This window comes from Magnolia sinica, chromosome 13 (assembly GCF_029962835.1).
Source record: "Magnolia sinica isolate HGM2019 chromosome 13, MsV1, whole genome shotgun sequence".
NCBI lineage: Eukaryota > Viridiplantae > Streptophyta > Magnoliopsida > Magnoliales > Magnoliaceae > Magnolia > Magnolia sinica.
The window spans coordinates 12,661,027-12,733,115 of record NC_080585.1 but is presented as its reverse complement, the minus strand read 5'-3'; the positions used below and the strand labels follow the sequence as shown (position 1 = coordinate 12,733,115).

Genomic DNA, 72,089 nt, shown 5'->3' with positions numbered 1-72,089 from the left:
CCACATTGAGTAACAAGTGGGGCCCACTTGAATTGACCTTTTAGATGGGGATGAGATCGAGTGAGATCCTATGGATGTTTTGCACCTGATGGGTCCCACCACGGGATGAACATAAACCATAACGGTCCAACCGGTGGTTTGCGAATTGATGGTTTAGCCAACGGTCCACCTTCAGCAAGAGGGAAGGTTTGCCCGCACCATTACATTTTTGGAGCATAGCTAATTCAGAATGGGTCCCAGTATGGCATTTGATTGGTGGCCCACCTGTGAAGTTGACGACCGCACAAAACTGCAGTTTTATTCAGTGGAGTGGGGTCCACTGAATTGTGGTCCCCACCATAGATGGGTACAGACTTGGATCGTGGATCCCATGTTGAGCATCCGGTCCCTGTACATTGTGCGACGCGGATTTCCTGCGAAAGCCTTAGGCAGGAAGTTCCTGCGTTGGGATATCAGGTGGGACCCACCGTATCGTTGGTTAGAAATCCACCCCGTCCATCTGTTCTGCGAGGTCATTTTAGAACATGCGACCGAAAAGTAGGAGGATCCAAAACTCAAGTGTGCCATACGAGATTGAAAAGTGGGGATTCAGTGACTACCGTTTAAACAATTTTATGGCCACAAAAGTTACCTATCAGGATAAATTTTCCATGTTTTCACTTCATCATCCCAGTGGGAATGACCTCATAAATGGTTTGGATGGCATATAAACATCAAGCCGGATCCCGGGAAGGTTTCAACGGTATGAAACTTTTTTCTTAGTTTTCCCTCTTGTATGGCCGAATTTTGAATCCACCTCATCTTTGGCTCCATACTCTAAAATGACCTCAAAAAACGGATGGACGGGGTGAATTTCTAATAAATATTATGGTGGGCCCCACCTGGTATCCCAGTACAGGAACTTCCTGCTGTATTTACGTCAGTAAGTTCTGTGGGTCTTATAATGAGGTACGTATTATATCCAAACTGTCCATCCACTTGGTGAGCTCGTTTTAAGGCTGGAGACAAAAAAATAGGACATATCTAACTATCAACTGGACCACACTGAAAAAACCAGTGGGAGATTGAACAGTCTACCATTGAAACCCTTTTTGGGGTCACATAAGTTTTGGATCAATATGAAATTTATTTTTCCTCTTCATTCGGGTATTTTAGACCTTATGAACAGATTGGATGTAAAATAAACGTTATGGTGGGCCCTACAAATTTTTAAACAGTGAAAATCATTATCTCGGCTACTATTCATGGTGTGGTCTAGATGATATTTGGATATGATTTATTTTTTTTATAATGCTCTAAAATGATCTCTAAAAATAGACGAATGGGGTAGATATAATAAATACACAACTATGGGCCATGTAACTTTAATCTCCTTTCAACTGTGGGTACAACTCAGAGCTCGAGGAGCGTCAGTGCTCGTCTTGGCACGACACGTACCCACAGCACCTATATAGCTGGTGTGAGGTACACCAGCCAATCCGCTTCCAAAGGGGACGCGAATTTCCTGCGAAAGCCTTTATAAGGAAGTTCTTGCACTGGGAACTTAGGTGAGGCCACTGTGATGTTTGTGAGTAATTCTTCCCATCCATTGATTTTATAAGTTCATTTTAGGATAGGTTGTAAAAAATAAACCATATCTAAAGCTCAACTGAGCCATACTAAAAGAAAATGTGATTAGGAAAATTCCTATTGTTAAAACCTTCTTGGGTTCAACAATGATGTTTAAATGTCATCCACACTGTTAATAACGTCATTCCTATTGGGATGAATTGAAAACTAAAATATTAGCATGAATCAAAACTTTTGTGGCCTCGCAAATATTTCTACCATGGACATTTAATTATTGCATTTTTGGCTCACTTGAGCTCTGGATATGATTCATTTTTTATAACATGTTTTAAAATGAACTCACAAAACGGATGAACGGAGAGGATTTCTTACAAACATCATAGTGGGCCCCACCTAATTTCCCAGCGCACTAACTTCCTGTGAAAGCCTTTTGCAAGAGGTTCCTGCGCTGCGCTGGGAAATTAGGTGGGGCCCACTATGTTGTTTGTGAGAAATCCTCCCCGTTCATCCATTTTGTGAGTTTATTTTAGGACATGTTACCAAAAATGAAAATGTGATAATTAAATGTCTACAATTGAAATATTTGTGGGGCCACAGAAGCTTTGATTCATGTTAATATTTTTGTTTTCAGTTCATCCCAATAGGAATAATGTTATTAACGGTATAGATGGCATCTAAACACCACTGTTGAACCCTGGAAGGTTTCAACAGTAGGAATTTCCCTAACCACATTTTCCTTTAGTATGGCTCACTCTAGCTTTCAATACGGCTCATTTTTGACAACATGTCTTAAAATGAACTCACAAAATGGATGGACGAGGAGGATTTCTCACAAACATCAGGAACTTGTTGCGAAAGTCGCAGGAAATCCGCATCTGTGAAAGGGGAGTAGATATTTGTGGCTGATGGTCGGTGCTCCATGGGCCCCACCATGATGTATGTGTTTCATCCATTCCGTTCATCCATTTTTATAGATTATTTTATTACTTGATCCCAAAAATAAGAGGGATATAAATCTCAGGTGGACCACACCACGTGAAAACAATAGTGATTGAATATCAACCATTAAAATCCTCCTAAGGCCCACTATACTGTTTATTTAACATCCAATCTGTTGATTAGGTCATACAGGCACAGATGAAGAGAAGAAATAAAGATCAGCTTGATCCAAAATCTTTATGGCCCCCAAAATGTTTTTATTGGTCGACCCTCATTCAACACTGTTTCCTGTAATGTGGTCTACTTGAGATTTTGTTATACCTCATTTTTGAACTCGTACTGTAAAATGATTTGTAAAAATAGATAGATGGCATGGATGAAACACATACATCATGGTGGGGCCCACATAGCACTGACCATCAGCCATTGGCTGGTGTCACTTATCAACGGGAGTAGCCAATCCATTTCCCGTCAAAGGTGGGGAGCCACACTTGGACTTTTGAATTGGGTGCATAGCCGGGAAACGGATTAGCTACTCCCCTGACCCCAGCCCTGTGGCTAGTGGTCGGTGCTTTGTGGGCCACACAATGATGTATGTTTTTTCTCCAGTCATTTTTACAGATCATTTTATGGCTTGATCCAAAAAATTAGAGGTATATAAATCTCAGGTGGATCACACCACATGAAAACAACAGTGATGGGATATCCATCATTAACATCATCCTACGGTCTAATGTACTATTTATTTGGCATCCAATATGTTGATTAGGTCATACAGGCCCAGATGAAGGGAAAAAACAAAAATCGGCTTGATCCAAAACTTTTATGGCACAAAATGTTTTTTTAATGGTCGACTCTCATTCAACACTGTTTCCTGTAATGTGGTCCACTTAAGATTGGGATATATCTCAATTTTAGTCTCATATAGTAAAATGAACTGTAAAAATAAATGAACGGCATGGATGAAATACATCCATAATGGCGGGGCTCACGGAGCACCGACCATCAGCCATTGGCTGGTGTCCGGGGATGTAGCCAATCCGTTTCCGCATGGCTGCCACGTGAAATACGTGTATGCTTTGGTGCGAATGTCATAAATGTAGCAAATCAAAACTGTTCAATTAGTGGGGCTCACTCGAGATGGGTCACAACACAAAATAAGATTAAAAACGATAGCTATACTCTGTCTGACTGTTGGCAAACAAATGGATGGTTAAAATGAAGTATAATCAACGGTGTAAATTCAACAAAGAATCAGATGTTACAATGATCAAACCAATCAACCAATCTGATTACAAAGCAGCACCCATCTAACATTGGAGTCGTGATCTGGACAGTTAAAGCACTTGTGTATGCATGCCACGTGTACAGTAGCAGTGTGCATGCATACGTATAGTTATGCTCTGCCTCTGTCCGTAGGTGCACGTGCATACAAGGACTACACGTGCACCCACGCCGGTATGTCTATGACGTCCACATGGTCTTCCCAGCAGGACCTCCCAAAAATCAGGACCATCCAACCATCAGGTGGGCCACAGCATGACTTTGAAGTGCTTTTATATTGTTTATTGTTTTTTGTGTGGCGTAGGCTGCCCAATAAATATGTAGGTCTGAATTTTGGGGCATATATAATATGGTGGGGTGGATCACGTAATGCACGGGTTGGATGGGAAATAAAGAACATGGTGGGCCCACCCAAGAAAGCAATTTTAAAACCATCCAACAGTCTCCAAATTCACTTGGTGGCCCAAATGATAGTTGGATAGCTTTGATTTTTGTGGCATCTGCATTTCATGATGAGGCTCATGTAATGCACGGGTTGGATGTCATGCAGAACCTCAGTGGGACCACGCCCTGCATTTGTGATCAGACCTTATTAAATCAACGGGAAATCTCAAAGAAGTCATTTTGTACGATCTTTGCTTTTTTCCATGATCTCTCCATGAAATGATGCTTAATACACGGGCGCTAGGGACCCTACACGTGCTCACACATCAACCGAAGTAAAACCGACCGAATTAGAGTCACAATCCCAAAATCAGCGTCATTGAGAAATCCTAGCCTCTGATCCGTGGACACTTGCTTGGTTAAAATAGGACCATTGGATTAATTTCATTTTAATCACCTAATATGTATCCACCAATCATATGTTAGTATTTAATAATTTAATTAAAAACATAATTATTTATGTAAACTATGAAAATGTCATCGCCTGATTTAATCAGGAGAGCTACACCGTTGAAATCAATGCACAGCCGATGGTTTGATTGGCCCACTTGATGAGCAAATTGTAACAATTTTCAATATGTGATCTATATATAATACGGTCCATCCTTTTCATGAATCAGATGTTTCAATGAAGTGGCACATAAGCAGAACTTAAAGAAGTTATATATTAAGATACAACCCTTGTATATTCTCTGCTCGTCACACGCTACCATGCTCCTTTTTATATATATATAGATAAAAGACAACTCGGTGTGGTTGGTCTAGGAAAACCTACACAAGGGCACACGTGTGAGAATGGGATGGGATGCACGTCACAAAGAGATGCCACGTAGGGACATGTGGCTCCACCTGGCAAGCGTGCTGGTATCATTAATGGGACGAGGGCACATAAATGGTACGATCCACCTGATGAGCAACAATTATCATGATGCTAATTCTTTTTGGTTGAGTTAAATTAAGAAAATGATTAGTTAAATTTTTTTAATTAAACTTATGATGTTAACACGAGTAAGAAATAATGAACCATGTGAAATTAGAATATGATATGTGTAACAAATGTTAAAACTCTCTCTCTCTCTCTTTCTCTCTCTCGTCCTTTTCTTAACTTTTAAATAAAGTAGTTTTGTCTTTACAGGGCTGATTTGCATGCCACCAAATAAGTTATTTTTTAATTTATTTATAGCCACTACTTTTTATACTCAGATTTCTTTGATATGCACTACCGTAAAAGTAGCTTGATGCTAAAAGCTATTTATTTTAAGAAATTATTTTTAATAACTCTTTGACTTGTTACTTTTATCTCTCAGTCATTTTTTATGCCGTAGAAACTTCTTTCTCAAGATCCTTATTGGAAGAGGCTCAGGTGATAAACTGCCCCATCAAAGGTGGGCCCATAAGGTGATTGACCCATCTGAGGGCAGATAATGGGCGGTCCTCATTAAAGCTCGGCCCACAGTGATAAATAACCTATATTCAAAGTGAGCTAGTACAATGGATAACTCATTTCAAAGGTGGGGCCTACATAATGGATGGACCACGGGCCGTGGACAATGAAGCGGGCCTCCACATGATAGATGGCCCACATCAAGGTGGTCCCCAAAATGGATTATCCAGATTGAAGGTTGGCCCCCAATGATAAATGGCCTACATCCAAGCTGAGCCTCACATGATGAACGAATCACATTGAATGTGGAGCCCACATGATGGACAATCCACATTAAATGTGGGCTTCATAAGATGGATGACCCTCATCAAGGTGGGCTCTACATGATGGACAGTCCACATCAAAGGTTGTCCCTAACTATGAGTGACCCACATCCAAGTTGGCCCCACATGATGGATGGTCCACATCAAAGGTCGGCCCTACATGATAGACAATCCACATCAAAGGTTGGCCCTAACATGATTGGCCCACATCCAAGCGGGACCCACATAATGGATGGTCCATATCAAAGGTCGGCCCTAACAATGAGTGGCCCACATCCAAGCAGGCCGCACGTGATGGATGGTCCACATCAAAGATCAACCCTAACAATGAGTGGCTTACATCCAAGTGGCCCCACTTGATAGACGGTCCACATCAAAGGTCAGCCCTACCATGACTAGCCCACATCCAAGCAGGCCTCACATGATGGACGACCCACATCAAAGGTGCGGCCCATATGATGGACGGTCCATATCAACATGACGGGTGATGGATGGTGAAGGTGGACCCTACATGACGTATAATAATATTGACGGTAGGCCCCATATGATGGATAACCAATGTCAAAGTTAGGCCCTACATAATGGACGATGTGCTTTAAAGGTCGGCTGCTAATAGTGAATGGCTCACATCCAAGGTGGGCCTAGCATGATAGATGGCCCATATCAAAGGTGGGGTCCACACAATAAACCGTTCACATCAAAGGTTGACCCCACACCATAAATAATGAATATGAGGGTGGATTAAACTAACTCGAGGAATAAATACTTATCCAATGCGTTGGAATCATATATATATACACACACACACACACTTTTCAACCTTTTAGTTGACAAGCAGGCTATTTACCAAAAAAAGCTTATTTACTGAATAAGTAACTTACTAAAAGTAACTTACAATCCAAACACCCATTATTCCCTTTATTTCTTTCTTTGCTATTTTTTTTTTCTACTTCTTCTTCTTTTATCTTTTGTATGAATGCTTTTTTATAAATAGACTTCACTTTGAATGCCCATAAAAATTGTAAGGCTAATAAGGTACCTACGTATGGCTAAGTGGTAGATGGTGCATTTCAACACTTAGGTCATGGGTTTGAGTGCCCATGCAGCGTGTGAGTGTGTGTACATAAAAAAAAAAACAAAAGGCTAATATTTCACTAGAAAGAGGCTCATTGCAATTCTTTGGGTCACATGGTGAGGTTGGATCTGGTTATGTTTCGATGATCCAAACCTTCCATACAATGGGCCTCACCATGGATGGAAATATCCAAAAAGAAAGGTTTTAAATTTATTTAAAAAAAAAAAAAAAAACTCGGGTTGAAGTGTTGCTACCCTTGGATCATTTTCCTTCAAATATGGAACCCTTCTTAAGCGGGCTGCTTATTAAAAGTTTAGGATCTCATGACCTTAAAATCTTTTGAGGCAACCACCATAAATGGTTTCGAACCAAACAATGACCCGAGAGCCAACGGTTATAATCTGACATATCATACAATAACATATCCGAACTTATTGCGCAAACCTTCTTTTATGAAATTTTTAAACCAATCTAGCCAGGAAATTAAGGATCAGGATCCTTTCCATTCAAGCGAGGACCCAATTCATCACATGGTTATCTTTTCATATATTATCTTCATCGCATTAAATTCAATACGCACTAGTGATAGTGATTAATATGAGTAATATCTATAATAGTGTGCGTTAGCAACATCTTAAGATGTGTGGCACCATTGGACAATCAGATATGATGTTGTGCACCTACATGAAAGGGTTTATTGACCTTAACAGTTGAATGTGATCATTGATTCAAGCTGTCCATCAGAACGACCACCTCTCCGATAACCAATCACCAAATATCCAGATCCAAATAGCCACCTGTCAGCAGCTCACAATGTCCATTAATCGGACAGTCAATACAATTTTAAACCTTCTAATCTTTCAGCCACTTTTTTTTGGATGGTTCAGATCATATGATCAACTGGGCTTGGCTGATGGACCATTCAAGTGATGGTCGTTCTAATGGATGGCCCGATGATCACCAAGCACATTTGGAGACAAAACCCAAATGTAACATCAACAGATTGCTTTTTAGTTCCTTACAAATCAATATATTCCTTCTCTTTATTATTTCTAACACTACTTAAAACTGTAGTTAACTCACACCAAAGTCTTTTCCAAGGATGCATGATCTCTCGGTGGAAAATGCTGAAAACAAAAGGGAAACAAATGGTAATCTCAAGGTTAGAGTCTTAATGATGCTTGATCTCTCCTTGGTAAATGAAAGCCCCATCGTCCATTTCGAAGATATAACCAGCATGGTGTTTGGCTGTCCACTTTGATATTAAAATCATTGAAAGGTAAGTGTTGGATTTAACTCGGCCCAGTTCGATTTGTGGTGGATTTGGGTTAGACTCTTTGGCTCGTTTGGGCCCAAGCTTAGGTCATGCCCAACGATTAATCAGGCACCACGAACCAATCTGGCTAATTTAATCACATGCAGTTCAAGTTCTTGGTTAATGGCTACTGGGCTGGCTCAGACCTGAGACCAGGTCCTTAGCCATGGGTTGGGCCAGGACAATTCTTGGGTTGACCCAGTTTCGACGTGGCTCGGGGTTGGCTATAAGAAAGCTTGTCTAGATATAGGAAATCATATATTCTATTATTCTTCATTGGTTATATAATATAAAAATGACTAATTCATCGGATGGATGTTAAATCAGTTTTTGCCATTGGTTTGAACTTAAAAGATTTCCAATGGTAAATGGTTTTGAAGTTGCAATGCTATCAGAAATGAAATTTCATGCATGCATGTAAGAAAGCAATTCATAGACTAAAACATGCACATAGATTATTATATTGCAAAATTACATTCCTTTGGAAATTTCACATCTCAAGAAAAATGAATTTGTAGGGGATTTTTGAATTTCTAAGAGGGTTGACCCATGATGAAAATTGGATGGCTCGATAATCATGCGATCCAACCATCAAGTGGGCCACCATGTGCCCATTGTTTTCTATCATATGTGGCATAATTGTTGATCAGCATGATTTTTTGGTTGCCCCCATTTTCATAGTGGCGCATGTATTGGGAAGGATTAGGTGAGATGGGATTCAAAAAACATAATTATTACATGTGGCGAGGATTATCCCCTGCTACTATTGGATAAGCTTAATTTCATACTATGTTTGTAATACGGTGGTACATTGAATGGATATACCCACAATCATTTGAAATTATTGAGAATAACACGTGTTATATTCAAACTATTCATCTGTTTTATAACCTCATTTTATGGAATGGACCTAAAAATGAGGCAAATCCAAAACTTATGTAGCCCCAAAGAAGTTTTCAATAGTAGGTATTCTATCCCCACTGCTTTCTATGATGGGGTCCACTTGAGCTTTAGATCTACCTGATTTTTTGGCCCATGCTCTAAAATGATCTCGAAAAATAGGTGGACGGTGTGGATATAGCCCACACATCATAGTGGAACCTACACAACTTGCTAACATTGAGTGGAATTCGCACAAGACCCAATGCAATTCCTTCTAATCTAATTCCAAGCTTTTCCGGTCTTCCCAAACATTGAGTGGAATTCACACGGGATCAAATGCAATTCCATACCAGGAGCAGATTGAGTGGTGTGACACACACCATTGACCTCTGTGGTGTGTGACATCACTAAGTTCTATCCCCCCATGATGTATTTATATCCACATTGTTTATCTATTTGGCCAGATCATTTTAGGCCATGACCCTAATATTTAGCCAGATCCAAAGCTCAAGTCAGCCACAAGACCACACCATAAAAAGTAGTAGGGATGGTGATTCCCACATTTGAAACCTTCCTAAGGCCTATCATGATATTTATTTGTCATCCAACTTGTTCATGGGGTTACTCCGGTTTGGATTTTAAAAAATAAATAAATAACTAATAAAATTAGATTGAGCCAAAACTTTTGTGGCCCCGAGAAGTTTTCAATGGTAGACTTTCAATCCTCAATTCTTTCCATGGTGTGACCTAAAATGATCTCGTAAAATGAATGGATGGTATAAAATGATCTCGTAAAATGAATGGATGGTGTGGATATAACAATACATCATGGTGGGATCCACCCAACTTGGTGACGTCAACACACCATGGAGTTGGGTGTGCTGCACACCACGCAATCCGTGTCATTGGATGACATGTGTAAACCACCATGGACCCCACATGCGGCCAGTTGGACATTTTTTTTCGAATAGTTGCGTGTGAGATGTAACATTTAATAATGCTCCAGCGGAGATTTTGGATAGTTCACTCCAGCTTTCACTCTGAACAAGTGTGCCAATCCCATGGTTTAGGGATCCAAATCTAGATATGGTAGCCCTCAGCCAGGAGTTTTCCATGCATGGAAAATCCCCAGGTTTGAAGATCTTATCTATACAATATTTGGCTCTTTTTATTCTTTGTGAACTGGTTGTACGCTAACTTAACCTACCGACACATTTTTACAAGCAGTTATTCTTAAAATATCCAATAATTTCAAGGGCAAAATTGGAAATATAAATTCAGAAGAAAAAAAATGAAGGTCCAAACTAGAAGATTGATTGTAGATTTATTTTATTTTATTTTATTATTTAAAAAGAAGTAGAAGAAGAAGGAGAAGAAGAAGAAGCAACCCCAACCCAAGTATAAGGAGAAAAAAGAAATAAAACTAAATAATTACAAGTTTAAGTCCATGGGCATTCTACAGTGTGTTGAAAGTTTAATATATGTGTATATTTGAGGTTACGGGTCACTGTTGGCTTTTTATACGTACACTTGTATTGTGTTGAAGTACAGGCATTGGAATAATATAGTAATATAGTATTATATCAATTGTTAGTTCCCCTTTTCCCATCTTGGGATAGAAATGGTTTTTTCATCCCATTGATAGAGAGATATCTTGTGGTGAGGGCCACCATAGCGAGCGTATAATATTAGCCGTCTGGATCACTGAACCATTGGTCTTAAATGAGTCCGACACGTGTCATTTTTAATTGGCTATTTTTAGAATTGGTAAAAAAATATAGAGTACAAGAGTCCCAAATGAGTCCGAGTTGACTCGGACGAGTTGGCAATCCAGACCATACGCAGTAAAAGAAAGGACATGTATTTTTCTTGAATGGTCATCACCAGGAGATTGTATAAGACATTGCGCAGAAGAAAAGGCTTTTTTTAAAATAAAAAAATAAAAATAAAAAATAAATAAGGATATAGGGGGAGTTTGGATGTTACTATCCAGTAAGGTGGCTTTCTCAGTCAAAGAAAGACATATTTTAACTATTCTTTTCATGACATTTTGTCTCTCTCTTGTAAAAGGAACATCCAAGTCAATGGGCCAGGCTCGGCTGTGCTGAGTTCTGTTCAGCTGCCTGAAAAGTAGCCCATGATGAACCAAATGAACACCCCAAGCACGGACCATAATAGTCATAGCCAGCCACACACTTTTCTGCAAGATCTGGGCCTTTCCTTTTAGCTTCCAAAAAATGCCAGTGAAATCTTAAATGGACGGACCAAGCCAAGCCAGGCTCGTAGACAGACTGAGCAGACCAGTCCAATCCCTTTGCTTTCTGAGTATGGCATGTGTGGATGGGCGGGTCCGTCCATTCGTTCCTTGGCTAGCCGCTGATTGTTGCCGTACTCCAATCCCCCTGTTTTCCCGGTAATGGGATGGCCTACCACTTCCCATGCGTTTATGGTAGGAGGTGCGCAAAATAGCATTTGACTTTGGCACGATTCATACATCTCATCTAAACGCTCTTCGCTCAGCAATACAGCGTTACACTCAACATTTTAATCCCTTCAGAAAATGTATATTAAGAGTAGACACTAAAGCATACATCCTCTATTTTATGGGAATGACATTAAAGAAACAACGCCCTTCTTTCCTTTTTTCACACAAAGCAAGCAATCATCCACACACACCCCAATAAGAAGATTAAGAAACCATCATCACCATTACACGTATATAAAATGATAAAGAAATACGATGGACAAGAGAGAGAGGAGAATAACAGCACAGCTCTTTCAACAACAGCGAAGAAGAGGGGGAAAAAAAAAGAGGAAGAAAAGAAGGCCAACCCCATCATGATTGAGGCCCACCTTCTCATCCTCGAATCTTTCTTATTATTATTATCAGTAATCATAAATAATGAGGATTTACAAGACCAAGACAAGACAAGACAGACACCTTATGACTGCGACTACAAATGAATGGAATAGAATCTCCCTCCCTCCCCCCCTCCCTCACTCATTCTCACCATCATATCTGCTCTTTCCCCTTTCTGTCACCTACCACACTATCTACACCTCCCCACCAAACCCCCCACCCCCCACATCAAATGATATCATGAAAATGGTGGAGGAAGAAGAAGAAGAAGAAGAACAAAAAAAAAAAAAAAATTTAAATGGAACTCCAATATTATTACAACATCGACTCTCTACCACCATCCCAACTCTCCCTCTCTCATCTCATCCTACCTACATGTCCTCACATTAAACTTGCAGCGAAACACGCGTCTTTATGGGCTTTAGCTTCAAGCCCATGCTTTCTGGTGAGAGCAGCTCCGGCGAGATGCATGATGGGCTCAGCGGGCTCCGTGGGCTGCCGCTCAGCTGGCATGGCCGGTAAAGCCCATACCCCATTAGAAAGTACTCCATTGGTATCAGCATTGCATGGGGCTGCTCCTCCGTCACCATCGATCCGCATGCTTGAACCTGACAAGCAAAGAACGCCAGTAAATAAGCCCCCCCACATGCACACGCATGTCACACTTGCACATACTAACACTGTATATGGATAGTATTATACCTCGACCAGAGCACTGTATCTTCTATCCAATTTTGAGGTCATGTGGAGGGCCTCGGCATGGAATGGAGAGTTCTCGCCAACAAATATTAGAGTCCGACACTGTAGTTTCTTCAATCCTTCACTAATGTCGCGTCTCCTGCAATTTCAACACATCGTCAGTTTGTAAGAATGACACAGAGCTGCCAAGACCAGTGTGGGGAAAATGACGGCCAAGTTCATGAGGGTTTACCCACTCAATGCTTGAAGAAACCGCAATACATTTGAACTCTGCCTCTGTTCAAGCAACTGCATCAGGCATATACAAAGTTAGGAACCATCAGGCATACAATCAAAATACAAAGTTAGGAACCAACAAGGACTCATTTTCTTCTGAAATTCCCGCCATGCAGCAAAAACTACTGTGGAGAGGAATGAGCACTAACATGTCTGCATGCTTGTACAATATCCGACTCAGGAACATATTCGCTGCCCCGTACTTCCTGCCAACAAATGGCCAGATGTGAATCAATCCCAGTTTATTCCAGGAGAGAACATCAAAACAAGATGAATTACAACAAACCAGTATCATACATTGCTGAAGTACCGTTGAAGCAAGCACTCCTTCACTACACCACACATTCCATAGAAGTACAAGAAGTTCGACAACACCTGCAGATTATTGATACGGGCCTTATTTATTATAAGAATCAAATATCCTTAGGCCTGCAAAGAGAATGTAACACGGGTTCAGACAAGGGACCTTGTTATACAACCATTCTGTCCAAGATGGTGCCTTGCATAGAGGGGAAACGAGCATCAAACCAAGGACCCGCTGTCGATATTTCATCTGTAAAAGCATGATGGGAGAAACAAATTGAACAAAACCATAGATGAACAGGACGTCAAGAAATCAGAAATGATGTGTTCGAGAGAAACCTACCGCAAAAAGAGTGAGGATGTAGGCACCACCTGTTACCCCCAAGCACATCACTACATCAAGCCTAAAAAAGAAACACCCTAACCATGAGAAACAATGCCATCAAGATGGCAAAGTATGGAGTTGCAAATGCTACTCTTATACACCGAAATAAACAACATGCGAAATGTAAAGTATTACTGTAAATTACCCAAAGTAGTCGAGAACATTTGCAACTTGATCTGCTAAGTCATCAGCAGAAGGCACAGGAATTTTGGGAGAAATTGCCGCAGCTCCTAACTGCAAGAACTCGAGGGAAATGCCAAACAAAACAATCTGAATATATTGTTCGCCAACAGATTGCACAGTCATATATTCAAAGGACGGAGAGAAGTAAACATCTTCAAGCTTATCAAATTACCGACCGCATGACCTGGAGGACTGATATGGTAAATGCAGAAGTTATGAAGCAGCAGTGAGGAAGCTTCTGGGCAGAAGAACAATCCTTGGAAACATGACATATCTGGTCATGACCAATTGGTGAGTTAGGATCTAGAAATTTGTCATAGAACAAGTGTTGTTGAAGGAGAAAAGTGAAGTACACGTTTATGTAATGCAAGAAAAACCATTGAAATATTTATTATGATACTGCCACGTTATCTTAAGAACAGAAATGCTCAGGAAAGAATAGAAAAGAGCATAACTATGACAAGTGAGAGGACTGATTCTACCAAAAAGCATGGCACTTACGATTTAAGCCTAAATCAGGATAAGTAACAAGTGCTGGCTTGTCTTGGTCTCCAAATACAGCAACAGATACAGGACCACGGCCAGTCTGAATAATATGTTCCTGTGGGCAGATAACAAGAAGTCTAAAACATGAGACAGCAACAAAGGAGAAGCGAAGAATCCAACTGAAACCATATCACCGATTAGTCCACCCTCCCCCCTCTTTTTTTTTTAGAAATGTCAGAGATGAGACAAATCTCACAGTAAGCAGATGTTCCATCCACATTAAAATATTTGGCATTATAATTAGAGAGAGAGAGAGAGAGAGAGAGAGAGAGAGAGAGAGAGAGAGAGAGAGAGAGAGAACAAAAGTTATATCACAATGACATTTCCAATCCCAGTCCATTAAAATCCATAAACCACACTCGTTAGATGAGGTGGTAGAGACAGTGTAGTCTGTGTGAGTGATCCAGCGTTCAATCCCTGGTAGTGTTACCTTAAAAAAAATTTAAAAATTCAATTTTTTTTTTTTAAAAAAAATATATATATTCCATAAACCAAGCACCTCTGTCAAATGATGCATAGCCCAGTTGAGTTGGAAAGTAAGTCAGTCATTATGCAACTGTGAGCTCAGTCTCATGAAGGAATCTTAAAGATTCTCCCAGTTCAGTACATTGTATTCTTTTGTAAAGCTGCTCATGTGCAGTTATTTTTTCCAAAGAACCTACATTCTTGCTCATATTGGCTAATATTCAAAAAAAAAAAGAAAAAAAAAAGAGGAGGGGGGATAGAAGGAACATACAAGAAGTGATCACATAAAGGCAAGTTACCACAACTTGTTGTACCGTACCATCTTTCCTGCTAATATGCCACTTGTGCAGGACATCAGACGTTGGCCATGCCATGAATATTACCTGGAACAAAAATCAGACTATTCTACTAATCAGGTGGGCCATACCATTGGAATCAATGACAACCGACAATCTTCACTCAACCTATAGGTGTTTCCCACCAATTGAGTAGATCAGCCCAATTTTGTTAGCAGCGCCTATTGTTTTCACAGTACTGATGTCCTACACAAGTGGCATGTTTGCAGGAAACGTTGCACAGTATTGCAGGTTGTTGTATGTAGGCAATCTGTTCTCAGAATATAATAATCTAATGAGCCAAATTCATAGTATTCTTCATTAGGAGACCAACCCTTTGCACTTGCATCAGCTATCTAAAAGGTAACAAAGTTACTGTTTTTACCAACAAGGAGGAAGAATAAGACAATACGTGGGCTGTATTTACATATGAAACAAATTACAGTTCACAACACAACAAACAAAAGTCCACTAAATCTAATATTCAAAAGCTGAGAGACTAAACATAAGACAACAGCACGCAGCCCAAATGGACAAAGCAGACTGAATTCCAACAAAATAAAAATTCAATAGGAAACAGAAGATTATCTAGAACATAAAACTCAGGAATTCAAAAGATCATCTGCTCAATTCAAGGAAGAAGAATACCCCATGCTAGCATATGATAGCCACTGTGATAGAGAAAGATAATGAAAAAGAAAAACGCAACAGAAGTACAATTTTGAGCATGGGGATTTCTTTTCTTCTTTTTTTTAAGGAGGGAAATCTTCATCATAAATAAAATATTTGTGATGGGTAATTACATTAATTAGCAAAGAATAACCACCTGCAATAAGAAAACTACCAAGAAAATTCGAAGCAAGAAAGCTAACAACAGATACGATTGAGAATATGGCTACCATTGGGTCATGAATACAATACACCATCCATCGCAATCCATGTGAAAGCGACAAAGAAAAATAAATACCTCATCTAAGACCTAGAAACAAGCTATTAACATAAACTAGACAATTACTACAATAAACACATGATAATTTTGAATTCAAGCATTCCGCATTATCGAATAAATGCTTCAAAATCCATAACAAGGGTCTGAGGTTAGTAAAACTGCATCTTTATTAGAAAACCTTGTCCGCAGAAAAGAGAAAATGACGCAACGACACTTAAATCAGGAATATTTACATCCACCCAAATGGACAGCAAAATAACCATCTGTTGAGTTGCACAACCAACGTATCAAGTGTATATGATACCCAAGAGAGAGACGGTTCACCGTTAAGATCAATGCATTTATCAGGTGGGCCACATGTATAAATCGATCCATTTGCCATCCATTGTTTCCTAGAGTTTTCTAGCGTGGCCCACTCAGAACGGATTAGCCCATTTTTGCGGCCAATGATCTTCCAGGTGGAGCCAACCTTTTGGGCAGATTTGGTGTTTGCATACAGGGGATACATTTGCCTTGCAATTCAATGGATGGTTATTCCATCAACCACTGAAATGAAGGTGAACATATCTCGGATTTAAAGACTACCTATTCAGGTATTCAAAAACCATGATGATATTCTCAACAAGACAGCAAAGAACCTAAACAAAAAAAAAAAAAAAAAAAGGGAAAGAAAGACAGGGGAAAAAAGAAAGAAAGAAAGAAAGAAAGAAACCCCTGCAATGCAAACAGATGATTTCAGGAAATCAAGGGCCAGAAAAAAGAAAAAAGAAAAATAGAAAAATAGATCAACGCTATTATCGAATTAAGCCGTCAGAATTAAAACCACAAACGAACTTAATACAGAAATAACCACACCGCCTCAAAAACCAAAATGCAACTTAAAAATCGTAATAACAAACCCTAAAAGTACGATTTCAACCACGAAGATTGGCCAAATCCAACAAAAACCACCAAATTCCATCTCAGGAGACAGGGAAAATCAAACTCCAAACAAATTTCAAATCTTTAAAATAAAAAAAAGATCCATTCTGTCCTTGAATCAAAACCTCCAAAATACCGAAAAAGGGAAAACAAAAGGAGAATCACCGCATCTCCGCACAAAAAACTCTAAAATCAAGGGGAAAAAATCATAAAAAAGGCCCTGAACTGCAATTTGGAGATTCACAACCTCGGAACCGGCTAGAGATCCAACAACAAACCCCAAATCCACACAAAACAGAAAAAAAAAAAAAAATCAAGAAAACCAATCGACAAATCAGAAACACAGAAGATCTGTTCCGTTATCGAATCAAACCCTCAAATTCATGAAAAAGGCCAAAAATCAGATAAATCGCATTAAAAAAAGGGAGAGATCTGAGAGATTCTTCAAAGAATTTAACCTTTCCACCGAGTGAGATCGGCTCCATGTCGACAGAAACGGAACCGCTCGAATCACCCATGGCCGCGGTCGCTCTCTCTCTCTGCTCGCTCTCCCTCTCTCGCTGTCTCTCTTTCTCCTCTCTGCCTTTGGCTTCGAGAAAATCCCGTCTCTTCCTTGGCTTTAATACCAAGCGATTCTCGCGCGAGTCTAACGGGAGTTAACGACCGTCTCACACCACCGACGCATTCTCTAACGGCTGTTAGGGACCGACAGCTTCAAAGTGTAATTACGAAAATGACCCTGTCACGTTTTGTTAGTGAAGAGAGTGGACTCGGACTCAGTAGTGACCCCTCCAGTACCAAGCTCCGTACTGGAAAAGCCCTGTGGACCCCAAAATAATGTATTTGTTTTATCTACTCCGTCCATTCATGTTTATTCATATTTTTATGATATGAAACCAAAAATGAGACTGATCCATATATCAAGCGTACCACACCGTAGGAAGCAGGAGGATAGTGCCACCACTGATGAAATCTTGAAAGGGCCAATGCGATGTTTAATTGCCATCCAAACTGCTCATAAAGTTAAGTAAGCCATGGATGAAGGAAATTTTAAAATTCATATTGATCCAAAACTTGTTTGGCGCATAAAAATTTGTAATCCGTATAAATTCAATCCTCACCGTTTCTTATGGTGTGGTCAACTTGGGATTTGAATATAACTTATTTTTGTATTTTTATCGTAAAATGATTTGAAAAAAATAAATAAACAGAGGGGATAAAACAAATGCATCATGATGGGCTGCAGAACTTTTACCAGTACCGACCAACATCAAGATCGGTACTGGAAGGGTCACTACCTAATCGGAGTCCCAAGGGAGCTCTGATGAAATGATGAAAATGCCCCTAAACCTTTGGAAAATCCCATCCGTTTTATCATCCATATTATTTACCTTTTCCACACTTATTTCGGGGCTGTCAACCAATCAGATTCAGGTCGGATCCTAATGCCCAAACTCGACGGGCTAATCCATTTTGGGTTTCGCTGGGCATGGATCCTTTCCAACCCAGTCTAGTTCTTCACGACCCAACCCTGATCCAGCACTCAGGCAATCTAGGTTCTAAATTAGGAGAAATAAGAGCAATTACAGGTTTATGCCCATCCAATGGATAAATTAGATTGCATGCGTGTGCCATTTTTGGATGTGCATGGTATGTAAATGGGCTTTCTTACATGTGATTGGCGGAGTGGATTAGGTGCGGCCACGGCCTCACTCAAGACAGTGCGGCCCTTGTTGTAGGGCCCACATTAATGCATGCATTCTATATTTACTCTATATATGGTTTTTTCTAAGATCATTTTAGAAAAACTGAGGCGGAGGTGTTTATCATTAGGTGGACCATACTAGATTGACTATTAAAAACTTATTATGGACCACATAAGTTATGGATCAAGATGATACTTTATTTTTCCCCTTCATTTAGGTTTATATAACTTTATCTACAGGTTAGATGGTAAGTAGATATTACGAAAACATTACAATGGGCCTTATAAAGTTTTAATGATGGGGCTTTCAATCAGCACTATTTTAAACTACAGGGTTTACATGAGATTTGGATTTTATTCAATTTTGGGCTTATACCATGAAATGATCTCAAAATGAATGGATGACGTAATATATATATATATATATATATATATATATATATATATATATATAGAGAGAGAGAGAGAGAGAGAGAGAGAGAGAGAGAGAGAGAGAGTAATGGTCTCCTGCGAACCATCCCACAGGCTACCTTGGTGCAGTCCAATTCCCACCGCAAAAAGGAAATTGGATTGCGTACTGAGTAAACTTTGTTGGGCTATTGTGAATGGATGTGGTCTATCCATGCCGTCCATCCATTTTTCAAGCGCATTTTAATGATTGAGACCAAAGTTGAATCATTTCCAATGCTCAAGTGGACCATAAAACAGGAAACATTGGCTATAATAATTTCCACCGTTGAAACCTTTATGGGGTCTACAATGATGTTTATTTGTCATCCGACCTACTCATAAGAACACACAGACATGGATGAAAGGAAAAAACAAATATCAGATTGATCCAAAACTTGTGGACCCCAAGAAAATTTTCAACGGTTGACATATTCACACGATTTCTTGTGGTGTGGCCCACTTGAGCTTTGGATATACTTCATTTTTGGGTTTAAGCCTTAACATTATATGTTAAAATGTAGGTAAGGAGTGGATGGAATATATAAATCATGGCGGGCCCACAGAGTTTACTCAGTACACAATCCGCTTCCTCGCAAGAGACCTGGGCGTGGATTGGCTATTTAAAGGTTGTGAAGTGACATCACCAAATTTTGTGGCCCCACCATGATATATGTTTTCTATCCACGTCGTCCATCCATCTGGAGATATCATTTTAGGGTAATATCCAAAGAATGAGTCACATCCAAAGCTCTAGTGGACCCCACCACAGAAAACAGTGGGGAGAGTGACGCCACCGTTAAAAACTTCTAAAGGTGACAAAAGTTTTCGATCAAGCTTATATTTGTATTTTCCCTTCTTTAATGTGTTTGTTAACTTTTGAACAGGTTGAATTTCAAAAATACATCATGGTGGGCCTTAGAAAGGTTTCAACGGTGGGCATCAATCTTCCCAGTGTTTTCAACGGTGGTGTCACTCTCCCCACTGTTTCCTATGGTGGGGTCTACTTGAGCATTAGAAATGATTCATTTTTGGTCTCAACCATTAAAATGCGCTTGAAAAACAGATGAACGGCATGGATAGACCACATCCATTCACAGTGGGCCTAACAGAGTTTGCTCAATAGGTAATCCGATTTCCTCTTTACTGTGGGAATTGGACCGCACCAAGGTAGCCTGCGGGATGGTTCGCAGAAGACCATTACTATATATATATATATATATATATATATATGAAAAGGTTCTATGCAGTCGAGCTCATGGGAACATCCCTTAAGGTCAAGCGGTGTGGGCCCCACCATTGAACATCAACACCGTGCATTTGATGAATCCCCTTTAAATTATAGGATATCCCAAAAATCAGCCGTATACGGAACTCAGGTGGGTCATACCATCTAAAATCATGTGAAGACATGCCTAAAACATATAAAAGTACTTGGTGGGGCCCACCTGAAATTTAGATGCATCTAAAACTTGGTCTGACCCCTCATCCAAGTGGGACACACATAATGGATGGGCTGGATTTGTGAACCACATATGGGTGGGCCCAACAAATGATTATGAATGTTTTAATGGAGGGTAACCCCTCTCTACTTTTGTATGTGGTGTGGCCCACAAAAGTCACAGATTGACTTGATTTTTAAGCCCTAGGCCCACCATGGAATGATGCATCTAACTGATGGGGTAGATGCTTGACACCCATCATGGTGGGCCCACACAACTCGACCTTATAGGAGGTTCTCATGAGCTTCCCATTTATATATATATATATATATATATATATATATATATATATATATATATATATATATATATATATATATATATATATATATATATATATCCCAATGTTCTGCCGCGCATCAGTTGTTATGTTCTCATGAAAGCTTTTTGAGAACTCATCACATGTGATGTAAGTTCAACATTCGAACGGTCCATGTGATACAACATTCCATAAAACTCCCAAGGCTCAACTTTTACTTTGACCTGAAACTTTTGTAAGTCATGATAAAAGAAAACAATATCCTTGATTTGCATCTCTCTTTGCTATAGCCCACCAGAGTTTTGGATAGGGTGAAAATTAGTCCTTGCGTGTTTCATGGGGTGCCACATCACATGGACCATTCGGATTTTCAGCCCATGACACATTTGTAAACGTGTCTAAACATATACACACACATACACATGTGTGTAAAGGTGTGCAGGCTATATATGGGAAATGGTATTATAAGGTCCACCTCATGGGAACTTCCCATGAGGTCGAGCTATGTGGGCACCACCGTTATGTGTCAAACATCAAAGTTAGACACATCATTCCATGGTGGCCCATGGGCTTAAAAATCAGGTCAAATCCATGACTTAGTAGGCCACACCACATACAACAATTGAGAGAGGTTATCATCCATTAAAACTTTCATGATCGTTTATTATGCTCACTGAGATGTGGTTAATAAAATCAGCCCATCCACTGTGTGTGTCCCACTTGAATGAGGGGCTAGACCAAGTTTCATACACATTCAAAATTCAGGTGGGCCCCACCAAGTGCTTTTTTATATTTTAGGCATGTCTTCGCATGGTTTTAGATGGTTTGGCCCACTTGGGTTCCATATATGACTTATTTTTAGGATATCCCATAACCTAAAGGGGATCCATCAAATGCATGGTGTTGATGTCCAACGCACATCATGGTGGGCCCTACATGGCTCGGCCTCATGGGAAGTTCCCGTGAGGTTTATAGTATCATTTTCATATATATATATATATATATATATATATATATATTGTGCTATATTTATGGCCATTCCTAGTTGAACCAATGAGGGAATGACATATGTTGTTGCACGAAAAAGGAATAATATGTAAAAAGATTTTCGGAGATACTTGAAGCCCTTTTTATGAAGGCACAATTGGTGTTGAGCTGGATAGTACATGTCATTTGATGATAGGGTACGACCAAGAATTTTGAGGACTGAAGGCGGTCGAGAGAATAAGAACATTTAGAAGAATCTGGAAGATTGGCGTTGCAATGATTCAACTACCGTAACTGTTAAAGTAAAGAACAGAAACAAACACAGATTATCTACATAACTAAAAAGCTTATAAATAGAAAGGGAAATCAATAGAGTAAGTCGTCTCATACCAATGAAATAAACCAATCAAATTATCTTTCAATTATTATCTTTCTTTATCATAGCTTACCTTTTTCTGGAGAGTAGTTGTAATCGATTAGTTGTAATCTCATTTTACGCTCATGCTCTGGACTTTTATCTCAATACAAGCAGATCTTCATTCAGGAAGGCTTCTTACAGTTGCACTTCAACCAACTGTGAGTATTTTCTTTTCATTTGATAGCAACCAAATATCAGAAAAGTTCTTTCATAAGAAAGGCAAAGTGAAACTCATTTTTGAAGGAAGAATTGCACCTTCTAAATATCACCTAATCACTCTATTAGACAATTTACAAGTAGTTGAATAGGGGGCCGATATACACAGATCTCGATCATATATGGTCACAATCATCGTATCTGCATATATTAGTGCTTGGGGTCAAGCTGTTCGGTTAGAATCGAGTCGCAAAATTGTGTCTGGCACTCTCAAACACACCACACGTGATAAAAACATCCAAACTAGAAAAAAATGTCACACACACATATATGTATATATAAAAACTAGACTGTGACTGCACTCGACTTTAACCAAGCTCATGACTCAAGCCCGAGGAAACTTAGTTTTCAATCGGATCTAAAAGGTGCACCTGGATAGACCCGATTTTCTAAGGGGTCTAATAAATAGGACTAGAATATGTTAAAATCTGGTCGGGGGTACCCACTCACAACCCTACTTTGTTTTGCTCGGGACTCAAAGATATGATGGGTTACCACATCAAAGATACGTAAATGACCGTACCACGTAGCGAGGGGAGCTAGGTAGAAATTATGAAAATGCCCTAGCTAAGTGGATAATCATAGCCGTCCGATCACTATTTCCGCTTTCCTTTTTCTCACTTTCTTCGCTCAAGGACTTAAAATTGGGATTTATGGATCAGCTATCCATCTCGTTTATCTCATGGTATCCATGGTGGATGTAAAATGCCCATAAAGCATCTTTGATGCCATAACCCTACACATCCGTTAAACGTGGGTGAGATTTGAGCTTTGTGTCAGGTGGGCTGCAGTTTTTAGATTGTTTGGCCTAAAATACGCCATTTGGCAACTCAAGCGGTACACTGCATAACAGAACAAATGAATCGCTAGCAAGAAAGGCTTAACTGTCAATTTAATTTGTATACTATGGGCCCACCTAAGGATTGAATCTGTCTGACATTTTAGGCAGAAGATATAAGCATTATTTAAGAAATGATGGAAAGCCCATATACAATATTCGCATTTCATATTAAAGCGTGCGATCTAGTGTGGATGGACATGCATGCATCCTCACACGTGTGGAATTAGCAAACTCGCCATCCTAACCAATGTTTAACTAAAAAGGTCAAAGACCAAAGGAGACTTTGCGTCATAGTACATCAACAGTGGGGCGTATCATTAACCTCCATGCACATTCTACAGGTACGTGCCATAAGCACCACACCATAGTTGGGACATTTGGAATGGTCGTTTTGATTGGCGGATTTATATTTTTATTTTTTCCCGTTGAGTGTGGATGATTTGGATTTTCTAACCTTCCGTGTGATAATCAATGGCTAGGATCATTCGAAATGTGTAATTTTTGGCATATAGCAAACGTACGATAGGGACCCACAGATGGACGGTTTAGATTCAACAAAGACATGCTGCAAATTTGGAAACTACGTGTTTCGATAACTTACATGTAAGTGGTATTCCCTGTTACCTTCTATCCTACATTTACTAATTTCCAACGAGGCTTGCTGGAATACAACTTAGAGTATGGAAATATGATATAAATAGTGATTTTATCCATTAAATATCAATGTCTTCTAATGATATTGTTGCATTCAATTCAATCAAATTAGATCACTCGTGTAACTGAGGGTATAGATTTTGCATATATGTGTGTGAGTAGGGTGCGTGGGCATGGTAGTGTCTAGTTTGCTTAGAAGGTTAATTCAATTGTTGATGTCTCCTTTTTTTGGATTGACAGATTGGAGACTTAGATCAAAGATTCAAAGCTCTATCGACCACCTAAATTATGCTTTGTTTAGAAAATTAGTGAAATTAAATGACACTAATCCTTCGAAATGGGTTTTTTTTTTTTCATTTTTTTTACTTTGCGATAATAGACGCGAGTCTACGTACTTAAGACTTATTATTTCACCAATACTTTAAGTTCAAAATACTTCTCAAATGAGCAAAGATACACATTTAAATAAAATAAGGCAAAATATATTGTTCCAAAACTTATGTAATCCCCAAAAAGTTTTAATGATAGACATTCAATCCCTACTACCTTTTAAAGTGTGGTCCACTTAATCTATAAATCTATTTTATTTTTCAGATCAAGCCTTACAACGACCTCGTAAAATGGATGGACGATTTGGATATAACACATACCTCATGATGGGACCCACGGAACTCACACCAACTATATAGCTGGTGTAGGTACATATCGTGCGAAGACGAGCCCTTACACTCCTCGAGCTCCGAGTTGTATGAACAGTTCAAAGGAGATCAAAGTTACATGGCCCCCACAATGATGTATTTATTATATCCACACCGTTCATCCACTTTTCAAGATCATTTTAGAGTACTATCTAAAAAATGAATCATATCCAAAGATCAACTAGACCACATCAAAAATAGCAGTCGAGATAATGATTTTCACCATTTAAAATTTTGAAGGGCCCACCATAACTTTTATTTTCCATCTAATCTATTCATAACGTCACAAAGACCTGGATGAAAAGAAAAAACAAATTTCATATTGATCCAAAACTTCTGTGAACCCCAAAAGGGTTTCAATGGCAGACATTCAATCCCCCACTATTTTTTTCAGTGTGGTCGACTTGATCTTTAGATCTGTTTTATTTTTAGTCTCTAGCCGTAAGACGAGCTTGTAAAATGGATGGACAATTTGGATATAGCGCATACCTCATGATGGGACCCACAAAACTTGCAGACGCCAATACACTAGCTAGTTGGTGTGTGGTACACTCGCCATTACGATTCCGTGGATTGCATCATACCCCCATCCATCTCTAGCCAAGAACAGGCAATTTTGTGGGCGGGCCCACTGTTATGTACTAGTTTATCCAGGCCGTCTATTCCTCCTCGAATCATTTTAAGGTATATACTCAAGAGTGAGACATATCCAACGCTCAAGTGAACCACACCACATATGACTCTCACATTTAATGCAACTTGAGCCTTAGATCTGACTCATTTTTGTGCACGTATCTTAAAATAATCAGAGAAGAGTAGACAATGTTAGAAAACGGTACATCACAATTAGGGGTGTACATGAACCGAGCTAGCTCGGTTAGCTCACTCAACTCAACTCGAAAAAGCTTGATTCGACTCAGTTCGAAGCCGAGTTCAAGCCAAGTCGAGCTGATTTTTTGAGCTCGAAAATGAGTTCGAGTTGGCCCCAGCTCGACTCAACTCGGATCGAATCTAGCTCGAATCGAACTTAAATCGAACTAGTTTGGTGACTCGGTTACTTTGATATTGATGTTGCTCACCAAGTGTTTGATGAAATTACTCAACCAAGTGTGGTCGGTGGCAATGAAGATATGTACATGAAATGAATACCATTTTTTCTTGCTTTTTATGTTGCTTAGAAGGTGTTTGATAAAATACTTTGAAAACCATTGCTGCTATTTCCCATATAGTGGGATTTTGAAGGTGCAGTCCAGGTGTTTGTGGAAATGCTGTAAGGGCAAACTCAGCTTGATCTTGGCTCGAACTCGACTCGAATTGGTCTGAACTGCTAACCGAACCAAGTTGAGCTAGCCAGTCAGGCTCGTGAGCCGAGTTGAGTTTGAGCTGAGGTCAACTAGTGGCCGAGTCGAGTCGAGCCAAGGCCAGCTTGACTCAGTTTGACTTGATGTACACCCCTAATCACAATGGGCCGCCGCCCACATGACTGCTCGTTGGGGCTAGAGATGGGCAGGGGTAGGACGCAATTAGCGTCCCTGCTTTATTCACATGCATTTAAGATTAGCCAGCGGATTACCCGCCAAAGCCTTTTGCATAAAGTTCCCTAAAAGGATTCTGGGTGGGGCCCACAATGATGTTTATGAGAAATGCAACCCGTCCATCCATTTTTCAAGATCGGATATGTGACAAAAAATAAGATGAATCCATAACTCAAATGGGTCACACTAGAGGAACAGTGGGGATTTAGTGACCACTGTTGAAACATTTATACAAGATTTAACTTCCAATCCCTTCTAATCGGCCCGGCCAAACGGGCCCTAAGTGAAAATGGTCTTATAAACGGTTTAGATGGCATATAAAATCAAGTGGACCCTAGGAAGGTTTCAACCGTAGGAATTTCTTTCCCCACTGTTTATCTCGTATGGCCTACTTGAGTTTTGGATCCTCATCATTTACAGGCTCATGTCCTAAAATGAGCTTGAAAATGGATGAACGGTTTGGATTTCTCGTAAACATCACGGTGGACCCACATTGCATAGCCTTTCCGAGGAAATCCGCGTCCGGATTAGCCAACCTCAGTTTCGTACATCCATTGGATCCGATAAGGAGGAATGCCCGTACACGGAGTAGAGGCACAGGATCATCCACGTGTACCACAAAGGACAATGTCGGCCGATGATTAGACGGTTCTCACACAACGACGGTACCTACTCGACGTAGAAACCGGAAGCGCATTGCATACTGAGTAAACTATGTGGAGTCCATATTCATTTATGTATCTTATCCACTCCGTCCATCCATTTTATAAGATGATTTTATGATTGAATTCAAAAAATGAATCATATCTAAAGGTAATTTGAACCAAAGCAAAGGAAAGAGTGTGAATTGAGCATCTACTGTTAAAAATTTCTTGGGGGCTACAGAAGTTTTTGATCAAACTGATATTTTTTTTTTCCCTTCATCCATATCTGTGTGATCTCATGAACAGGTTGGATGAAAAATAAACATCATTGTGGGCCCCAGGAAGGTTTCAACGGTGGAAATCATTATTCTGACTGTTTGTGGTGCGGTCTATTTGAGATTTAAATATGCTTCAATTTTAGACTCAATCTCATCACTAAAATGAGCTGGAAATATGGATGGACAGCTTGGATAAACAACATACATTCACGGTGGGCCCAAGAGACTTTACTCAGTACGATAAAAGCGTACTGAGTTATTCGGTACGCAATCGTATAGGTAGAACCTACCTCTACCGCATAAATGGGGAATGATAATCGAGCGTGTGGTAATTACATACGTTCGAGCATTTTAGGGCCCACCGTGACGTGTGAGTTCCATCCAATCCGTTCACTAGACGTGCCCTCAAATGTTAGGTACATATCCCCAGATTGATCCATAACTGAAGTCAGCCACATCAATGGGAACAATACGGAGGGCCACACCCACCCCAACTCCTGATGGAGCGTGGGATCCAATGTTGATTATATGTCTTTCAGTCCGGTCATCGGGTGCGCCCCACCAAGATGAGAAGAGACACCTAAAATCAAGCCATTCAAATTTTAAGGTTTTTACCATGGTAGACTAACAGGAGTTTCAACAAGATGTCATGAATTCGAGTACCATTGTGTGGTGAAATTCGTGCGTGTGAGTAAAATTTAAAAAAAAAAAAAATCAAATGGGCCACAAAAGATGAATAGCTAGGTTTAGGCCGTATTGGATGTTGCTTTCTTAGATGTGTTCCACCTGAGTTTTTGAAATGGATGATCGTTAGTATGTACGGTGAAAATGAAGAGGCTCAGCAGATGCACGGTTGGAATTCTACACGCACATCACAGGTGGGCCCACGCAGCTTGAGCCTGTGGTAATTAATACTCCTTCTAACGCATGTGATTATTCGCCTTTAGGCAATTCACGGTTCAACGGTGAATTAGTAAACAACGGCATCGCCCTTTTTGTCAATTTCCGGTGTTATGTCGTCTTGTTAAATAGTGGCAAACGCATCCACCTTACCATGGCATGCATGCGTGTCAATCCAGGCCGTCCCAACCGTGGGTCCTTTGTAGCCGGAGTGCTGACTAAAATTCACAGGGATTGGACTATCTTAACCATCCAGTCTTGCCCTTTGATTTTGGACCACTGACCATTTACCTCTAACCATCTAGTTGGTTCGACCAATTTGACATCTATGACCGTTCAATGTGGCTTTTTTTGGTCCATGCTCCATATACAGTGAAGCTGAAATCTGGACGGACATGATCGGCGTGGATTTATGTCACGTGCATTTGAGATGAGTTATCACTATTTTAGTAAATCGTGGCAAACTCATATCTCTACATCCATTTTAAATATGGGGCCCACCCAACTCCTCCATTGCTCATAATACTTCCCTTCTGCCGACGGCTGTGGCATGTTAGATGTCTGCCAACTCACGAGGAGTATATTCATCGGAAGATCTCCCGTGCATGAACTGGCCCTACATATACGACTAGACATCATTAAATGCTCCGGATACAGTTATGCGGAGAGTGCTTTCTGTAACGCATGTGCCAATGTGGCACACATGCGGGAGATCTGACCGTTCATCAGGTACATTACTATCACTTATATGATCCAAAAATAAGATTGGTCCGCTCATCTGGCAGTCTTCAACTGCACGAGAAGAAATGTATGGCTGGAAAAAATATGATAGACGGTTCGTGTTCAATACATGCATGCGTCTTCATGATGAGTTGACCAGCCTGGTTTTTTAGCCGTGGGATGCCTGCGCGGTACCATACTTGATGAACGTCTTAGATTTTACACATGTATCGATTTTAGGCTGTGCCACAATGCCCGTCAGTCCATCTCATGCGAGGACAGCATCGTGAAAAAAGTCACGATTAGTGGCTACGGACTCGGATTGCGTAGTTTACAGCACAGAACAAGATTGGCACTGGAAACCGATTGGCTACTCACCCCGCCACTAGCCAATGTCTAGTGGGCGGTGCTCTGTGGGCTGCCCCCCACAATGTGTGTTTCATCCATGCCGTCCACCTAATCTTCCAGATCATTTTATGTTATGAACCAAAAAATGAGGTTGATCCAAATCTTAAGTAGACTGCACAGTGTTGATTGAACGCCCACCATTAAAAACTTCTTGGGCCACAAAAGTTTTGGATCAAGCTTGGGTGGATAAAACACATCCATCATGGTGGGGTCCACATAACACCAACCACTAGCCACCTCGCCAGTGGCAGCCTCACTAACCAAACCGTGTCCACTGGTACTGTGTTGACGTGGCAAAGTGGGCCCATCATGATACACACACACACACCGTCCATCTGTTTTTTCAAATTATTTTAGGTATGAGTCTAAAATTAAAACACATTCAATGGTTAATAGACCATATCAGGGAAATCAGTGAGGATTGAATGCTTCCCATTAAAAATTTATTGGGGTACCGAAGTTTTGGATCAAGCTGGGTACAGAAGTTTTGGATAAGCTGATATTTATGTTTTCCCGTCATCTGAGTCTCTGTGACCTCATGGACAGGGTGGATGGTAAATAATCATCATGGTGGGCCGTAGGAAAGTTTCAACACGGCGTCATTCTTTCATCCCCACTACTATATGTGGTGTGGTCCACTTGAAGTTTGTATCTGCTTTTTTCAGCTCGTCCTGAAATGATGAACAGGATGTAATAGGTACATTATGGTCGGGCCACAAAACTTTGCCATAAACACAGCACCCACTTCAGTTCTGCGTCCTATTCTATGCAATCGAGTTCTAGTAGCCATGCTTGATGTGTGGAAGTGGATTGGCTGGTGTATCCACTACGCCAAAATAGTGAAAAAAGGATGGTCCAAAATCGTATCAAATGACTAAAAAGGACGGTCATGGACCGTCGCATGGGCCGTCAAATTTTGACGTATCATATTACTTAAAGGACGGTCAAAAACCGTCATTCTTATTGACGAAAAAAAGACAGTTATGGACCATCTCTTATGAGCCTTCAAAGGACGGTCATCGACCGTCCTTAAAAAGAACTGTTATAGACCGTCTCTGATGAGCTTTCAAAGGACGGCCATGGACCGTCCTTAAAAAGGACTGTCATGGACCGTCTCTGATGAGCCTTCAAAGGATGACCATGGACCGTCTCTTATGAGCCTTCAAAGGACGGACATGGACCATCCTTAAAAAGGACTGTCATGGACTATCCCTTATGAGCCTTCAAAGCACATTTTCAAATTTGAGATGGTCAATATACACCTGTTACAATATATTTCATCGTATTCTTCCTGATATACACCTGTTATATAATATATTTCATCATATTCACATTCACATCCATCGAAACCTAAACTACGTAAATCCAACATAAACTACATTCATCCAAATATAAACTACATCCATCCAAACACAAACAATCTTATCCACATTACATTCATCCACGCATAAATACATATAAGTTTAACATCATAAATAAATTTAAAAAAAGGAAAAAAATCAGCAACAATTTTCTTTTTGTGTCTTTCATCTTAAAAAAAAATATTAAATTAACAAAACATTATAATTCAGAATCATGAAGAATTGCATAAACTTCTTCCAAAAAAGTGGGCACTTTTTAAAAATAAAACTGATCATTAAAATAAAATTAATGCAAACAAATAATGCAAAAAAGTGCTTCAATTCAAGTTAATAGAAACAACAACAAATATTAAAGCTTTGTAGAAGGGGGCATGTGTTAAAAGGAATACATTCTTGTTTGTTGCCATGTGATTGGGCTACAATTCAAGTTAATAGAAACAACAACAAAAATTAAAGCTTTGTAAAAAGGAGCATGTGTTAAAAGGGATACATTCTTGTTTCTTGCTATGTGATTGGGCTACATTATTATAGCAATCGGGTTCGGGTTCGGGATCGGGTTTAGGTTTGGGTTTTCAAGTTTAGGTTTAAGTTTAGGTTAGAGAGTTGAGATTAGGATTAGATGTAGGTCTAGGTTAGGGATTTGAGAATACATTTAGGTTTTAGGTTTAGGTTTAAGTTTTAGGTTATAGGTTATAAGTTTAGGTTACAGGTTATAGGTTAAGACTTAGGTTATAGGTTTTGGTTTAGGTTTAGGTTAAGGTTTAGGTTAAAGTTATAGGTTTAGGTTAAAGTTATAGGTTTAAGTTAAGGTTTAGGTTTTAGTTATAGGTTATAGTAGGTTATAGTTTTAGGGAATTGAGAATAGGTTAAGGTTAAGGTTTAGGTTTAGGAAATCGGGTCCGGGTTTAGCTTTGGGTTTTCAAGTTTAGGTTTAAGTTTAGGTTAGGGAGTTGAGATTAAGATTATGTGTAGGTTTAGGTTTAAGGATTTGAGAATATATTTCGGTTTTAGGTTTAGGTTTAGGTTTTAGGCTTAGGTTTAGATTATAGGTTTAGGTTAGGTTATAGGTTAAGGTTTAGAGAATTGAGAATAGGTTAAGGTTTAGGTTTAGGAAATCGGGTTCGGGTTCAAGATCGGGTTTAGGTTTGGGTTTTCAAGTTTAGGTTTAGGTTTAAGTTAGGGAGTTAAGATTATGATTAGGTGTAGGTTTAGGTTTAGGGATTTGAGAATACATTTAGGTTTTAGGTTTAAGTTTAGGTTTAGGTTTCGGTTACAGGTTATAGGTTTAGGTTTAGGTTATAAGCTATAGGTTTAGGGAATTGAGAATAGGTTAATGTTTAAGTTTAGGAAATTGGGTTCGGGATCGGGTTTAGGTTTGGGTTTTCAAGTTTAGGTTTAAGTTTAAGTTAGGGAGTTGAGATTAGGATTAGGTGTAGGTTTAAGTTTAGGGATTTGAGAATATATTTAGGCTTTAGGTTTAGATTTAGGTTATAGGTTATAGGTTTTGGGTTTAAGTTTAAGTTTAGGTTTAGGTTATAAGCTATAGGTTTGGGGAATTGAGAATAGGTTAAGGTTTAGGTTTAGGAAATCGGGTTTGGGTTTAGGTTTGGGTTTTCAAGTTTAGGTTTAGGTTTAGGTTAGGGAGTTGAGATTAGGATTAGGTGTCGGTTTAGGTTTAGGGATTTGAGAATACATTAGGTTTTAGGTTTAGGTTTAGGTTATAGGGTATAGGTATAGGTATAGGTTTAGGTTATAAACTATAGGTTTAGGGAATTGAGAATAGGTTAAGGTTTAAGTTTAGGAAACCGGGTTCGGGTTCGAGATTGGGTTTAGGTTTGGGTTTTCAAATTTATGTTAGGGAGTTGAGAATAAGATTAGGTGTAGGTTTAGGTTTAAGGATTTGAGAATACATTTCGGTTTAGGTTTTAGGCTTAGGTTTAGGTTATAAGTGCAGGTTATAGGTTTAGGTTTAGGTTAGGTTATAGGTTAAGGTTTAGGGAATTGAGAATAGGTTAAGGTTTAGGTTTAGGAAATCGGGTTCGGGTTCAGGATAAGGTTTAGGTTTGGGTTTTCAAGTTTAGGTTTAGGTTTAGGTTAGGGAGTTGAGATTAGGATTAGGTGTAGGTTTAGGTTTAGGGATTTGAGAATACATTTAGGTTATAGGTTATAGGTTTAGGTTTAGGTTTAGTTTAAGGTTTAGGTTTAGGTTATAAGCTATAGGTTTAGGGAATTGAGAATAGGTTAATGTTTAGGTTTAGGAAATTGGGTTCGGGTTCGGGATCGGGTTTAGGTTTGGATTTTCAAGTTTAAGTTTAGGTTTAGGCTAGGGAGTTGAGATTAGGATTAGGTGTAGGTTTAGGTTTAAGGATTTGAAAATACATTTAGGTTTTAGGTTTAAGTTATAAGTTATAGGTTATAGGTTTAGGTTTAGGTTTAGGTTAAGGTTTAGGTTTAGGTTATAAGCTATAGGTTTAGGGAATTGAGAATAGGTTAAGGTTTACGTTTAGAAAATCGGGTTCGGGTTCGGAGTCGGGTTTAGGTTTGGGTTTTCAAGTTTAGGTTTAGGTTTAGGTTAGGGAGTTGAGATTAGGATTAGGTGTAGGTTAAGGTTTAGGGATTTAGAATACATTAGGTTTTAAGTTTAGGTTTAGGTTATAGGTTATAGGTTATAGGTTTAGGTTAATGTTTAGGTTATAAGCTATAGGTTTAGGGAATTGAGAATAGGTTAATGTTTAGGTTTAGAAAATCGGGTTCGGGTTCGGGATCGGGTTTAAGTTTGGGTTTTCAAGTTTAGGTTTAGGTTTAGTTTAGGGAGTTGAGATTAGGATTAGGTGTAGGTTTAGGTTTAGGGATTTGAAAATACATTTAGGTTTTAGGTTTAGGTTTAGGTTATAGGTTATAGGTTTAGGTTAAGGTATAAGTTTAGGTTTCAGTTTAGGTTATAAGCTATAGGTTTAGGGAATTGAGAATAGGTTAAGGTTTAGGTTTAGAAAATTGGGTTTGGGTTCAGGATCGGGTTTAGGTTTGGGTTTTCAAGTTTAGGTTTAGGTTTAGGTTAGGGAGTTGAGATTAGGATTAGGTGTAGGTTAGGGAGTTGAGATTAGGATTAGGTGTAGGTTTAGGTTTAGGGATTTGAGAATACATTAGGTTTTAGGTTTAGGTTTAGGTTATAGGGTATAGGTTTAGGTTTAGGTTTAGGTTATAAGTTATAGGTTTAGGGAATTGAGAATAAGTGAAGGTTTAGGTTTAAGAAATCGGGTTCGGGTTCGAGATCGAGTTTAGGTTTGGATTTTCAAGTTTAGGTTTAAGTTTAGGTTAGGGAGTTGAGATTAGGATTAGGTGTAGGTTTAGGTTTAAAGATTTGAGAATACATTTCGGTTTTAGGTTTAGATTTAGGTTTTAGGCTTAGGTTTAGGTTATAAGTGTAGGTTATAGGTTTAGGTTTAGGTTAGGTTATAGGTTAAGGTTTAGGGAATTGAGAATAGGTTAAGGTTTAGGTTTAGGAAATCGGGTTTGGGTTCGGGATCGGGTTTAGGTTTGGGTTTTCAAGTTTAGGTTTAGGTTTAGGTTAGAGAGTTGAGATTAGGATTAGGTGTAGGTTTAGATTTAGGGATTTGAGAATACATTTAGGTTTTAGGTTTAGGTTTAGGTTATAGGTTATAGGTTTAGGTTAAGGTTTAGGTTTAGGTTATAAGCTATAGGTTTAGGGAATTGAGAATAGGTTTATCACGCCCTAAACTCGGAAACTGGGCTCACAAAATTTTCGATCGCTAAATTCGGCGCCGACAGCCTTCGTAGAACCCCATTCTCATCTCCCAGTGCTCATTCGCCAGGTTCTGATCCTGGGATGCTACGAGGAGATTTTCAACATCAGTTTGATTCGTAATAAGCATAACCAAAGGTGTAACCCACAAACAACAACCAAAAACTCCATCACATTTTCACTATGATAAAAAACTTTACAAGTTAATGAGCATAAAAGGAAATACAATGATAATGGACAGGAAGCTCCAAAATGATCTGTTATGCGCTCCTGCCTCAGCGCTGCTGCGGTCCAACGTCACCTGCACGCAACGGTTATGCATAAGCTTATAGAAAGCTTAGAGGGTGGTGAAAGTGTGTGCGCAAGGTAGTAATACAGTTATGTAGTATCAGAGTAATGTGAAAAAATGCTGATGAACCCATGAATGCCATTAGCCGTATCAAGGCTATGCGATGCAAGGCATGAATGATGTCAGCCATACCAAGGCCATGCGATGCAAGATGCAACTCAAGCATACAAATCCTCATCTGAGTCCACATATCAATACAGTTTAACTCTAAAATATCACCGAGGTTTAGTACACTCCAACCAGATTGTCGCCCCATCGCCCGCAATAAGGTGAGTGAAAGAGACCTCACTATCTGCCTGCCAATATCGAGTTCGGCTTGTCGATAACGGACCCATTCCTCGAGCTAGTCAAACTCAGCCTAACTTTGCCCCCTCTTTTCGGGCGGGTAAGGCTGCACCCCCTTCCAACCGACCACGACATAGTAGAAAGTGCGACTTTCTGGTAGTCAGCACTCGGCGCTCATGCACCCACTCGATCTAGACGTTGGAGCAACATCCTGGTGCCATAAGGGTTTAGGAACTTTCACCCAGGGATATCTATAGCACCCCATGTAGAATAAAATTTTCGGTATCCAATCCTGTCAACCACGATACGTCTGTAGCGACTACGGCCCTGATGTCGCTAGGGCATACAGTAACCATGTCACGCAATGCAAGATGCATGAATCACGCAATCCAATCATACAACAAACATGTGCGTACCGCGCGATCGTGCGGACAACTTCCCTTACCAGGGAGTCCATAACAATCTGGCTAATGGCATGTGCGATGATCAATCACTCATCTCATCACAAGCATGCAGATGATGCATATGAACCTGTATCATGATGCTATGTTGTTATATGCTCATAATTGAAATCGAAATCGAAAATCAGAATCGACAATCGGAATCGAGAATCGGTATCGATAATCAAAATCGATAATCGAAATAAAAAATTAGAATTGATAGTCACAAACGGCGAATGGGGCCCACTTATTTGGGTTAACTCACGTAGATAATGGGCCTAACAAGGCCTAAGGGAAGGTCACAATGAGGACATCTAACCATCATTGCCCATTAATGTGGACATCAAACCATCATTGCTCCCAAGGCATGACCGCCAAAAACATCATCACATACATCATGGTGGAATCTTAATCAGATAGGCCGAATCAAATGGGCCGGGTCTCGTGGGCCGAGTCGAATAGGTCGGGTCGCATGGGCTGAATCAAGATGGGCCGATCAAATGGGCTTCATGTATATCCAATATGCCGCACCGATGGGCCTTATGTATTTGAACTCGGGCCGCACCAATGGGCCTTAGGTATAACAATCGGGCCCACCCTTATGTGTTTTGTGATCCGACCTATTTATAAGTTAACATAGAGATAGGTGAAATAAAAACAAATATCAGTTTAATTGGAAACTACCGTGGCCCTTAGGATTTTGAACGGTGGATGTCACAGTCCACTACTTAAATGGCGGGGTCCACTTGAACTATAGATCTGGCTCACCACTATATTCCCGTGTTGTAAAATGATCTCACAAATGGTTGGACGGCATGGATACAACACATGCATCATGGTGGGCCCCACCGTTCAAATAGTGGACGGTGTCAATATACATCAATGAGTGGCATGCAAGCTTACTGCCAACAAAGGAGCAGCTAGATGGCTGCTGCACAGGCAATTGGCTGCACCTAAGAAGGCAAAGGTGGGTTCTATGCAGGGCCCACCACCATGCATATATTATATAATATATATAATATAATATATTATTATTATAAAACATCTGACGTCCTTAGTAGTGGGACCCACGGGGCTTGCTGTCGTCAGATGGCAATGGGTCCCACTATAAAAACAGATGGACGGCATGTGTGAAGCACATTTATCATGGTGGAACCTGCAGCACGTGCAGCGTGGCTGCCCTTTTTTTTCAAAGGTAGAGGTGGGTCCCACGTAGGACCCACCCTCATGTATTTTATATAAAGTATATAATATATATAATATATACAATATTTATAGCTACTGCTGTGCAGCTTTACTGCATTAAAAGGGGGAGTAAAGGTGGTCCCAGGTAGGTCCCACCCTTCTTAGATAACATATGATATTAGATAATTTTATAATATAATATATTAACATTATATTAATAAGATGCAACGTCCAAGCCCTGGACATGCACATTCATCAAGGGAGGCCCCACACGAACGTGGGTCCCACGCCGAAGGATGATGGGCGGCTGGATAAAACACGTACACTAGTGTGGCCCCCTGAAATGGATGGACAACGTGGGTGGGTCCCATGGACCCCACCGTCAGTCCACACCCATGTCAGTACACACCCATGTTAGCCACCTTCACAGGGATTTATACCAAGACCTCGTGTTGAAACGAGGCATCTTTCACTCGGTTTGCCACTTGAGCTATGGAGCTGGGTGGGTCCCAGCGTGGAAACGAGGTATCTTTCACTCAGTCTGTCGTTGGAGCTAGGGAGTACACCTCACTGCCAGTTTATACTTCACTGTCAGCCACATCGTCCATTAGTTAGGTCCAGTGTCCCTGGACGGACGGTGTAGACGTACACCTCCTCAAGGTGGTTCCCATGTGGCCCACCTGTTTTGAATCAGCCTGATATTTGTGTTTGCTCATCATCCAGGCCCACTGGATGGCCTGGATAAAACAGATGGATGGCATGGGCCAAAAGGGTAAGATCAAGGTGGGCCACACCTTTTGGGATGGCATGGGTAGAATGCACACATCATAGGTGGCCATGAACATAGAGAGAGAGAGAGAGAGAGAGAGAGAGACATCGGCGAGGATGGAGGGGCCCTGCAACTATGGGCCCCTATTTGATACAAAGCCTACATCAAGGTGGGTCCCAATAGATATGGACCCTTAAATCAAACAAATGAATGAAAGACAAAATCCAAATTCACTCATCGCCTTCTCCTTACTCCCTTGGCTTCCTTTGCTCCTTAGCTTCGATCCTAACGGAGGAGATGAAATTTTGATGGTTGAGATGGGAGATGAGAGGGGAGGAAGTGGGCCACATACAAATTTTTCTCATGGAGGTTTTGAAAATGTTTGGATGTGTGATCTTTGGTTGCTTGGAATATGGGTTTTGAGAAATGAGAGAGAGAGAGTTGTAAAGAGAGAAAGATGGATGATGGATGTGGTGGTGATGGATGTGTAAGAGATTTTTTGACTTTTGTGGTAAATGGTGTAAGAAAGGTATGGGCTTGTGTAAGAACTTTTTGACTTTGGGGTTGCTTAGGGAAGGGTGAGAGGTGATGTGTACTTGACATGATGAGATTGATTGATGTGACATATTGTAGAGATTCTCTTAAAATTCGCATGCGCGACATTTTCCTCGCACCGAACGCTGGCCCACATCTCCTGGCTAGAGTATCGGATCAGCGCGCGAGTCTCGGCATCGGAACCGCGGCGATAGCGAGGTCGGAAGGGTACAAGTCTCGGTTTGAGTTGATTCAGGTTGACGGCGTGTGACTCAGGGTTGCGCGCAAATACCGGTTAAGGATCGAAGGTTGCCGAAATTTGACCGAAAAGACCACGGAAGTGTACGGAACGGTACAGTCTAGGATACGGGGCTTACAAGGTTAATGTTTAGGTTTAGGAAATCGAGTTCGAGTTCGGGATCGGGTTTAGGTTTGGGTTTTCAAGTTTAGGTTTAGGTTTAGTGTAGAAAGTTGAGATTAGGATTAGGTGTAGGTTTAGGTTTAGGGATTTGAGAATACATTTAGGTTAAGGTTTAGGTTTGGGTTATAGGTTTAGGTTTAGGTTTAGATTAAGGTATAGGTTTAGGTTTTGGTTTAGTTTATAAGCTATGAGATTAGGGAATTGAGAACAGGTTAAGGTTTAGGTTTAGAAAATCGGGTTCGGATTCGGGATCGGGTTTAGGTTTGGGTTTTCAAATTTAGGTTTAGGTTTAGGTTAGGGAGTTGAGATTAGGATTAGGTGTAGGTTTAGGTTTAGGGATTTGAGAATACATTAGGTTTTAGGTTTAGGCTTAGGTTATAGGTTATAGGTTTAGGTTTAGGTTTCGGTTTAGGTTATAAGCTATAGGTTTAGGGAATTGAGAATAGGTTAAGGTTTAGGTTTAGGAAATCGGGTTCGGGTTCGGGATCGGGTTTAGGTTTGGGTTTTTAAATTTAGGTTTAAGTTTAGGTTAGGGATTTGAGATTAGGATTAGGTGTAGGTTTAGGTTTAGGGACTTGAGAATACATTAGGTTTTAGGTTTAGGTTTAGGTTATAAGTTATAGGTTATAGGTTTAGGTTTATGTTTAGGTTTAGGTTTAGGTTAAGGTTATATGTTAAGGTTAAGGTTATAGGTTTAGGTTTAGGTTAAAGTTAAGGTTATAGGTTTAGGTTTATGTTAGGTTATAGGTTTTTGGTTAAGGTTTAGGTTATGTTATAGGTTTTGGGATTTGAGAATAGGTTATAGGTTCAGGTTATAGGTTATAGGTTTTAGGTTTAGGTTAAGATTTAGGTTATAAGTTTTGGGATTTGAGAATATGTTATAAGTTCAAGTTATAGGTTATAGGTTATAGGTTTATGTTATAGGTTTTGGGATTTGAGAATAGGTTTAGGTTATAAGTATAGGTTTAGGTTAGGTTGTAGGTTAAAGTTTAGGAAATTGAGTTTAGGCTATACGTTTAGGTTATAGTTTAGAGGTTTAGGTTATAAGTTTAGGTTGTAGTTATAGGTTTTGGGATTTGAGAATAGGTTTAGGTTATTGGTTAAGGGTGTGGTCCCTGTAAATACAGATATAAACATGGCCTGCTCCAATTGGCCAGGCCCTTCCAATGCTGTCCATAGGAAATTGACAGCTTCATCATAGTCATAACAGCAGTTCCCATCTTCCAGGGACCCCCGCTCAACATCCGGATAGTTCCGACGCACATTCGAGTCTGCTCTATTAATTTCGAGTAAATATATAAACATGACCTGTTCAAATGGCCAGGCCACTCTGATGTTGTCCATAGGAAATGGACAGCTTCATGATGGTCATAACAGCGGTTCCCACCTTCCATGGACCCCCGATCAATATTCGGATGCTTCGACGCACATCCGGGTCTGCTCCATCAATTTCGAGCTAATACATTTAAAAACAATATAATTATATCCAAAAACATCTGAATACCTGGGGAAAGCCTCCCATATTTGTATTGTTGGTTACTCATCCCTTTGTCTATAAGCCACAATCAACCAACACTTTCTATTGCTACATGTACTCTTAAACCAAAACAAATATAACTGGGAAATAATATAAGGAATAAGAAAAAATGAATTTACCTGTATACATCATTAAATGTTTCCCTATAAGGAGGTGATATTATATCTTTCATAGCCACAACCTGTATGACAGAGAAAAATGCAACTGATAGTCTGTTACAATTCAAAGGAGAAAAAAGATTTGTGGATGTACCGATATTCTAGTACATTACGAACGGCTGCCTACGTACCTAAAAAGTTAGATTGGGATCAAGCCACTACGTAGTTCTTTTTAATTAACCAAGTTACTAAAGGTCATAAATTTCATATTTAACAAAGTATCATTGAACGTCGTCTCAAATCGTTTCTGGTTGGTGCATTTAAAAAAATTCAAATACATAATCAATGCATATTCTTGTTACATCTCGTACTGCAACAAGGGGGTTCAGGATCGGGTTTAGGTTTGGGTTTTTAAGTTTAGGTTTAGGTTTAGGTTAGGGATTTGAGAATACATTTAGGTCTTAGATTTAGGTTTAGGTTATAAATTATAGATTTAGGTTTAGGTTTAGGTTATAAGCCATAGGTTTAGGGAATTGAGAATAGGTTAAGGTTTAGGTTTAGGAAATCGGGTTCGGGTTCGGGATCGGGTTTAGGTTTGGGTTTTCAAGTTTAGGCTTAAGTTTAGGTTAGGGAGTTGAGATTAGGATTATGTGTAGGTTTAGGTTTAGGGATTTGAGAATATATTTAAGTTTTAGGTTTAAGTTTTGGGATTTGAGAATAGTTTTAGGTTATAAGTATAAGTTTAGGTTAGGTTATAGGTTAAGGTTTAGGAATTTGAGTTTATGTTATAGGTTTAGGTTATAGGTTATAGGTTATAGGGTTTAGGTTAGGGTTTAGGTTATAGGTTTAGGTTATAGGTTATAGGTTTAGGTTTAAGTTATAGGTTTAGGTTTAGGTTTAGGTTTTAGGTTTAGGTATAGGCATAGGTATATTTTTGATGGAGCACCATCTGAACTCTACACTGATTGAACAATCTTGACCATCTGATTTCACTCGTTGAACATATCCTTATTTAAATATGTGACAACAATCAATAGGATGGATGGAATTATCTGATCAATGCAATTTTCTAACTATGCTCCATCTACAATGGGTCCAATGATGTTCATGGCCAGATTGATTTCTGAAAAATGTATTCTTTTTCTGGTTTTGAACATGTATTTGATGGTGTAATGGGCTATTCTTTGGAAACAATGCTGTCTTAAGCTGCCTGATATTACTAACCTGAAACTAACTCTAAAACAGCAAAACTTTAATATTTAGGCTTCTAAATATCTAATATCAAAATACAATAACGAATATAAGTCTACACATGAGTAATGATGAATTGGTGACACAATTATAGGTCTGTTATGTAAGCACTATTTAAGCACCAAAAGTCAAGCATGATTTGGTGGATTAGGGCCTATGATATAAGTACAACAACACAAAGATGGAAAAATGGAAAAAAAGAAGAAGAAGTGAATAGTATATCCCTTTCGATATGTCTCAATATGGTACACTTCACATCAGCTCATTGAATCCCACTTTATTTTGTGTTTTGATCCTCAAAATAAGACTACATCTAGTTTAAACTTAGCTTATAAACTTCCTTCATGCTTAACATGAATAAAGAGGCAGAAAAAGAGAAAAAATGAAAAAAATAATAGTAATAATAAATCAAATGGGCCCTTTATGGCCGTATTGGTCTATAATGGCATATTGGCCCCACAACGGTGCCAATATGCACAAACAATTTCAAGATGACAAATAAGCAAGTTCCACAAGATTTTAGTCTCAAAATTCAAAATAATTTGTGGGTTTTCCTTAAAAATCCATACTTTTGGTGAAATTGAGGAATGAGAATGATAAAAGATTTAGTTTGTACGATGAGAGCTGAATGAAGCATACAAATCAAAACAAGCCAATTGACTGGTTCCAAATGCAAGCTCCAAAAGTATAAGGTAATTGCATCATGGAATCTCATATCCCAAAAGGTTTCTGAGTGTTCTTAAAAATCCAAACTTACAATGAAAGAGTTAAAAAACTCTTTTTAAAAAAATCTAGCTCTTTTAAACACTGAAACTCTTTCAGGTGCTGATTCTATACCAGTTGAATCTCAAATCTCATAAGGTTTGGGCTTCCTTGAAATACCAAACATGCACAGGGAAGTAATTTAAAAATGAATGCTATATCAACTTAACAGATGATTTCAGTAATTCAAAAATGAAAGCTATACCAACCCAACTACTTAATTGTTGGGGATTACCGACAGCACTCTTGAAAGCAAGTAATGCTTCGGCTATACAAAGAAATATAGCAAAAATTAGATCTATATTCATAAATCATAAATGTTTGGTTTTTGTATATGTTTATGCATTGAACAATTAAAATACTAACTTTCCTACGATGGTCCCGCCAATAGAGGATTTCGTGATACCAATTGGAGTTTGGTTTACTGTTAGGACTCTTTTCCCAGGAAAGTTGAAGCAATCAACCTGATCCATGGTTCTGTAACTGTTGTGTTGCAGGGCTATGTTGATGGATTTCCCTACTTGGTTATATTTTGCAGCCATGTTACTGTTCTCAGGGAAACAATGCCGAGACATATTCCCATCTACACCAACGCCAACGGAGGTTGAATGCATTTCATCCATTTCTCTAATTTTTATCCATGTCATTCATCCATTTCTCTGATTTTTCTCCATTTCTCTGATTTACATCCCTCTAATTTTTGGGATAAAGCCCTAAAATGATCTGTAAAAATGGATGAATGGCATGGATAAAATATATACATCATGGTGGGGCCATAGATCATACAGGGCCATAGATCATGGTGGTGCTGCAGAGGAAATCGGATTGCATACTGAGTTACTCAGTACGCTCTTATTGTACTGAGTAAACTCAGTAGGGCCCACCTTAATTCCTAAATCCCTAAATCCTCAAATCCCCAAATCGTTTCAATCGGTATTGAGATTGAGAGAGATTGAGAGAGATTGAGAGAGATACCTCATGTGGATGCACAAGAGAGAGAGCACCGAGAGAGACAGAGAAACAGAGAGAGAGGGCGCGGTGGAGAGAGGACCGAGAGAGAGAGAGAGAGGATGCGCGAGAGTGAGAGAGGGCGGCGAGGGAGGGCAGGGGTGAGAGAGAGAGAGAGAGGGAAGAGGGTGCCGAGTGAGAGATTGAGCGCGCGCGGCTATGGTTTGAGCGCGCGCCCAATTTTGGGTTGGCTGGTGGTCGGTGCTCTGTGGGCCCTACCATGATGCATGTGTTTCATCCATTTCGTTCATCCATTTTTAAAGATCATTTTAGAGCTTTATGCCAAAAATTAGAGGAATATAAATCTCAGGTGGTCCACACCACATGAGAACAATAGTGATTGGATATCCACCATTAAAATCCTCCTAAGGCACACTGTACTGTTTATTTGACATCCAATATGTTGATTTGGTCATACAGGACCAGATGAAGGGAAAAAACAAAAATCAGCTTGATCCAAAACTTTTATGGCTACCAAAATGTTTTTAATGGTCAACGCTCATTCAACATTGTTTCCTATAATGTGGTCCACTTGAGATTTGGATATATCTCATTTTTGGTCTCATATTGTAAAATTATCCGTAAAAATATATGGACGGCATGGATGAAACACATACATCATGGTGGCCATAGAGCACCGACCACCAGCCATTGGCTGGTGTCAGGGGGAGTAGCCAATCTGTTCCCAAGCATACTAAGTAAATCCTTTGAGGCCCACCATGATTTTTTTTCATTTTATCCACTCCATCCATCCATTTTAACATATAATTTCATTACATAAGCTCAAAAATGAAGCCTATAAAAATCTGAAGTGGACCACATCATAGGAAATAATATAAACTAAACGTCTATCATTGAAAAATTTTGGGAGGCCACTGAAGTTTTGGATCAAGTTGATATTTTAGTTTTCCCTTCATCCATGTATTTGTAAAAATACATCATGGTTAGGCCCACACAGCATCAACCATAAGCCATTGGATGGTGTAGGGGAGGAGCCAATTCATTCCCCTTATTTGTGGTGTGGTCCATTTAATCTTTGGATATGATTCATTTTTTGAATAATTCTATAAAATGATCTCAAAAAATGGATGAACGGTGTGGGTTGACCCCAAATTTTCGGTAAATCCATAACTCAAGTGGACCATGCCACACAAAATAGTGTCAAATAATGATTTCCACCATTGAAAAATTTTAGGAGGCCACAGTAATGTTTATTTGTCATCCAACATGTTCATAATATCAAAAAAAAAAATTTGAATGAAGGGAAAACACAAACATCAGCCTAAATGTGGGCCACACCACATAATATAATGGAGGGGTTTCCTTAGAACATTCATAATCATATATTGGGCCTGCCTAAATGTGATTCACATATCCAACCCACTCATTATGTGTGTCCCACTTGGCTGAGGGGTCAGACCAATTTTCAACTGCATCCATGTCTGTATTAACTTATAAATAGGTTGGATCTCAAATAAACATTGCGGTGGGCCCTAAGAAGGTTTCAATAGTGGGTGTCACTATCCCACTCTTTTCTATGGTGGGTCCACTTGAACTTTGGATCTGCCCCGTTAGTCAGATGCACCATTCCATGGTGGCTACGACCTTAAAAATAAAGTCAATCCATGACTTGGGTGGGCCACACCACATACTATAGTTGAGAGGGTTACCCTCCCATTAAAATATTCATAATTATTTATTAGGCCCACCTAGATGTGGTTCATAGATCCAACCCATTCATTATGTGTGTCCCACTTGGATAAGGAGTCAAACCAAGTTTCATACACAGTTAAAACTCATGTGGGCCCTACCAAATGCTTTTATATGTTTTAGGGATGTCTTCACATAGTTTTAGATGCTATGGCTCACCTGAGTTTCGTATATGACTGATTTTTGGACTTAAAGAGGATACATCAAATGCATAGTGTTGATGTTCTACACACATCATGGTGGGGCCCACACAGATTAACCTTATGGAAATTAGTTCCCATGAGATGACCTTATAGTACCATTTCACTATTTAGGTAACTCCTTCATGGGTGTTACTCTAATTGTGTAGGGCCCACCTTGAAATATTTTATGTATATCAACACCGTCCATATATTTTTCCATCATATTTTAGGACATGATTTCAATTTATAAGAACTCAATAATCTCAGGTGGGCCATACCAATCAAAATAGTGATGAATAACCATTAAAAACCTTTTGAAGGCCACAAAAGTTTTGGATCAATTTGATCTTTGTAGTTTACCTTCATCTAGATCTTCTTTACATTATTAACAAGTTGGATTGCAAATAAACATTACTAAAACCTTACGATGGGCTCTTTATAATTTTTAATGGCGAGGTACTATATTATCATTCTTTCCAGTGGTGTGGTCCACTTAAGATTTAAATTTATATAATTTTTTATACACGGCCCAAAAATGGGTTGGAGAAATATATGGGCGACAAGGATATACAACACATCATCAAAATCTCACTTTTGTTATCCAACTTTTCAATTTTTCTTGTGAAAATACAAAATCTAGTTATCTTTTTTTAAAAATATATTTTTTTACAATTTGTCAATTTTTTTTCACAAATTTGTTTAATTTTTTTAATTTCTTTTTCAAAATATCATTTTTTAATCTCACTTTTGTTATATAACTTTTCAATTTTTCTTGTCAAAATACAAAATCTAGTTTTCTTTTTTTGAAAATATATTTTTTTTTATAATTTGTCAATTTTTTCACAATTTTGTTTAATTTTTTAAAATTTCTTTTTCAAAATATCATTTTTTTATCGAAATCTTTTTTTTTTCAAAATTATCAACAGTTTTTTTTTTCAAAATTTAAAATTTTCTTAAACATTGTTAATTTTTTTTCTAAGCTTCTCAACTTTTTATTTTTCAAAATTTATAATTTTTTTGAGCTTTTAAAATTTTGATATGAGCATTAGAGACGGTTTAGGACCGTCTCTAATAAAGACGGTCCTTGACAGTCTCTAATAGAGATTCTTTTACAGAGTTATAAGACGGCTAACAACCGTCTCTAATAGAGACGGTCTTTGACAGTCTTCGATTACAAGTAAAAGATGGCCAATGACCGTCTCTAATGTAGACGGCCAATGACCGTCTCAGATGACTGCATATTAGACGGTCGTCGATCGTCTCTAATGTGGACGGTCTTTGACCGTCTCAGATGACCGCACCGTCTTAAATGATTTGTGGATGTTCAAATTTTTAAGGCAATATTAGGGACAGTTAGGGGCCGTCTAAAATTTTAGAGACGGTTTACGGCCGTCTATTAAGCGTCTTTAAACCAAGCAATTTTAGAGATGGTCCAGAACCGTCTCTAAATCCGTCAATTTTTTTTCATTTTTCACGTAGTCACACACCAGCTGGTGTGTGGTACACATATAGCTAGTGTGTATTGTTACAAAATATTTATTTTAAAATATATTTTAATAAAATAAAAATAATATATAATATATAAGTGTTTGAAAAAGTATCTTTTTTTGGGTTTTGAGAATAGTCCCACAGAAAAAGAGAACTTTCTGTGGTTTAAATGAAAACAGTGGAGTATTATAATATTTGCTTACCTAGTCCAACGACTATGGACCTTGCGTGTCCCGCGTGCCCGCTCTCGCGCTCGGGCACGGGCACGAGCTCGGGCTCGGGCTTGGGCTCGGTCTCGGTCTCGGTCTAGGGCACGGGCTCAGTGCGAGGGCGTGGGCATGTGAGGCAGTGTAGCTGTAGAGGCGCTAGTGGCACACTTTGCACTTCGCACGTCCGCATCGTCTCGCAAAGGGTCGCTCTTTCGCGACCTTGAGCGAATTGGAGCGAGACGTGTGCGAGTCATGGTGCGACTAAGTGGCTAAGGCAGATGACTTGATGAAGGGGAGACTAGAGGACTGAATGAGAGTCCTCCAGTATATATAAAGAGATGGAAAAAAAGCTGTTGTAGTAGAACTGTAACAGCTATGCCATTATTGCAGGTTCCAGCAGTAACTGCTGCATGGCTAGCCCAACAGCTAGAAAACGGCTAGTTGCTGTCTCACAATAGTCAGCATGCAGTAGCTTAATGGCTCATGCACAACAGTCAGAAAACAGCCATAAAACGGCTAGTTTTCTTCAACAGCTAAAAAACGGTCATGATATTTAATTCGCTAGACCATAACCCCCAGCCACCATAGCCTATAAAAGGAGGGCCTGGATGAGTTTCCAAACCATCTCTCAACCCACTCCAACAGACCCATACGAACTGAGACAGTCCTCCACTCCTCTCCCATACTCCAGTAATTCCAACAAGACAGCAAGGGTTGAACCTTTGCTTGAAGAACAGACCAACGGTGTGGTCTAGAACGGTTCGACTGAACTAGTGGCTGAAGACTTGACCAGTGCAGTGGTCTAAATCACATAATTTTCTTCTCTTTCTTTCTTCTGGGATTTTTTCTTTTATTGTATTTCTGTAGACTGAGTGTAACAGAGTTCCAATAGGTTGGCCTTCGTGTTTGCTGAACGCAAACTCACACCAGGCTCATCGTATCCTAGAAGCAGTTTGCCTGTAACCTATCAGCATACTCAATTCACTTGAGTAGGGGCAAATAACGCTTTAAGGACAATGTTTCAGACGTGCTTCAGCCTGTCCATATTTCAGATTAATTTACATTTTTCAGATTCCATATTTTATAGAAAAAAATATTATTCTGTAAATTTCCAACATGTAGTACACCAGCCAATCCGCTTCCTTGTGTAACTCGCGTACCATGAGACATGAGACAGGATTTAACTTCGACTAAGGATATGAGCTGAAGTCACTCGTGGCACCGTAGGGCTGAGTAATGGGATTTTGACCAAAGTAAGCCTAATGGGTGGCAAAACACTCTAAAAATCGAAACTTTAAAAAAAAAAAAAAAGAGCCCTACCTAACACTGACACCCTTTAAAAAAATTTATGGTGAAATTGCTCCTTGGAGGCTAGTGCATGTCCTTCTTCTTATTCTTTTATTGTTTTACTATGACTCATTTTCTTTCTTTTCAAGCATGTCTTCTGAAGCCCTATCTCCCTTTTGATTGCATTTTTCTGCATATGGTCATTGCCATCAATTTCTTTTGTGGAACTGCACACGAACCGAGTTAGCTTGTTTAGCTCACTTGACTCGACTCAAAAAGGCTCGATTTGACTCGATTTGAAACTGAGTTCGAGCCGAATCGAGTTGAATTTTTTAGCTTGAAAAATTTTTAAGCCGAGTTTGAGCTTGGCCAAGCTTGATTCGACTCAGATCGAACCCCAACTCAAATCGAACTTAGATCAAACTAGTTTGGTGACTCGATTATTTTGATATCGATGTTGCTCAGCAAGTGTTTGATGAAATGACTCAACGAAGTGTTGGTTGGTGGCGAGGAAGGTATGGATATGAAACAAATACCCTTATATCTTGATTTTTATGTTGCTTACCAAGTGTTTGATGAAATACCTATAAACCGATGCTGCTGCTTTACATTCCGTTATAATTTTAAGGTGCACTCCATGTGTTTGAGAAAATGCCGCAGAGCATCGATCTTGTCTCAAACTGACCCGAGCTACTGACTGAACCGAGCCGAGCTGGCAAATCAAGCTCGAGGACCGAGATGAGCCGAGTTCAAGCTGGGGTTAGCTAGTGGTCAAGACAAGTCGAGCTATGCCAAGCTCGACTCGATTCAACTCGTGTGCACCTATATTCTTCGGCATATGGCACTACAACAATTTAGACTTTTTATGATGAATTTTTTAGTGACGAGTCTAATTTCATCACAAAAAGTCTTTTTTTTTTTATGACGACATTTTAAGTCGTCGTAAAATATTGACTATTTACGACGGCATTTTAAATTGTTGCCAATGATAAACTTTTTTGTGATGAGTTGTGATTATCGTCGCAAAACTTGTCATGGTAGGAAACACCTTTCACGACGAGTTTCAATAGTCGTCGCTAATAGCCACTTTTTAGGATGGGAGAGGAGCTCCGTTAATACTTGGCTGAGTTATATGGACTCAACTAGTAAATATTAGTATAGTTCATTTTAGCAGTTTTGTTAAAACATTTTATGACCTTGGGTTTGTACTAAATCCCCAACTTAGTGGAGTATGATTTAATAATATTTGATATTTGATGGGGTACCTAATTTTTCTCCCTTATACTTTGATGCTCACAACTTGACGTATATATGAATTTGTTCCTCTACGTAAATACACAGGTTTCCATAAAAAGAGTTTTATACCCGGGCTACTAAAATCAAGGTGTTAGTCCAAATTAATGGCCCTGACCCATTATCAACTAAATATGAATTTTAACAGGGTATATAAAGGTGAGACCAAACCCAACTGGGTCAAAAAAAAAAAGTTTGGATCTGAATTCATTAAAATCAAGGGCTATGGGTACCCACAGGTCTGCATTCATAGACAACCCTCCTTACAAATGATTGTGGCTACCTTTTTAAGGTTAGGCTCTTATGTTAGTTTTGCACAATTTAAAAATTAGCAGTGACTCATTTTCCTCACATGTGGACTTTAGTGCAACACATGTATACAGCTATTCAGATCATTCAAATTGTGGGTATCAGTGTGGATAGAAACATATATCTGAAAAAACTTGGACTGATTAAGTATCTTCTACCAAATTATGGAAAAATCAGGCAACTATTTTCTCAATAGGGATATTGTAGTTGGTCGTACAACCATACCATGTGCATATGGTTAAAGAGCCTCCAACATTTTTAAAAGCTGTGCAGTACTGACGTACGAATTCTGAGACTCTCCCTTTTGCACCATGCATTATCCTTTTTTGGGTAAAGGTTATTAACACGCGTGTGAAAGTTATTAACTTGTGTGGTGTAGGTTATTGCATGTAAATGTTATTCAACTGTTTGTGTACGGTCTGCCATTTTGTGTGTATGCCATCCGACCTGTGCATCAAGTGAGTCCAACGTGATGATGGGATGCCTTAAAAATCATATCAATGTAATTATTAGGTGGACCACACTAAGAGAACAAAAAATTCCTGGATCCAAAATTTTCATATTTACGTAGTGGCTCACAGAACAATGGTCGGATTGGCCTTATTTTTGGGTCGTCTCATTTTATTGATGGACGACCGTCTGAATGAGTTGAGTTTCTTATGCATAGTGGGCCCCATAAGTAGTAGTAGGCAGAGGATCTGGTCATTGGGTGAAAATTACAAAGATCCCAGCCTTTTATTGCATCCTCTAGCAGACGATTTTGATCTCTCCTCCATTAAGTGGGACTGAGAAGGTACAAATGCAATCGGGGCCACACAACGTGACAAGTGGACCATACCCCAAAAGCCTTCAGATCCTAACCATCCAACCTTTTTCCATCTATGAATTGAATCCAGAAGTATGCTATTTTTCTAATGGAGATCAGAGGGCCCATGGCAGGGCCAAACAGATGAGTGATCGACATCCAAGACGCTGCCCCACTTCAAGTAACTCCCGGCCCAAGGATGCCCGTCATTCCATCATATCCTCTTATTAATCATGGTCTCTCGCATCTTCCCAACCAGAAGAAGGAAATGCAGCATCTTCGGCACCACAAGGAGATGCTGGGGACCTGATGTGGCAGTGTAATCGGGCCACATGTTAATTTTAAGAAGTGGAAATTGGATTGCGTACTGAGTTATTAAGTACGATAGTTACTCAGTAGGCTCTTATGGCACTGAGTAAGCTCTGTTGGGCCCACCTTAAATGTATGTGATTTATCCACGCGGTCCATCTGTTTTCCCGGCTCATTTAAGGAGTTAAGACCAAAATTGAAGCATATCCAAAGCTGAAGTCGACCAGGAAATAATGGGAGACATTCAGTTCACACTGTTCCTGGTGGTGTGTTCCATTTGAGCATTGGATATGCTTTAATTTTGTTCTCAGGCCCTGAAATTATATGATAAAATGGATGAAAGGAGTGGATAAAATATATAAACCATGGTACACCCCACATAGTTTACTATGTATGCAAAGCGTGCTGGGTTACTCACCATGCAATTCGCTTCCTAAGAAGTGGCACTCGGCTTCTTCTTCTTTTTTTTACACGCCCCCACTTACATCACACACCATAATGAGCACCAAACTTACGATCTTGTTGCTAAAACTTGGTGTGAGTGTACCACCGAGCTATGGGTAAGGAAGGACATTACGCCGAGGTAGATTAATATTTTGTGATTGTCTAATAAGATTTTAAACAGAAGGTCATGGGCTCGAGTACTAATTAAGGGGAAATTTTATTGTGGTATGAGTGTGTGAGTGAATATGAGGATGTGAGTGTGTGTGTGTATGTGTAAAATTTTGTTCAATTAGTTTAACTGAACAACTTTCACAAATGCTTCCATCAGCTATATTTCTAAATGAAACATATTATCTAATCAAAACTTGCCACTCTGGGTTAAAAATACATCTCATTAGTGTTATGAAAAATGTTTTGATTAAAAATATTTTAAATAAAAAATTATATATAAATATATAAAAAGTTTATGAAAAACTTAATTTTTTATTTTTTGGTAATAGTCCCATATTAGAAAGTAAGGAAGATTTTTTTTATTTTTCATTTTTTTATTTTTTATAATAATAATGTATTGAGTACCTTATTATTTACTTGGTGAATTGAAGAAGTATCAAGATTTGTGTGTCACACTAGAACATGTGTGTGCTTGGGTACAGGCTTGTTGTGAGGGCGTGGCCACGTGAGCCAGCGTGGCTATATAGCACGAGTGGCACACTTTGCATTTCGCACATGCGCACAGTGTTGCAGATGGAATGACTAATAGAGATGAGTTATGTGATGTATATGTTTTATATAAGAGATAAAACTAGTGGTTTAAAAGGCATGGTGTAATGCTCATGTAATAATAAACTAGATCATGTAGAAACTGCAGCATGTAGCTATCCATTGAGTCTAAATGGCTAATATGCAGTTGGTTGTTCTACATGCAAAATGGTTAGAAACTACTAAATAACAGTTAGTTTCTCACCAATTGTAAAAAAGGGTCAATCGAAATTATAATCCTCAACCAAAGCTCTAACTATATAACCTAAGCTTGGCTTATTCATTTCGATATCATAAAGCACTTGACTCACTCTCTCACATGAGCCAGTAAATATGAACCTAAGTTAGCAAGTCCACAAGACTAGTGTAGACATATATAGGCTTATTGTATCCTAAAAGTTATTTGTATGCAGTCCTGTAACAATCCTAATTATTTCCCAAAAGATATGAGTAATGCTTTTAAAGACATTACAGCTATTTCAGTCCATTCTTATTACTTTTTAAATTCTTTACTTCGCATTTTTACAAAAATTATAAATAATAATTTAATAATATTAAATTCTCAACAACCGGACCATCGATTTTTGCATATTGATGATCCGACGTACCACCATAAATATACGGGGGAATTTAATTGTGCCACCTGTTGCGGTCAAAGATGAGCTGACGCAAAGTAAAGTAAAGCAAAGCAAAGCATGTTTTAAAATTATTTAGGCATGTACTCAACGGCTCTATCAGAAGGCCCAATCAAATTGTGCCACGTGGTGTCCTGGGTAATTAGGTCGCCAGACAATCCGCTTCCACACCAACCTACTGTTGTTGAGCATGCACATCGCAGCGCGTGCTCATTTTAACTAATAGGCCATTACCATGTCATCTTTGCCACGTGGCAGACAGTTACTGACTCCCTTTAACACGTGTGCTAGCTTTAAGCGAAGACTTTCTACTGTTTCAGTACCGCGTCGCTATCAAAGGTACCACGTGTTAGTCATGGTATTGGTTACCGACAATGAAATGAAACCTCTCCAGTCCCCCACCGGATCTCCTGTTTTGGGGACGCCAGATTCTTCGATGCTCGGCAGAGCGTGATGGATGATACACAGGCATTTGCGGACTGCATACACGGCACACACACGTAATTCAAATTAAACCGTTCAGATTGTGAGTCCTAGCTTGCATTACCAACAAGCATTGGCTTATTTGATTATCTGACCATTTGGATTGGGTGGAAGTTTATTGGACGGTTAGAAATGAAAATATCAGATGGCCTTTTTTCTATAGACGAGTCTGATAACTAAGGACGGTGGATTCCACAAGCTACTCAGTTTAATTTGAATTATCATATGCCACGTGTACAGTTCTTTGAGTGGCTGGGTAGCAAGCTCGTTGTCTGCCAGGGTATCAAAGAACTCCCGTCCGTCTACAATGCTAATTTTTTCCAGTTTTAGTAAGTTGTTTGATGCTGCAAGGGAGTATGATGACTTGTTCTCCGGACCTTTCACGTGTGGCATGCATATAAATAGATCCAAGCCTTCAAGTGGTGGACCACCGTAGATGAGATCATAAACCGAAAATTAGGTTTATAGAACGATCGTAATCTTTGATCCCCGTCCATCCTGAGTGCATACTTATGAGCTGTATATTTATAGTAACTTCTAATTTTTGCAAACTTTTCCACAGAGGATAACAAAAGTTAGGCTATTTAATTTATTTTTCCAAATCATATAAAAAGCTATGAATGCTTGTACATTTTTTAAAGATAAGTAAGCCCGGTCTAAGTCTTTTGGAAAAAAATTTATTTTTAGGAAAACTTGCATTTGGTGGACAATGGATTTGTAATCGTCGAATTAGATTTCATGGCTGATGCTCGTCTTATGTATGTATATACAACCAAATATATGTCTAAAGAATGCATATGAATGAACAACATAGATAAAATGCATGCATAATATATGACTCACGGGTGTAGTAAATTTTGAAACCTATTTTAAACCTAGCAACATCCACTATTGGGATAAAATCTATTATAAATCTAGCAATGTCTACTATTGGGATGGGATGATATAACACCTTAATTAATATAAAGGCCTATTTGTTTTTCAAAGAAATGAAAAATAACCGGGTAAATGATAATAATTATTTTCCTCCGTAGTTGCCACACACTTCCTCGTAACTGATTTGATGGCCTACTTTTTGGAGGTAAAAGTGGTAAATATTGTAAAACATTTGTGAGTCCCACAATGAAGCATATCACATATTCACACCGTTCATACATTATGTCAGATAAATTTATTATATAAGCCAAAAAATGAGGCATATCCAATGCTCAAGTGGACCACGTCATAGAAAAATGTGAATTAAATACTTACCGTTAAAAAATTCTTGGAACCATTGTTTCTTTTGGTATGAGCCAATTGAGTGTTGGATCTAACTCATTTTTCTCCTCATATCTCAAAATGTTGTGATAAAATGGATGGACAGAACAAATATATCATATACATCGAGATGGAGTCCTAAAATGGTCACTACTACTTTTGAACCAGTTTCCAAGAAGTGAAATCCCCGTGAATATTCAAACAGGCGAAACGGTAATAATCACCCATTTCCAAGGTATTTACCTTTTCCCGGTGAAACGATGAAAATCAAAGAGGCCCTAATTATTCAAATTACTTCCAACCACTCAATCCAATTTGCATGAGACTAAATGCAATTCCAGACCACCTAATCTCATGTTCCAAACTAACCCATAGTGTTAAAGTATTCCTCATTGACCATTTAGTCACATGCATATTTTGGTAAGCACTTTGGTTTGAAATCTAGGCTATATATTGTAAGTAGCATTTTGTTAATTTTATATAATTAGTTATTCAATGGCAATTTTCTTTTTTTGAATATTTTAAGAATATGAAAAATATTTTAAATAAAGTTAGTAGTTTTTTAAAAACTTGAAATGTGGTAGTTGTTTAATGCATGATTTAATTTTCATTTGCAGAAAAATTTTAAATGATTTTTGCTCACAAAAATAGAGGCAACAAATAAATTTATTATAATAATTAATTTTGAATAGTTATAATTTTAGGACATTGAGGAATTTTCTTAAAGAAATTGTATTTCACAAACTTCCAATTCTCCCTCCCTATTGGGGATGCAAACCACACTACCCATAGTATATATAATTGAGTCATGCATCTGAAAATTAAAGATCAATTTCATTAATTATAAATTTATGTAAAAAGGTAAACAAACAATTATGACTAGTGCTTTATGCTTAGATTAATATAAAGCTTTCACTATAATTTTCAAGCACACCTCGACGTTATAAAAGGTAGACCCGGCCTGATGTATATGTTCTATCCACATCATTTGTTTATTTTATTTTTTCATATTGTTTTAGGGAATGAGCTTAAAGAATAGGCAGATCTAAACCTCAAATAATCCATGCTATAGAAAACAATAAGGATTGAATGCCCGTTGAAAATTTTCTAGGATTGCAAAGATTTTGAATTTACCTCATTTTTTAGCTCATGCCTTAAAATGATTTAACAAATGAATAGGAAGCATTGATGAAACACCTACATTATGGTGAGGCCTACAAAGTTTAGATCACACTCTTTTCAAAAACCATACTTGCCAAAGTCTTTTTTTACTTGCAACAAATACCAAGTAAGCCATTATTATTTATTTACCACACTTTACATGTATTTGCAGTTAATGGTTCTTACTACAGTAGTGACATAGATGGTTATGACCAAATAATCCCAATATTTCGAAAATCCAAATTCAACAAACATGTCCATTAATCATTGGATTGGATCATTAAATCAATCTGACTTGGGGCTATGCTAATGTGTAGTGGCCCCACAATGTGCAAGGTGTCAGCAAAGGAACCTGTATGATCCATGGAGGGTACCAAAACTTGAAATGAAAGATCCCACCCGTGGATGGCTCAAAACTGTCGTTATCGATGCCACGATGGGCTGGTGTATGGTTCGGGTCAGCCCGGGTTGGGTTGGGTTGTGACTCAACCTCAACCCATCTCCAATCCAAATCAGGTTACAAAGATCCGTTCTATACCTAACCTAACCCAAATTGACCATCCAACTTCTCAAGCTCAGGTTGATTCAAGCCAAAGTTGCATGAATTTTGGATCTATAATAACATACATGGCTTTTTTTTTTGCAAGTCTGAATTGGGTCTTGACTCGCCTAGTCAGGGATTCATCTCATTGGTCTGATTTTTCATGAATAGACCATCACTGTACGGCAGAACAAATGAACAACCTAGATCATGCATTTTTCTTCATGTGCACATAGATTGAATGCTTGTAACTTAGATATCAGTGTGTGTAAATAGCAAATGAGAGATAAATACAAAATAGATATGATCTATGCCGTCCATTCGGGCAAGCGAAGGACATCTAAATCTGAGCCGCACAATGAAGATCACCTGGTGCAGAAATCCGGCCCTCGCCGGTCATCGCTGATCACCGATCAGACCGAACATTCAGTATCAATGACAAACCAACCACCTGACTCAAAGTACAAGTGTGGCCCACCTAATGAATGGATCAGCATGAATTTGAACACCAGGTAATGATCACCATGGTGGGCCCCATATTTTGGCACATCCCAAATGTGTTAAAGACAAGGACGTACGGGAAGTTCACATACAATGGGCTGCATGTGATTATTTCATGCATATATAGATTCCAGAATAAATAAAAATCGAGTGGATCTTACTCAAAATTGATTAAGATGTTATGAGTTGCACTGAAGCATTCATATGACGTGATGGGCAATCATAAATAGCCTAAACAAGCAAGATATGCAGCCCATTTTCAAACCATACCACATGTTAATAACGTTCTTTTTTTAAATAGAAATGTTCTATACTAAGTTATAGTAGTACTCCTAGTTGTTTTGGAACACTTATTAGATAGTCCAATCCATTGATCTAGACCGTTCATTAGGTCCTTGGATATTTCTTGGGCTATGATGCAAACATCACATTGATCTGACAAACATAACCCTTTGATCAAGGGCATTGAACATGGACGGTCAAGATCATTTACACAAAAATAGGTCCAATCGACAACTTGATCGGTCTTTGTTGCTGTCCCATCCATGGCTTAGAAAAAGGATGGCTGTAAAAGCTATGTCCAAATCAAGGATTTTAACATCGTATCCCATATGAAGTGTGTTGGACTTAATGAACGGTTTAGATTGATTGATTTGAGTGACCCACTGAACCGATGCAACTAGGAGTACTGTAATTTATAGTGCTCTGATTGCACTGAAGCATTTAAACCTACCAGTTCCATGGTCTGGATCTCAGCTGTTGAAACATGCATACAAATACCATACATGAATCCACCATCATAGATCATTGTCGATATTGGTGTGTATTTTTTTATGACAGACATCTACGAATTATTGGATCGTCATGGCTTTGCACAGGTTTCAGTTTTGACTGGTGGGCCCCATGGTCAAGGAATCCAGACCATTTGTTTGTTGGATCCCAATGGTGGCTGAAATCTTCTTGCTAAGACAATTATAGCCTTTTATTTTCTGTGGGCTACAAATAAATGGATGGAAAGATCAAGACATCAACGGTCAACATTCAATTGAAAAAAAGGCTCGAGATGGGTGGCTAAGAAACAGGATCTTCCAATATCGAATAGTTTTAGAGAATGGTCTTTCAACTGTCGTATGCAACATACCAACGGTCTGGATTATTGAACTGTGGACCCCACTTGTCATGATTGAAACCTTAATGCAATCGACAATGTCTAACTCCAGCATCTGTGTTGGACATCAACGGCACCCATCTCTTTGAATGTGGCACACATGTACAAGATCTGAATCCTTCATCTATTCTTCTCTAGTGTGGATGGACCATAACCCAGAAATCGTACCCGTTAGATGAGCCTAGTATTTTATTTGAGGACTTCCGGTCAGTGAACGTCTAAGGTTGGTAGATTATTATTATTGTTTTTCCCAACCATCCATTTGTATCACGAAAAATTCAATAGAGTGGCTAGGATCATGTGAGTGATGTGATTTTTTTGGGCACAGTCCATCCATGGTAGGGCCCAAGAGATGAAACATCCGGATCCAGTGCATGTGGATCACCTGTATAGAAAGAAAGAGTGCTTGCTAAGGAAATTTTTATCGGTGGTCAATGGAGTCACGTGACCCCGGAATCAGTGGGTGGGACCCTGACCGCAGGGTCCACCTCTATGCATGCTGCATGCATTGTATATCCACGCTGTCCATCTGTTTTTTCCCAGCTTATCTTAGAGCTTGGTCCCAAAAATGAAGCAGATACAAATTTGGGTCCTTACTCTTTCTCCAGTGGTAGACTCTCGGGAGTTTCAACAGCTGGTTGAGGGTTCGAGTACCCATAGGTGGTGAAATCCCACCATGGCGTGAGTGTGTGTGGTGGTGTGTGGAAAAAAAAAAGTAGATACAAATTTCAGGTGGATCACACTAAACAAAAAATGTGGTTATTAACCATTAAAAAACTTTTGTGGGCCCCAAAAGTTTCCGATCAAGCTGATATTTGTTTTTCCATTCATCCAGGTCCGTTTGACCTAATCAACAGGTTGGATGGTCAAAAAACATTATAGCAGACCCTAAGAACTTTTTAATGGTGGGTGTTCAATGATCACTGTTTCCTGTGGTGTGGTCCACCTGACATTTTCATCTTCTTCATTTTTTGGGAGTACACCTAAAATAAGCTGGAAAAACAGATGGACAGCATGGATCACATACCAATACATGTGTCAACACGCGACTGGATGTGCAACATGTGTCGAGCCTACCATGTAAAAGCTGTTATTTGATTCAAAACCTATACCCAATGACCCCACCCCCACCATGTAAATGCTCTTATTTGATTCAAAACCTAGACCCAAGGACCCAACCACGTATTAACAATGAGACCAGGACCTGGACGCAACAAAACCCGAACCCGATGGGGCCTACAATAGACACGGATTGGGTGGTACTCCCCATACGTCCCAGGGGAGGAACGGACAGGGGCTCTGATGGGCTACCATGATGTATGGGTTTTATCCACACCGTTTATCCATTTTTCCATATAATTTTAGGCTACAATCCCAAAAATGAGGTAGATCAACTGCTCAAGTGAACCACACAATGAGGATTAAACACCTACCGTTGAAAACTTTTGGGGATTGCTGTAAGTTTAGGACCATTGAGTGTGAAAAATAGCCCCTCCTGCGGTAAACTTCCCCATATGATTTCGCCAGTCTGGATTTAATGCACTCATCACAACTTCCAAAACAGTTGTATGCACCACCGTGGCATGGACAAACCAATTGTAAATTTTAAATGATGCCGGACCAAAGAATATCCATGGTTTCCTGGGATTTCAAGTCAGCACAAGTGGGGCCAGAGGATTGGGTATGCAACCAAGTTCTAACCCTTGAATTGCTGACAAGCAATTGGACAGTCAAGAAATAAAATTGATCCACATTCAACCAAAGAAAGGCCAAATATCCACTGTCAAGGATCTTCCAATCTGTAACAGCTTCGAACTGGCTGCAGAAATGGTCAGTGTCACTGAAAACCAGTTCAACTAAGGTTGTCATCAGTTTTCTTAAAGAAATATGATTATTTTTATTTTACTTAAATTTAGCTCAAGTAGATTCCTAGTATGAAACTGGTTAGAACGGATCTGACAGGTTAGAACGAACCACCGGCAAGCTATAACATTCACGAATCAGAATATCCCAGGAAAAAGCAGCAGAACTGCTCGAGAATGAACTGAAGAACACAAAAGTCAAAAGTAACATAGGATCCTCAGGAAATGGAAATCCATAAATTCCCTGTTGTTTGTTTCCTGTTCCAGTTTTCAACAAGAAATTTAACTGAAGTTTCTAGCTCGTTTCCACAACCAAATTGCAGGCTACATTGATGAGAAATAGTAAGCAGAACAACTAGAGCCCCAAGCCATGGGTGAGGACGACTAAGTTATCAAAAGTTAATTTGATTTGTCTGTCAGGGTTACCAGAGATCTGAGGACACCTGGACTAATCTTGTCATCAAGACCCCCTCTTTCTGAAATCCACAAGGACTTTTCTTTCACGTAGCTCTGTAATTTCTTTGCATTGTAGTCCAGTCGTTCTTGATCTGCATTGCCAAATAAGAGAAATTAAGGGCATTACCGAATAAGAGGAATTAATCAAATGGCTACCATGGACCTGATCAAAAGTTTTGAGTGCTCTTGCACTTTGTGGTGGGAGCTGCACAGAACTTCTATTATGAGAGTTGCATATTGCCATTTCTATAACTTCAACTGGAGACGGAAAAGAAAACCCACGTCTCCCAAAGATGAAAGGGGCTAAGCTCTAGCACAGATGAACTAACAGAACGAGATGGAAGAAACATGTCTAGCAGCTCAACCAATTGCTATCACTGAACACCCAACATGCAGGAAGTCCCAGATAATTTGAAAAGCCTCAAGGAATAAATAAAAGATCCTTTGGATAGACAACACTACCATTCAACTAGCTTAAAAGTCGATCTACCAAAAGTACCATCATGAAGGCAGCCTGAATGAGAGGTTCAGTCCCCATTCCTTCGGAACCTACCCAAGACACTCCAACCCAATAAACCATGGAAAACCCTGCCTAAAACATAATCCACCAAGCCTATCTGAAATAAAAGGGAAGTGAGAAATAAACCCAGAAACAACAGATCTCTAATACTTGAAAGCAAGATTGAAACCCATCCCTGCTCTATTCCTAACAATGTTTATGTTGCTCCCATGGTTATAAACAACCATTACGATGCAGCCATATCATGGTATCAGTCGTATCATACCCATGTTAGCACCAATACGTGATACAGGTCGATGCCTATGTGCCATGTCAGCCTCTATTCCCTCCCCTCTCCTTTGCCATCTCCACCTCCATATCCCTTTGCTAACTTTGCTACATTGTCACTTCCCTCTTTATTCTTTCTTTTTATTTATGTATCACAGTTAAAATATATTGAAAACTAAAACGAAGGGTACAATCAGAATCCATCAAGGCATAAGACTCATAAGAGTAATACAAAGAGAAGACAACAAGAATCCACAATAAAATTAGACTCTCTTCACACCTGTGTAAAAGAGATTCATAGCACGAATGCTAGGTTTAAGGCGTTTATGATGAACAATAGGTTCCAAGGGGAAAAACATTCCTGAAGACCATGCATAGCCGAGGAGTTCCCTTTCACAATCAGTGTTCCACCTACTTGGCTCACGAAGATATCCACCCTAATTTAAATTGCCAAAAGCTCTGCAGGATTTGAGTTTCCAAATATAGGTTTTATATATTGGTACCAGCAGGCATTGGACGAGCCCAAAAAGATATGATATGGGGCATATCGGGCTGTATCAGACCCATATCAAATGATACGGGCTGTATCTACAATATGGTTGTATTGGCCACATTGGTTCCCGTCATTACATGATAAGGGGGGTGAATTGGCTTGCTAAAAAAATGAGTTGTATCGGCTAATATGGTCTGATACAACCATATAGTCACAGATACAGGTACGGCCATGAAGGCCCTCTTTAGCTCCTTTTTTTCCTTTTTTATTTTTGTTGTATCAGTCTCCCACCATCACGCAATAAATGGATAAATTGGTCAACTGGAGGGGGTAAAAAAAAAGAGGGCTGTATCAGCTGAAATGGTCTCCTTTCCCACCCCCCGGTTTTTTCCTCTTATTTTTCACTTTTTTCTCCATTTCAACTATGAAGGATGCTTATAAACTTATTGTGGATTAGATGTAGGCCTATTTTGGAATCCAAACAAAAGATTTGAGTGGTATTTGATGAATCAATGTGTAATGGATGAATTTGGGGAAAATTAGGAAAAGGGTTAAACCATAAGTTTTTCTTTTTTCTTTTTGTTATATTTCAATGAAATGGTCTATCATCCTCCTAATATGCTTGATTTGTGTTGGATTAGGGCCTAATTGTTGACCTTTAGTAGGTCATGCTGACATACAACATTCCTATATAAGAATAGTCTGCTACACCACTAAATATATGTTAAAAAGCACACAAAAAATAAAAAAATAAAATAAAATAAAATAAATGGACACATTTTGCTGTTTTGCACTGTTTGAAAATTTTCTAACACACACACACACACACATATATATAAAACCATGTTTGAAGCCCCACTAGCCCCAAAGAGTTAGCTTAATTTCTCCCTATCATCTTTAGTATTCCCCAAATCTTAGGAGCCATTGGATTCCCCAGGAAACTGCCATTGGCATTTTCAAACACCCCGAAGAAGGCTTTCAAGATAGGTAGCCGATGGGAATTGTCAATTACCTACTTCCACTCCCAAAGAATATCGAAAACTAATATTCCTCTAAAATTCATTATGATGCTATAAGAATGGCGACTTATCATCGGAAGCTCTTTTATTTCTTTCCTTACTGATACCCACATGATTTCAAGGCGGAGCATTCTCCATAATTTGTTGCCTCATATCTTGAGGGGAACATTGTTCCAACTGTCCATGAGATTGTATACTAAGTTACTAACCCTAAAAACACCCGCTAAATTTTGAATAGATGAGAAAAGCTAGGTCAAATACACCGGGCCTCATTGCACATGATGAACGGAGAAAAGAGTAAGACCAAATATTCCAGGCCTCATTGCACGTGAGAAATCTTTGCACATGATGCATCCATTGGGGAGTGTCCATTTTCCCTTCCAAAGGTCTTAAGAATCTTATTTGCCACAGTCGCCCAACAAAAAGCCTAGACTCCAGGAGGAGCACTAAATCCCCCACACCTTCAACTGCGGAGCAAAGTTCATTCAAGATCCTTCCCCCAACAACCCCGCCGCGCCCTTTTTGAAGTGAGACTAATCCCTGTGGATACAAACAATCACCCACAACCATGTGTATCGGGTAAAGCCAAAGAGGGGAATCGAACCCTCACCCATAGGGAGCAAACCTACGGTGAAGACCATTCGCCCCTCCCCACTTAATAAAAAAGCCCTTTCGTCCTCATCAAAAGGAGGAGCAAAGCATATAATAGGTCAAGGAGCTCAACCACCATAACAATTTCTAGGTCCTACAAATTTCTACTAAACTTGATGCACCATTCTATCTTGTCATCCACTTGCCCATAGGAATCCCTAAACAAAGTATTCTAGAAGGTTAAGAACAGACAGGAATTTTTCAGCAAGGGAAATGTTTCCAATCCAGACATCCTCCCAAAAGCGAACTCTTTCACAGTTTCCTGCCTTGAATCTCTTCCCCTTCATGAGCAATTGACCCCCCTCTCTTGGTGACAACCCCAAACTTTGATATAGCCTTCAAAATGAAAGAGTCATTCCCCCTTATTACCTCTTTTTGGGTCCAACCCCTCTCCATCTCCTGTAATTGGAAGCAGTGAAATTTCTCCAAAACATTTCTTGTTCTTTGCTAAAATGCCACCATCACTTTGCTAGTAATTCCTAAATTCTTGGTTTGAAACGACTACTGCCACTTCACTCCATCTTTCCTCTTCTCGATATCACCTCATCCTTCCAAAGGAAATCTCTTTGGATTTTCTCTAATTGTTTGCCACTCAAGCTGAGATCTTGAAAATTGATAAATAGTAAGTCGGTAAATTTGAAAGAGTGTGACTTGAAGCGTATGTTGGAGACTAGAAGGGCCTTAGGCCCAACCTATATTTGCAATGGGCCTCTTTTGTGGACCTGGGCCTGGTCCAATTTGGTTAGTTTCTTTATTAAGTAAAAGAGGGGGAGAGGTGAAAAAAGAACCGCAACCGGCTCCTCTCCTCACCTCAATCTCTCTTTCCTGCTACATCTCTCTCCGGTCACCTCTCCTCTCATTCACCTTCTATAACCAGTGTTCAGAATATCGGTATCGCATTACATATCGCATTCTTGGGATATGAACACGTATCAGTTATTGCATGGGATATATTGGTTGTATCATGTAATATATCGCTGTTGTTGAAGACATCAATACACACTTATAAATCAAAACATTACAAAAAACAAGTACATGTAACATTACAAACCGCAACCTTCAACATCATGAGATCAACGTTGTGCTAATGATCATGGAAAAGATTAATCTGCTGCATCATTAACCACCTGCAGATCAGATCTAAAACAATCTCCATTTTCTTTCTGTGATTGAGAGAATCAGTTAGGTTCTCATTTATGGCTATTATTTATGGAGATGGCAGTAACCATCTACAAGAAGTTTAGATCCGACTAGTTGGGTCGTGATTCTCTCAAGTTATCCTCATCAAAACCATTGTGAGTATCTACTGCTACTACATCGTGTGGCTGCATTGTTAAGGCCTGCTGCATCACCTTTTTGGCCTGGATCTGATCAGCAAGAAAATGTTGCTCTCCCTTCTGTTGTTGATCAATGGATGGGGCCGTTGGAATTATGCTACGTGCCGATTTGTTGTGGGGTCCACTTCTGCGGAATCTACTTTGAAGAACAGATATGTGGGCCTACCCACTAAAAGGAACCATTGTGGGCCTAGGTTACTGAAAAGCACTGTGGCTATCTGGTTGCTACATCAGCCCATAGTTGCAATATCTGTCTAGACGTTCATTGCAAGTACAGGCCACCTCACTCTTGCATGCCCCGCAGTTCCCTTTGTTCACCAGTGCTGATCCATCTTGTTGTTGACTACTTTGTTTTCTGGCTTTCCAAGCATTGGTAGACTCCCCTGCAGTAACCATTTTTTTAAAAATGTTTCAGTCTCTTTATTATTCTGTGGTTGATTGATTATGGAGTCTCGGGTTGCAAGTAAAACGGAGAATTTACAAATTGTATCGATTAAACTGCGGGGCGTTGAGAATTACTTGCATTGGGCATGTTTTGTCATCATTTTTATCCACTCAAAACGAAAATATGAACTTATCTCAGAAAATGGCCCAAGTGAGAAATCAAATACCTTCTCTAAGTGGAAGGAGGACGATTACCATTTGATGAGTTGGCTCTTCAATTGCATGGAAGAGCATGTTTACAATAATGTGATGTATCAAGAGACCGCCTAAGAGATTTGGGACAATCTGTGGCAACTCTACTTCACGGAAAAGAACATACAATGTCTTTATGACATCTTCCGTGAATTTCAAACTATCAAACAAGGGGAAAACTTGCATAAACATTGCACTCGATTCCATGGCCTAGCTGACGAATGATCAATTCATCACCCTTTCACCCAAGACTTGTCCCAACAACAACATCAACGAGAAGAGATCCTGGTTGCTCTATTTCTTGCCAATGTGCTGCCTTATTTGGACCCAGTTAAGGCACAAATTCTTGGAAGTGAGTAGGTGTCAACCCTCTCTAATGTTTTTGCATGTGTTCTACATGTGTACACGACCAACCCTACAAACCTCTCGACGCCCTCTCCAGACAATAGTGCCCTTTACTATGATGCAGGCAACAATGCTCGGGGAAGACATACTTCTAATAAGGGCAGCCATAGTGGAGGACGTGGTCCTGGTCAATCCACTTCATAGCAGCGGTTTTGCATTTATTGCAAGAAGACCAATCATACAGTGGATAAATGTTGGGATCTAATGAAGAAGAATTGAATCTCTGGCTCCTCAAGCCAAACCCCGCTATGCTATTCAGCGAGACATCTTCTCCGGGCACATCAGTTAATCTCTCACTGGCAAACATAGAGAAATTACTTGGCAGGACCACAGTCATGAATTCTAGTGTCAGCGCCTCCACCTCACTTGCTACCTCAGGTAAAGCCTCAGTTCCATCTGCTGGATCTTCACCCTAGATGATTGATTCGGAGGCCACAGATCATATGACAGGTACATGCTTCCTCTTGTCCTCCCTTGATGACTATCTCTTGTCTTCCTGTGTCCTTAGCCAATGGATCCCTCTCTTTAGTCCTAGATAAAGGGACTACATCTCCTAGCTCTCAGTTTGATTTAGATTCAGTTCTATTTGTGCCAAAATTTCCTATGAATTTCTTGTCTATCAGTAAACTTACTAAATCTTTGAATCCTTTCATCACATTTTTCCATCGCATTATATTTTTCAGGACCTCCAAACAAGAGCAACAATTGGTGGGGGGCATGAGCTACAGGGACTATACTGCTTCGAACCGAAGGGCGTGGACTCCGCACTACTTTCAACCGATTCCCTTAATCCTTCCGTATGGCATGCCTGCCTTGGGGACCATTCCCTTGATTCTTTACATAAATTGGTTCCATCTTTATCTTGTGACCAAATAAATTGTGAGGCATATTAGTTGTCCAAACATAGTTTTACCTCGTATTTTGAATCACAATTTATCTCCTTTTGATTTAGTACATTTGGATATTTGGGGTCCCCTTCAGGTACCAAACTTGAACAGATTTCGTTACTTTGTTACTTTTATTAATGACTTCTCTAGAATGACTTGGGTTTATTTACAACATGATCGTTTTATATTGTTCGAAGTATTTAAATCCTTTTATATGGAAATTCGTACACAATTTCAAAGGGAAATATGTTGCTTGCGATATAACAATGTGGCTGAATACATGTCCTCTTCTTTTTTGAATTATCTTACTTCATAATGGCATTACACACCACACTTCTTGCACCTATACACCCGAATAGAATGGTGCAGCTGAACAGAAAAATCGTCACATTGGAGGTTGCACACTTACTCTTAACTCACATGAACATTCCTAAGCGTTTCTAGAGTTATGCAGTGCTCACTACTTGCTACCTCATCAATAGGCAGTCGTCATCTATTCTTCATGGAGCTATTTCATTCTCTATTTTATATCCATGTTGAACCTTTTGCATTGCCTTTTAAGGTGTTTGGATGTGTCGCATTTGTTCATAAATTAGGTGGTTCCACTGATAAACTTGATACACATACTTTCAAATGTGTGTTCCTGGGATATTTCCAGACTCAGAAGGGATATAGGTGTCTAGACCCAACCTCCAACCGTGAGTATATTAGTGCTGATGTTTCTTTGTTTTTTTTAGAACGTGCCATATTTTCCCAACGAATACCCACACCTACCTCACCCCATGTTGCCCCAACCTCGCCCTATGCTATGCTATCGCCACCCACGCCTTCTCTTAGAAGTGAGGATATGCCACGTGCCTCACCTCTCCCACCTTTGTTGCCGTTGGAGGTCTCTCCTCCACCTTCTCCACCTTAACGTCCCTTTGATTTGGACCTCCCTATTGCATTTCGCAAAGGAATTTGATCCCACACTCGTTATCCAATGTCTAATTTTGTATCTTATCACCATTTCTCTCCCTCTTTCTGCTCCTTTGCCTTGGCCCTGTCTCATGAAGTGGTCCCTGCATCTCTCCATGATGCGCTAGCTCATCCAGGGTAGCCGAAAGCCATGAAGGATGAGATGTTTACCATGCATCGAACCTGCACGTGGTCCTTAACCTCTCTTCCCCCTGGTAAGCGGACCATCAGCTGTAAATGTGTGTACACGATCAAATATAAACTCGATGGCTTTATTGAGCGTCTCAAGGCACATGTTCTTGCTAAGGGTTACACTCAAACTGTCGAATTAGATTATGAAGAGACATTTTCACCTGTAGTCAAACTAAACTCTATTCGAGTTTTGATTTCTCTTGTAGCAAATAGGTCCTAGCCCCTTTACCAACTTGGCATTGCGAATACTTTCCTCAATGATGATATGTCTGAAGAGGTGTACATGTAGCAATCTTAGGGAATTGTTGCTCAAGGGGAGAAGGTGTGCAAGTTGCAGAAAGCCATCTTTGGGCTCAAAAAATCTCCACTTGCATGGTTGAAAACGTTTAGCAGATCTCTTTTAGACTTCAATTTCCATTGTTGTAAAGTCGATCATTCGATGTTTGTAAAGCACGAACCAGTGATTCTAATCATCTATGTTAATGATATTGTTATATCTGGAAGTGATGACGAAGAGATAGTCAAAGTTAAGAATCACATACGGCAGCAGTTTTAGACGAAAGACCTTGGCCCTTTGAAGTACTTCCTTGGAGTTGAAGTGGTGGGGTCTAACTCAAGCATCATACCATCTCAATGCAAATATACTCTTGACTTGCTTCGAGAGACAGGATTGTTAGGATGCAAACTGTGTGACACTCCCATCAATCCAAACGTGAAGCTGGATGATGATCAGGGGAAGCCTCGTGAAGACTCAAAGAAATACAGGAGACTGGTGGGCAAGCTTATACACCTGATTGTCACTCATCCAAACATCTCCTTCTCACTCATCCAAACATCTCCTTCGCCATTGGAATGCTTAGTAGATTCATGCACAAAGCAAGGACACATCACTAGGATGCAGTCTTCCGAATTTTGCGCTACTTAAAGGGTGCACCTGGACGGGGGCTAATTTATAGAAAGAATGGACATCTTATGGTTAAAGGCCATGCCAATGCAAACTAGGCTAGATCAATAACAAATAGATGATCTACTTTGGGGTACTATACATTCGTTGGAAGGAACCTCGGGATCTGGAGAAGCAAAAAACGAAGTGTTGTTGCAAGGTCTAGCACCAAGGCCGAATACCATGCTATGGGTCACGCTATGTGAACTTCTATGGATTAAGTCCCTCCTCCAAGAACTTCGAATGTTTGGTGAAGAACTAATCTCACTATATTGTGATAACCAAGCTGCAACTCACATTGTTAACAATCCCGTTTTTCATGAAAGAACTAAGCATATTGAGATAAGCTGTCATTTTATTCGTGAGAAAGTTCTATCCAAGGAAATTATCATAGAGCATGTGCCCTCCAAGAATCAGTTAGTTGATATTTTCATTAAGAGTCTTCTACATACACAAAATACAGAAATTTGTAGTAAGTTGGGAATGATTAATATATATGTATCAACTTGAGGGGGAGTGTAAAAGAATAGAAGAGCCTAGGGCCCAGCCTATATTTGTAATGGGCCTCTTTTGTCAACCTGGGCCTGATCCAATTTGGTTAATTTCTTTATTAAGTAAAAGAGGGGGGGAAGAGGGTGAAAAGAACCCTAACCAACTCCTCTCCTCACCTCAATCTCTCTTTCCTGCGACATCTCTCTCTGGTCACATCTCCTCTCATTCACCTTCTGTAACATCACCTTTCACACCCACCTATAGGACAGAATTCAATGTCGCCTGGCTTCAACATTTGAGGATGTTGCATAGCGTATATAGACTCTAAAAGAAACATATAATTGGGGGTGAAACTTGGGCGAGGTGGGTCAAATTGAGGGTCCAACCAAGCCCAATCGGACCTCAAGAGGACCCAACCCAACCGAAATTACAAACTGATGTGCCCAACCTGAAGTCCTTTATACTTGACCCAACCTTACCCAACGAGATTATTCCTAACCCGACCTGAATTTGCTCAACCCAAACCCAATCCGAATTCAAATTGCATTGGCATTTTCCAACCTGAACTTAACCTAAGGACCTTGACAGTTTGACCCAACCCGACCCAAACTTGGGTAACTCGATTGAACCAAAACCAAGTTGCAGCCCAACATATAGTACAATCTCTTCCATGTTCCCAACTGTTTCAAATCTTTCAATCATTGGGTCCCACATCACTATTGAATACAAGTTTGTCCCAAGGGGAAGCTAGGGTACTTCATCAGAAGCTACATGGCTCTACACCCCATAAACAACACTCACATTTCCAAAAATCAGCCTTGATTCCAACTCTTGCAATAGCATTTCTACTGAAATTGACCTGAAGACCCAATATTGCTTAGAAGCATCTCATAGTGAATTTAGTGACACTAGCTTGCTCAATAGTAACCCCACATAGGATTATAATGTCGTCAGAAAACTAAAGGTGGGAAATCGATATACGTAGGTTCCCAACAAGCTATAAAATAAAAATAAAAAAATAAAAAAATAAAAAATAAAAAGGTTCCCAACAACGTTAAGAATGTTTAGATTGGATGATGTCATGATTAATTTGTAACCGTGGTAAAGGGACAATGAGAGAACAGATCTCCTTGCCAGAAGCCTTTTTGCTTTTGAAGAATCCTTTTAGACTTTCATTTATCAAAATTGAGAAGAGGAATCAAAGAGATGCAAGATCCGATCCATCTCCTCCACTTGGCTCCAAAGCCAACGTTTGAAGGAGGTATAATAGGAATGACCAATCCACCTAGTCATATGCTTTCTCCATGTCTTTTTTGTTTTCTTTTGAATGGAAATGAAATTTTGTACTTTCTTAAAAAAAAAAAAAATTATTCCAAAAATAACAAGACATAACAAACATATTACACAAGGACTACATGTTTTCTCCATGTCTATTTGACAAAAAATCCGCGGATCTTTCCTCCTTTTTTTTCTAGAATCAACATGCTCATTGCTATTAGAATGCCACTTTGGTATTTCCCCACCCTTCGCAAAGAATACTTGAAAGGGGGAGATGATAAAACCCAAAACTTCCTTGATTCTATTGGAGAGAACCATTCATAGAACTCTGTAGAGGCTTCCCACGAGGATTAATGGGCAAACATCCAATAACTATACCATGCTATCTTTCTTCAGAATGAGTGTTATAAAATTTGTCTTGGCTCATTTCTATATGCGGCTCCTTCCAAAGAATTCATCAAATACTACAATCAGGTTTTTCCTTATCACCACCCAGAAAAACTCCCCTCCTTGAAAATGTAACCACTCTCTTAACAATACTTGACATAAAAAATTACGAAATTTAATAAAACAAATAGTAATGGAAGAACAACACTCGCGATTAAAGGATGATAAACTAAAACTCATAGTATAATAAACTCACTTGGAAGATTTGCTATATTCACCAAAAACAATCCAACCAATTATATTTCCATTTTGCCAGGGCTTCCTCATTAAAGACAAGAAATTGAGGACTTCAATCCCAAGCAACCAAAATCTTCTCAATTCCTTTCCACCACCATAAAGCTTCTCAATCCCAAGCATCATAAAGCTTCTCCTCATTAAATGCAAGAAATTGAGGACTTCAATCCCAAGCAACATAAAGCTTCTCAATTCCTTTCCACCACCATCAGACATTAAGATAAGAAATCTTTAGTCGCTACTAAATTTCTCTAAAAGCTAGACAGCTACTTTGTAACCCAAGTAGCAAAGTCCCTATAATCAGTATTCCAACTAATTCCTAGACAATTATCCAAACTCCAAATAGTTCTATTATAACTCGAATAAGAAACCCACATGGTCATCCAGCAACAACTTCATCGAGCTACCTGTCTACAAAACCTTTTAATTGAATAATACAATCTTCTGTACAAACACCCAAGTGAAATTCACATCCAAGAGGGATTTAGAGAATACCTTTTTCTAAGATAGTATGGGCAGCATGAAATGGTACTCGAGCGAAAACATCCGAACCGGGGAACATCATCCACGTATGCTCCGTCGAGTCATGATCGCCACATGTCCGACATACCTCCTTCACCAGAGGCTTCGATTCGGATCCACCAATTTCTCTCATGATCGACTCGAAAGGAGATGGTACGCTTGTCTTCGTGGTGCGGGCTCTCTTACGGAGAGCCGTCAAGGCCTCTCTATTTCCATTCCTTAGTTTATCATTTTCGACTAGCTGCATTCGCATCAATAAATTCAGGAAACGTAAATAAAGCAATCAGAGCAAACGAGAGAGAACTTAACCTGCTGCCGTGCAAGAAGGAGATGCTCAGCTTCAGTTTCAACCTCCATTAGAATCTGTTGCAGTTGTTTCATGTTGTCATCCATTTCGATTCACTGTCGAATAATAATAAAAATTCTTGGGGTGTTTGTATTTAAATTGCTTTTCTGTATTTCTCGTTACAAAAAAAGCCGTTTCAAAATGGGTTTGGAATGAAATGGCTGATAAACAGAAGTGAGAAGAACTAGTTATGGATGTATTCCATGGGCGCGGATTAGGTACTACCCCGCTTGTTCCAAGCTCGGGACAGGCGGATGCCCCGCGGGACACTGAGGGGCCACTGTGATGTATTACTCTTATCCAAACCGTCCATCCATCTTTGCATATCATTTTAAAATACTGGATCAAAAATAAGCTATATCAAAGGCTCAAGTGGACCACATCACAGGAAGTAGCAGTGCTAAGGACGCACACCATTGAAACCTTCATAGAGTCCACCGTGTCATTTATTTTCCATCCAACCTGTTGATATGGTCATATACACCTGGATGA

The 72,089-nt window shown here is 39.4% G+C and overlaps 2 protein-coding genes across 5 annotated transcripts; both read right to left on the bottom strand.

The window, feature by feature from the left end:
- Positions 1-12,011: 12,011 nt before the first annotated feature.
- On the bottom strand, positions 12,012-17,750 carry LOC131222856 (protein NDL1-like). Of its 4 annotated transcripts, none has more exons than XM_058218076.1 (11): positions 17,596-17,750; positions 14,423-14,522; positions 14,094-14,224; positions 13,884-13,972; positions 13,697-13,757; positions 13,517-13,603; positions 13,348-13,425; positions 13,200-13,256; positions 13,007-13,062; positions 12,778-12,913; positions 12,012-12,683 (listed from the first exon to the last, which is right to left on the bottom strand). In XM_058218076.1, the coding sequence occupies exons 1-11, from the start codon at positions 17,653-17,655 to the stop codon at positions 12,462-12,464; spliced, it is 1,077 nt and encodes a 358-aa protein (XP_058074059.1). In that variant the 5' UTR covers positions 17,656-17,750; the 3' UTR covers positions 12,012-12,461. The 4 variants fall into 4 exon arrangements, with proteins under 4 accessions (XP_058074059.1, XP_058074060.1, XP_058074061.1 ...); XM_058218077.1 differs by having other exon boundaries at positions 14,106-14,224; XM_058218078.1 differs by having other exon boundaries at positions 14,098-14,195.
- Positions 17,751-59,784: 42,034 nt separating this feature from the next.
- On the bottom strand, positions 59,785-71,758 carry LOC131222855 (uncharacterized). The gene is made up of 3 exons (XM_058218075.1): positions 71,561-71,758; positions 71,225-71,492; positions 59,785-60,063 (listed from the first exon to the last, which is right to left on the bottom strand). Exons 1-3 carry the CDS (start codon positions 71,642-71,644, stop codon positions 59,915-59,917), a joined length of 501 nt encoding a protein of 166 aa, XP_058074058.1. The 5' UTR covers positions 71,645-71,758; the 3' UTR covers positions 59,785-59,914.
- Positions 71,759-72,089: the final 331 nt, after the last annotated feature.

Coding starts and splice junctions, on each gene's coding strand:
- LOC131222855 (XM_058218075.1), bottom strand. CDS start 71,644: ATGGATGACAACATGAAACAACTGCAACAGATTCTAATGGAGGTTGAA. Junction 71,493..71,560: donor TCCTTCTTGCACGGCAGCAG/GTTAAGTTCTCT, acceptor ATGCGAATGCAG/CTAGTCGAAAATGATAAACT. Junction 60,064..71,224: donor CCATACTATCTTAGAAAAAG/GTATTCTCTAAA, acceptor TTGGCAATGCAG/ATCAAGAACGACTGGACTAC.
- LOC131222856 (XM_058218076.1), bottom strand. CDS start 17,655: ATGGGTGATTCGAGCGGTTCCGTTTCTGTCGACATGGAGCCGATCTCA. Junction 13,973..14,093: donor TCCTCCAGGTCATGCGGTCG/GTAATTTGATAA, acceptor GAGTTCTTGCAG/TTAGGAGCTGCGGCAATTTC. Junction 13,257..13,347: donor TTCAACGGTACTTCAGCAAT/GTATGATACTGG, acceptor ATTTGTTGGCAG/GAAGTACGGGGCAGCGAATA.